The following is a 71,892-nucleotide window of genomic DNA, read 5'->3' on the forward strand; positions in this document are numbered from 1 at the left end:
GGACATAGGCTAGGAATCCAACAATAAGCTATTCACTTCTGGACTTCCCAAACACTTTCCCAATGCAGATAGCATACATCAAGGCGGTGATTCAATACGCTCCTTTTGCCTATGTTTAGCTCCTGCCTCCCTCAAGAAACTTGGCATCATCCAGGAAAATTTTTCTCGTTTCATTGGCACCATATCCTCAAATATTCACCTCACTTCTAAAGACTTCCACCAACACCCAACCTTATTGCTGAACACTAGCATCCATATGGTGAAGGACAACAGATAAATGAATATCCACAAAATGCAACTTCAACGCAAATTCATTCACCATCCTGACAGAAAAAGAGAGTTTATAATTAAATGTGACACAATTCAATAACATTGAGAAACTATCCTGGCAATTTGATTAAATTTTAATGCTAAAAGCGATGAACTACGAAATTCATACCACAATCTAATATCAGAAAATGAACAGCAATCAGCAATTTCATGATTTAGTACAGTCAACGTTTAAAAAAAATGATGCTGTGAAGAAGTTACAAAAGATAAAAGATTGACATTATGTAATTTAATGGGTCAACTTAATACCGCTGGAAGGAAGAAAGAATGTCTATGCCTAATGGGTAACTACAATCGTTAACAAGTTAGTGCAAATTTTCCTCGAATCCCGATTGCCACAATGATAAGTTCGAAACTGACAAATCCCAGAGCTGCTGATATTACGTGCATGTCAATCAATACTTTTGAGCACACTTTATAATTTGCTAAGCAATTAGTACCCAAACATACGTCACTAGTGAAGTAACCATGAACAAAAACAAAGTTGCTGGAAAAGTTCAACAGGTCTGGCAGCATCTGTGAAAGGAAAAAAAAACAGCGTTAATATTTCAGCTCCGGTGACTCTTGCTCATAAGAGTTCCTTTTTTATATGTTTCGACGGAATTATTTGCTTTCCATGGGCTCTGAAGATACCCTTCGATGATCTATTCACATTTTACAGAACCAACCCATCTGTATTTTATTTACAATTTAAGAAAATAAAATAGAAATGAACGGTAATTGCCCGGATATTGGAGTGATTTTCACAACTGGCCACGTTTAGAAATATATATTTTCTGAGGATAAAGAGATCAGATTCTCACGCCTGGTCATTATTTATTCAGGATGATGACGAATACAGTAGAATGTATATTCAAGTATCTTTCATACTCCACACCCACTTCAGTGCATCGTCTATATATTTGCTGTAGACTCTACCACTTACGTTGTTATATTTGGTGGGCTCATGAACTGTTCCGCGTGATTATATGTGGTTTGAACTTTCCCATGTCATTGTATTGTTTGTGTGCCAGTTGAAACCAACAGTGTGTATATTATCGATGCAGAGGTAGTTAAGCTTTTTTTTATTTTGCTCGGCTAGACCCGCACACCAATAATAACTGTGTTTCAACCGTCAGCAGTGAATCTAACAGCGCTGAACTGAAACTTATTGGCTAATCCACTGAACTGCGACCGTTCTTAGATGCTGTCGTTTTTCACTGAATGCAAGTTTAATAAGGTTCTCAAAGCGGTAGCGAGCAAGAGCAAACCGAACTGCACATTTCCATGCAAAATATAAATGTCAACCCATCACTCCTATACTGTCACTGTACCGGAATTAAGAAGTCCATTCTGAACGGATCCGAATAGAATTAGGTCCACGCTGTAGGGAATCGCACAGAATTCGACATGCAACTTGAATACCGTTTTGCTCATATGTGATGTTCCGCGATGATGGGTCCTACACTGAATGGAATCAAAGCACAAATTGTTGGAAGTAAATAACAAGCCTTGCAGCGTCGTGTAGGCAGAGATATATTCTGTTGCGTCTTGTAAATCTTTCACACGAAAACAAAAATATTTAGAGTTGGTACCGATTTCAAAGAATACAGAAAAAGAAAGAAAGAAAAATGTGAGGAAACAAGCAACATTAGTGGCAATCTGTGAGAATATAGAAGATCAGTGTTATTCAAATATAATAGGGATGACAATGCAAATTCGAAAAAGGATGACAATGAGAACAGCAAACACAAATAGACATGTACACGATAAGTATAGATGATGAAAAAATCAACAATATCTTTTCAACTGAAATGAAGTAAACAAACATATGCCATATCACAAAGGAAGGAAAAGAATCAACGACGAGGCGGCTCCTAAACAAATTAATTAAACTTGCTTCTTTCAGAGACTGTAAATTGTGAAATCGAAAGATGAAGGTCAATTCATCGAACTTATCTTCAGTTTGATAATAACGCTGTGGAAAGCCAATTAAACAGAGATTAAAACAGGTGGGCAGATAAGACATAAAAAGATTAGCGGGCAAGGGCTGACTTGCAAGCAGAACAGTGCTGATTTTAACAAAAAGGTGATCAAAACTGGGATCAATCTTTCAATTGTTTAGGAAAGTGCATCTTGAGCAGGTGGCACTGAATGGCGAATCAAATGAAATAGTATTAATCTAGGTATCAAAAGAAGCAAAGAATTGTGGCTCCTGGAATTATGAAATTGAAACATAAACTTCTAGAGAAACTCAGCAACTCTGACAGCATCTGTGGAGAAAGAAACAGATTTAACGTTATCTTTTCGAGTCGATGTGATCCTTCTTCAGAAATAAACGGTGCTGCAAATGATGTTTATTATATTATCGACAGAAAGGAATGAGAGTGGTAAAGGAGCCAAAGGCAAAACAGCAAATGTAGTGCAACTACGTGTTGAGGAAAGGTACAGATGTGTACTATGTATTAATGGATGAAGTCAGCTTGACATTTGCAAACCATGCAAACACAAGGCAGAGGGTTTGGAAAAGGCTGGAGGAAGCGGGCATCAAACCGGAGGAGAGTGTTCATGCTCCAAAGCAGTTGAACTGAAAGTTGGTTTGTCAACCTCACCTCCATCTTAATATGGTGCTGGATAATAGCTAATCTGGTGGATCTTCTGACAGAATCCACCAGATTATCTATTATCCAGCACCAAACTCTGCCAATTCAAGCAATGGCATGGCTGCATTCTACTGGCAAGAAAATTGTTAATGCTGAAACAATTGTTGCTGTTTTACGTGGACCCCACGAGGAAGTCCAGAACCGAGTACATCCAGTGTATTTAGATAGGACATTTAAGGTGCTGATTTACAGATTTATGGTTCCCCGGATTTCAAACATTGTCTCTGATGTTTGAACTTCGTGTTCTAATGACAGCCAGTATATTTATATTTAGGATTTAGAAGCCTGCTCGACCGTTCTATTCGGTCAACTGATGTGACAGTCAGCTTCGCACTGCATCTCAGTCTGCGCAAACCAAACCACTGCTCAAATCAATGACTCCTTTGACTGTGTTCGATTGATTATAATCATCAGTTGAAGTTGTCCTGGAGTGTTCCAGAAAGATTACAAATTTAACACAAAAAATAAACAAGTACTCGAGCGCATCATACTGTTCACAATCTATGAATCCATAGCAGAGCTCAGACATCTCATTCCTTCTATCAATACTCACATCCCTTTTGAACACTTCTGTCAATCTGCAACTCCGAAACTGCGCAACTCGCTCTCATAGATGGAATTACTGTTCCCTCCAAATAATTATTGCACACCATTTTCTGGGAAACAATTCATTGTTGAATGACAAATTTCACCTGGCTCTGCCACTACTCATGCAAATTATCAATAACACAACCACCTAAGGCAAGCCCTCCAAACTGACCAGCTTCCCAAACTATCGGGTGTAGTGTCAACAGGATTGTTGTGATTGCAATGCCATCTGTGGCCTGAAATCCTCATTTGAAGGCAAATGTCCCATATGTCATCTTTCCAACTTTATTGACCTGTTCTGACAAACTCACATACTTGTTACCATTCACCACAACGTTTCTCATTTCTTCTAATTCTCTCAGTATCCTACCTTACATTGTGCATTGCACTGCGTTGTTGGCCCACAACAAATGCATTAAATTACAATTCTCCAAATTGAATTATACTTGTCACTTCTTTGCTCATTCATCCAAACCATTGCTCTCTTCTTGAAGTCAGCAGCCATCCTCTTAATTGTCAACGGCCTAGTCAATTTTTGGTTATCTTCAAATTTCGCAATCATGCCTCCCATACTGATGTCAACTTCAGTGACAAACACTGCAAACAGTAAGTGGCCCAACTCAGCCCAACGGATCACCAGTCCATTAATTCGAGTCAATTATCAGTAATGTAGAATAACAGATAGTAGGAACTGCAGATGCTGGAGAATCTGAGATAACAAGGTGTGGAGCTGGATGAACACAGCAGGCCAAGCAGCATCAGAAGAGCAGGAAGGCTGACGTTTTGGGCCTAGACCCTTCTTCAGAAATGGGGGAGGGGAAGGGGGTTCTGAAATAAATATGGAGAGAGGGGGAGGCAGATAGAAAATGGATAGAGGAGAAGATAGGTGGAGAGGAGACAGACAGGTCAAAGAGGCAGGGATGGAGCCAGTAAAGGTGAGTGTAGGTGGGGAGGTAGGGAGGAGATAGGTCAGTCCAGGGAGGACGGACAGGTCAAGGGGGGGGGATGAGGGTACTAGGTAGGAGATGGGGGTGGGAGGAAGGACAGGTTAGGGAGGCTGGGCTGGTTTTGGGATGCGGTTGGGGGAGGGGAGATTTTGAAACTTGTGAAGTCCACATTGATACTATTGGGCTGCAGGGTTCCCAAGCGAAATATGAGGTGCTGTTCCTGCAAACTTCGGGTGACATAGTTGTGGCACTGCAGGAGGCCCAGGATGGACATGTCGTCTAAGGAATGGGAGGGGGAGTTGAAATGGTTCGCGACTGGGAGGTGCAGTTGTTTAGTGCGAACCGAGCGTAGGTGTTCCGGAAAGCGGTCCCCAAGCCTCCGCTTGGTTTCCCCGACGTAGAGGAGGCCATAATGGGAACTTCGGATACAGTATACCACATGAGCAGATGTGCAGGTGAACATCTGCTTGATGTGGAAGGTCTTCTTGGGGCCTGGGATCTTGGGGCCTTGTGGTCCGCTCCATACTCCCCTCCAGCCCCGCCACACCCGGCACTTTTCCCTGCAACCACAGGAAGTGCTACACCTGCCCCTACACCTTCCCCCTCATCCCCCATCCCATGGTCAGCTATTTTGGAGGAGTTTTGGCTCATACAGAGGAAGACACATTGGTAGGGACGTCATGCTAATTGATGAGCCAAGAAACGGACTGACTGAGTTCTGTTGGTGAGATGAACACATCCCCGTCTTTCATTGAGTGAAAACTAGAGCAGGGTGTCCAAGACTCGACTGGGGATACCTGCGCGGACTGTTTCAATGTGGGAATGTTAACGCTGATGTGAAGCTGTCGCAGGAAATTTTAACTGTGTTAACCGTGTTATATACATTCACGTTGTTGTTAACTGTTTTTCCCCATGGACAGTGTTCGCAGTCTGAACTGAAGACCCAGCATTCCACCCCCCCCCCCCCCCCGCGGTGAGTGTCCCGTCCACAATCGGAAACAGTGCGCAGGCGCACTCCTGGACAGGGTACAGAGCATGCGCGGAGCTATTATTGGCGGTTGACGGGAGATTTTTTTGTCATCGGTCCGAAAACGGTCAGAATGTGGCAGGACGGAGGGAATGATGGATCCAGTGAGAACACGGGGAAGTTGTCTGAAACTCTCGTATAAGCTGCGGTCCTCGAAAAAGATGTTATCCTTGCCTTGTTTAAACGACGTGAAGGCGAGTGGTTAACTGGAGGCTTTCGTCTAAAGTTAGGCCCGGCTTAACGTCCGCCATAATTTATTTGGGCACTGGGTTTCACGGCGCATGCGCGATGTCCACCTTTGTAGGGGGCAATATTTGGAAGGACTGAAAGGAATTTGCTGTCCATTGTTCAGAATGGAGACAACTTGTGCATCAGGCTGCATTAGCCTTTCACACCCAAAGTCTTATTGATGACGCAGAACGGCGGCAGAGAAGGTAAGAAACCCTGTTTGGTATTTTCCACGACCTCATGGGATGCGCTGGCTCATGTGCGTAAAGACCTGCGCCTCCATTCAGTCAAATGAAGATGTAGAGCGGAAACTCAGGACCCTGAGTAGATTTTATTGTTAAATCAAGTGACTGCCAAAAATAACGAGGAGCAATATGTAGCAGCAAGTATGCACATCCTTTGCTTTGATAGGGAGTTAGAAAAGGGTGTTAATAACAGCAAATTCAAACCAAGGTATTATTTTTCTTTTTTGAATTGTTGTCCTGAACTGAGTGATGGATGCTGTAAACTTCTTTTGCAGATATCACATGGGGATTTGCTGACGGGAAACCAAAACCCAAGTACCACATGAAACTGACAGAATCACTTGGTTTGCATCATTAGCCTTTGTAAGTAAGTTCTGAATTCCAGATCTTTATCATATGCTGCACAAAATGTTTCTTCACATGCTCCCTGTGGCACCTCACCAAAATCTGCAATCAGTGTTTCTTTTATATCCAGCTAAGAATATTTTTTTTCCTTTTCTGCCATATATTAATCTTTTACAAACACCTTTATCTCATCCTTACTCATTCTGCTTCACTCCAAACAGACAATTTCATTTCTCTAGCATAACAATGCAACTCAAATACCTGATCCCTTGAACTATTTCGGTAAATCTCCTCTGGCTCTTCCCACCCTTCACAATGTGTGGTGATCTCTGGATTGCACAGACCCAAATGCTGTATGTTCCTGTGTGTGATACCGTCACACAGCAATAACTGCACAGTGATGTTACCCACCCCCCGTTGGATTTCCTCAAATATGAGATTTTTCTCTGACTCCAGTGTTTCTGATTTCTTTCCAACTGCAGCTTCCAACAGGAGATTTCAAAATGGTGACATTGTTTGAGAATTTACCTCATATAGATCTCTCCCCCAGTTACTTGTGCCCTATTATCTAAGAGAGATTCCATGGCTCTGGGACTGGAGTTGTCCCCTCCACAGCTCTGTTTAATCTCTTCTCTCCCTGATGACTTTTCTGCTATTGAATGGCTTTCTCGGGCTTTAGTGATGGATGTCTTTTACCTGTGTTTAGTCTTACTTCTGCCAACAGCGTCTAAGTAAGGTTTTCATTGCTGCCCATCCCCTGACTAGGTGCAACTATCTAACCAGTTTCATCGTGCTATAGGATCTTTTACAATTGGGAATTGTTTTTCCTGTACTATAATCCATTTCTGTTCCACCTCTGAGCTTGCATTGATCATCAAATTTGCACCAAGTTTGTTCACTGTGATTCATTCTGTACACCCTGAGTTAATTATACAATTAACTCTTTTTATCACTCCATAGATACTGCCTTTTTTTGCTGTTATAGGCTCGATGGGTCTGAGGGCCTTTTTCGTGCTAGAGACCATATGAATCTAAGACTATGTCTGTCTTCCAGAGTACCTCCAGCATTTTCTCTCTTTATTTCAGATTTCCAGCAGCTGCAATATTTTGCTATTATTTTATTGCATCCCTTGTTCATGGATCGGAGTCCAGAAACTCAGATGGACTAAGTAAGAGATGATTTGCATCAGGTTGGCTGGATGCTGGCTTTGTGTTTAGTCTCCATTTCCACTGAGATACTGAATCATTCAGTGGCTAAAATACATTGCAACTGGGTTTGATCTCTGCAAGACAACATCACCTAACCACACTCCCCTACCCTTTCACTAACAAGATTACCATACATTGCCCAATCCCCACTTATATGTGGAGAAGTGGATGTTTGAGCTTCTCAAACCATTGCAATCCATGTGATGTATATACAGGATGACAGAAGTCTTATTGTACACATTAAGTCCATGCTCCCTGCACCAGCTCTCCAATGAACATTATGACTTAGTGCTAGCTGCCTGCTTTCTCCCTGTACCTCTGCACATTCTTTATCCTTGAATAATCTCCAATGCCTTGTTGAATGCCTCAGTTGAACCTGCCTTTACTACATGTGCAGGCAGTAAATTCCAGGCACAAATCACTCATTGCATGACACTACTTTCTTGGATAGTAGGAACTACAGATGCTGGAGAATCGGAGATAACAAGGCGTAGAGCTGGTTGAGCACAGCAGGCCAAGCAGCATCAAGGAGCAGGAAGGCTGACGTTTTGGGCCGAGACCCTTCTTCATTTTCTGAAGAAAGGTCTAGGCCCGAAACGTCAGCCTTCCTGCTCCTCTGATGCTGCTTGGCCTGCTATGTTCATCCAGCTCTACAGTTTATTATCACAGTATTTTCTTGCATCAAATTTGTTCATTTTAAAGTCAATTTAAAACTCTGCCTTCTTGTCGTTGGTCCTGTTACAAATGGGAACTGTTTCTACTTATTGACTATCCAGACCATTCATAGTTTTGACATTTTTTTCTTGAATGTGCTCTGATTTGCTACGATATTGATAAGTAATAGGTTCCAAGTAATTTGCCTAGTGATGATGAAGGATTGGTGAAAAATGTACAAATCAGCAACATTGATTTGAAAATAATACAATGTTTCAAGGCATCTTGCACAAAATGTCAGAAAGCAGCTTTTGACAATGGGCCAAAAACAGAGATAATAGGGCAGGTGACTGAATATTTGGCCACATAATGAGGTATAAAGGAGTTTATAAGGGAGGAAAGTGAGGTAAAGAGGCAGGGAGGTTTTGAGAGAAAATCCAGAGTTTGTGGCCTTGGCAACTGAGGGAACAACCAACCAATTCATCTTGGGCTGAAATATTACTTCATAGTTGTGAATAGTCTGGTTCACCCTCAAACATTTGCCAGGGAGAGGGTTGGAGTCGGTGGTGATGGAGTGCCGTTTGAAAGAAGAAATAAAAATAATGCCTTTAGTCTTCACAATATCTAAATGGAGGAGGTATCTGCCTGTCCAGTCCTGGATGTCAGGCAAGCCAGGATGGTGTGTGATTGGGAGTTGAAGTTGTTCACATACAGTACACCTGCTACCCTGGGCCTTCTGCATGGTCAAAATTGACAGATTGGGAGTTTCTGTTAAAATTCTAATCACATTAAAATGATACCGTATCCCTCTCCTTCACCACCTGCCTGGCCTTTCTCTTATTCTCCCATATAGGCTAGAGCCTTATGTAGGTCTGGACTGGGTGTGGATGTTCTGCTCAAGTCATAGACCATATAAAATCCTTCATTTTCCGTCTCTCCCAAATCATTTTCTCTGTCCTTGCCTCCCCCAACCCTGTCACCCCAATAAAATCGAAGTTTTGTGTGCGACTAGAGCAAGTGGCAAGCTTCCTTCCCTAAAGGATGGTTGTGAATCTGTTGGGTTTTTGTTACAATCCAGCCACTTTCATGATAACTATCTCCCAGTGCCAGCTCCACACAAATTCCCAGATTCGATCAGCTCCGTTTTCTAACTTGCCTTTGTGTTTTAGTGCCTTCTCCCACACTCCTTTTTTTCATGCTTTTAAACAAATTCCACAGGATATCGGAAGGACAAGATTTACATTCGGGCATTTCAAACCACATGTCCCATCAGGATTGGACCAAGCCACCCAATTTGTCTTAACACGAATATCATTGGATTTTGACCATGGAAGGAAACAGCACCATTCTCAGTGGGGAGAAACCGTACATGTGTCCTGTGTGTGAAAGAAGCTTTGCTGATTCATCCGACCTGCTGGCACATCAGCGAGTTCACACTGGAGAGAAACCGTTCCACTGCTCCCAGTGTGGGAAGGGATTCAGTCAGTCATCTGACCTGCTGAAACACCAGCGAGTTCACACTGGAGAAAAACCATTCTACTGCTCGATGTGTGGAAAAGGATTTGCTTGGTCATCCAGCCTGCTGAGACATCAACGTGGTCACACTAGGGAGAAACCATTCACCTGCTGTGATCGTGGCAAAACATTCATTCACTCATCTAATCTTTTGGAACACCAGCAAATTCACGTTAGGGAAAAACTATTCACCTGTTCAGAGTGTGGGAAAGGATTCACTAAGTCATCTAACCTGCTGAGACACCAACAAGTTCATACAGGGGAGAGACCATTCAGTTGCTCTTTGTGTGGGAAGGGATTCACTCAGTCATCCCACCTGCAAGTACACCAGCGAGTTCACACTGGGGAAAGACCATTCACCTGCTCTGTGTGTGGTAAGGGATTCACTCAGTCAACACATCTGCTGCAGCATCAGCGAGTTCACACTGGTGAGAGACCATTTGCTTGCTCTGTGTGTGGGAAGAGATTCATTCGATCGACCAAACTGTTAACACACCAGCGTGTTCACACTGGGTAGAAACTGTTCACTTGCTCCGTGTGTGGGAAGGGATTCTCATGGACATCCATCCTGTTAACACACCAACAAGTTCACAAAGAACTATAGTTTTGAAAGATTTTGCTTTTACTTACACCAAGGAATGAACCAAGGTCATTGGGTTGTTTGTACTGATGTTATTAAACCCTGCTGTATTGAAGGTGCTGATATTGTGGATAAAACAGCAATGTAATTTTTAAAAATCTGTTGGGTACATTTTGGATATGATCCCAACTTGCTATGCATCACCGTTTTCACAATCATTAGAGACTGTCCATCTGCCCAGTGTCTGGATGGGGATTTTCTGATTCATCAGGGCTGGATGAACACCAGTGAGTTCCCAAGTAACTGTACAGGTTGGATTTTGATGCTATTGACATCCACCTCCAAATCATATTTGCTGGTGTCTGCTCCTGATGATGTTTGTAAACACCACAAGTCTGGTTGACTATTTGGGATCAAAATGGTATAGTTTGGCTTTCTGTTAAAACTATAGTGCACCAAGGCTTTATCATATCTATAAGGCAGATTAGTTGAGGGGAAGCCATCTGAACAACTTGATTCAAATTTATTTGAAGAGATGTCGAGGTGTGTCAATGATGCTTTTAATGTAGTCTACTTGGACTTGAGTAAGTCTTTTGACAAGGTTCCATGTGGGAGACTAATGCAAAGGTAAGAGCCCATGGGATCCACTGAAATTAGGCAAATTGGATCCACAATTGACTGAATAGCAGAAAAGAGAGGATGATGGTTGAGAGATAGATTTACACTGGGAAAATCTATGTCCAATGGGGTCTCAAAGTAGTTACTGTCGGGGACCTTGCTGGTTTATATAAACAATTTAGTCATTATAGGAGCATTGATCAGTTACCTTTCAGACGATATAAAAGGGTCCATGATAGGTCGTGAGGATGATAGCCGTCGATGACAGGGCGATGATTAGTAGCAAATAGAATTCAATCTGAATAAATACAACATAGAACTGTCCCCGACAGTAACTACTTTGAGACCCCATTGGACATAGATTTTATACTCCCCTGAGGGTCTATTCTCTCTCTTTCCCCCCACCCACCCCTGCCAATAGTATCCAAAACGGTATACCTGTTAGAGAAGGGAATAGCCACAGGAGACTCCTGCACTACCGGACTGCTTCCCCTGGCGGTCACCCATCTACCTGACTGAAACTCTAATGTAACCACCTCACTGTAACTAGTATCTATCTCTGCCCTCTGAATGTGCCTCACTATGTCCAACTGCTGCACCAAGCAAACAACATTGTCTGTGAGGAGCTGCAGCTGGTCACACTTCCTTCAGACATAGTCATCAGGGACATTAGACTGCTCCCTGATCTCCCACATCTGGCAGGGGGAGCACACCACTACACCAGCTGCCATTTCTGCCCCTTTACACTAAGAAAGATAAAAGAATCTTATCTTGCCTGCCTTTCTCAGTGAAACCCAGTATTTGCCTAACCCTGCACTTACGGGTTCCTTAAATTACAGTGCAATCTTTACAAGCAGACCAAATACCTCTAGGCTACAACAAACTTCCTATCAGTCTCTCTTAATGTGTCTCCTTTTATTTTGGTAGGGGAGGAAAAAAGGATGGAAACACTATAATGTAATGTTTGGTGCTTACTATTCCTTGACACTGAGTTCTTCCTCACTCCACTGATTAGTCATGTTGACTGCGCCAACTTCTCCAAGAATGCTCAGCAAAGTCTCTCAGCATCCTCTACTGGATGCCCTTCCTGCTGCTTATCACTGGAGGTGTTCTTCCTCAAAAATGTGAGCTTGGACAGGACAATTAGTCAGCAAGGTTAGTGGTTAACTGCAAGGTTAGTGATTCATAGACTAGACAATGATGGACGCCTTGTTGGTTTTTTCATACATCAACATTCTCCATGACATTGTCAATGGGAACATTGTCTGCAAGTTAATTCCCACAGATCTTGCTTGCTGTGTTAACCCATGAGTTGCCAAACACAGATTTTTAATGTCTGATGCTGTGATTTATGAAGAAACAAATTGGAATTTTGGCCTTAATTTCTAAGTGTTGGGTGTTAAAAATAGGGAGATCTTGTCATCACTGTACAAGATGTTTGTGATGCTGCTGCTGGTGGACTACTTACAGTTCTGGTCCCATTATTCGAGAAGTAGTATTTTGGTATTGAATGCAGTCTAAAAGAGCTTCAATAGGCTGGTTCATACAATAAAGGATTTGACTGATCAAGAATGACCAAACAGGTTAGGCCTTCATTCATTAGAGTTTGGAAGAATATGGGGAGCCGTTATTGAAACATACAAAATTCTGAGGGACCTTTGCAGGGTAGATGATGGCAAGACTTTTCCACTAATGAGTGAATCTTGGACTGGGGGACACAGTTACAGAATAAGGGACAGTAAATTATAACTGAGATGCAAAGGAATCCCTCTTTTCTCAATAGAAATTAATTTCTGGAATTGTCCACCCCAAGTCATGGAAATCAGATCACTGAAAGCATTTATACAGGAGGCAGATAAATTTTGAAATGGTGAGTTGTGAGCATTGAGGGTGTGACATTAAAGAGAAGTTGAGGTTTTGGGCACATCAGTCCTGATCTTCAAGAATGGCAGGCTAGACCTGAAGCAGAAATAGTCCATTTGAACACAATTGTGCTGCTTAATGAATGGGGCTTAATGATGGAAATATGGAAATGGGAATCCATTATACAGACTACACCCAACATTGGGCTTGAACCCACAAGTATGTGTTAGCCAGGCCACCCAAAACAAGCATTCAAATCCTATTTTATAAGGAGACAAATGTGGTATCAACCTGGTACTTCTGTGGGTTTTGAATTCCCAGGATTATGAAGGTAATTGTTTTACAAATTCCCAATGTTTTAGTTCATTCCTCTCAATCTCCAGTAACATCATTGACATATTCCACTTCTCGGATGTAACTCCTTCAGAATATTGTTATCCAATTTCAGTAATTGTTCCAGGATTTAATATTTAATACATATATTTAATGTTGCCATCCTCATCTTTAAGGATCCTGTATCACTCCCAGCTCACAACTCACCATTTCAAAATTTATCTGCCTCCTGTATAAATGCGAATAAATGTGACAGTCTGCCGCAATAACCCATTCATCTCTGTTACAGAAAGAACTGCTCCTCTGCTGAGTCACACTCAATGCTTTCATCAATTTCTTTGTTCTGCATGTCACCAACTTCTGCCGCTCCTCATTTTGTGGACTCGATTTTGAGATTTTGGTTACAAAGCACCTGATGACAGGAAGAATCTGCTGCAGCCATTGCCAAGTTTACAAAACCCCTTTCATTTGAAAAGAAACATTCGTGAGGAGGGATTTTCCACAACTATCAGCTCAGGTTTCCAAATTGAAGCTCCGAGATAGTGTGACTCCCTCTGTCTTGTGTAACTTCTACTCACAGGTTTAGTGAGTGCTCCCATTTGCTTGTTTTACTGGTGCATTGTTCTCTTTGCCTGGCATTTTTTTTTTACATTGCCTGAATCCTGTCTCTGTCAGTTTGATCCCTCATATTTGTTTAATGCTATTCCACTATTTGCCCCACCCCCCCCACTACACTCAAGTATGATGGGTGAATGGAATCCTGTTTGGTAACAAGGTGTTCTAAAAGGGGAACTGAGTGTCATATCTTGCTTCAGTCTGTGGCTTTGATGGATGTCAGTATAACTTATTTCTTACCAGTATTATTTGACTATCCCACTTCATTTTGCATTCCATGTTTTTAAAAAACTGGAAAAGTAACTTTTCCGCTTCTGTTGGTGGCTATGCTACCCAGCATTCCGGGTACTTTGGAAAGTCTCATATTCATGGAACGTGCAATCGGTGCACAGGTGTAAAGTCGATGCAGAAGCGAGCATACGCAGAATGAGTGACGACAACGATGGCGGAGATTTCCTTCTCAGCTCTGGAAAAATTACAAGTGAGGCGTGAGAGGGGAGGTGATGTATTGGGCGCGTAGCCAGATAGATTTCGTGATCTTTTTAAGTCAGATGCAAAACCCAGAAAACGACATTTGGACGGGCCGTTTGCGAGCAGTGAGATCGAATTAGAGACTGGAGGCTTTCATGCAAAGGCAAGGCCTCGGTGTGATGGGCACTGGGCAGCAGGGTGCAGGGGCTGCTCCCATCTTTAGGGGCAATATTTGGAATAACTGGGAGGAGCTTGCTGCCCATTGTTCAGAATGGAGTCAACTTGACCATCAAGCTGCATTAACCTTTCACACCCAATGTCTTAATAGGCAGAGCGGTGACACAAGAAAAGGAAAGGAAGCAAATCCTGTCTAGATTGATCTACTTCAGGGGACATCCTGCCCCATTGATCAAAGATCTGTGGCTCTTGTTAAGTCCCATGAAGACCCGAAGCAGGAACTCCTGACCCTGTGTAAACTCTCCCTCAGATCAAGGCATTTTCCAAGGAGAGGCAATGAGCAGCAGGGAACACGTGAGGTCATCCTGGAATAGGAGGGGATAATATTGTGAATTTCTATTCTGAATTGACAAGGATGGAGTTTTTGTGGTTAGAAAGGGAGGATCTACACACAGTAAACTCAAACCAAGCGAAATGTTTGTCTCTTCTGAGTGTTTATCTCCGACTGATAGTGATGAATTTTGTAAATGTCCTCGATAGGATTTTCAATGAGGATGCTGTGACATTACCTGTAGCCTTAGTATTTTCTGTACAGTGAGACTTTTCTCTGACTCCACTTTTTTGCTGATATCTTTCCAGCTGCACGATCGAGCGTGAGATTTCAAAACTGGAATCTGACATTCCAGAGGTGAGTATTTTTGATCATTCATCGACAGTTTTGAGCTGTTTCTGCTGTGCTGTGTTATCTTTGAGAGGTTTGATGTGTCTGGTGCTGGTGTGGTTCCTTTCGTAGCTTTTCAGGGCATTTTGGGTGTAAGTAATATCAGCAGATATTTAGTTTGTTCAGCTTCAAGAACAGACAAGTTTTTGATTTGAAATCTGCACGTTATTCACAAACTGAGAGAGTTTAAGCTCCCTATGGTGTGAGCATTCCTTGATGTGTGGAATTTTCTCACTCAAAAGGAACTGGAGAGAATCAATGAAGTAAAACTGAAGGATTTGATATGGTGGTGTAATTTCTGTAAATTAATGGTATTGGAGAGTAGGTTGCAAAAATTGTTTTGCTTTGAGTTTTAAGACTTTCGTCACTTCTTCCTGATGTACAGATGGCTTGTTTTCTTCCATCTTTAATGTGATAAATTCTGTTCTGTTGTGGTGGGGGTGGTAAGAACTGCTGTCTCATGTGAATATGTCTCAATGATAGAACAGTATGTTCTCCAACGAAAGAAAATAACGAACATTTATCAAGTCAGGTTTCATTCAAAATCTGAATTGTCCAAATGTCCCATCAGCTGGAGTCACAGCAGTTAGAAGAATTAATTCTAGAGGTAACAAAAGAACGGACGAGAGTTTCAGCAACAGGTGAGCTGAGATTGGAGTCGAGTGAAGTTGCTGAGGTGGAAAGAGGCAGTCTTAGTGATTATAGGGATATGTAATTGGAAAGTCATCTTGGGGTGAAATACTTTCTGGACAGCCTCAGATAGTTAATAGGTTGTGGGGTGCAGTTGATGAGAAGTGGAATTTGTCATCGAGATATGAAGACAATGGCTTCAGTCTTCCCAATATTTAAATTGATAAAATGACAGCTCATTCAGGATGGGACCTTGTGTGATTTGGAGGTGATTGTGTTCACGTTACCCTGCTATCCTTGTCCTTCCCGGAGGTGGGGAGTGAAGGTTTGGGAGTCTCTGTCAAAGTTCTGATCAAGTTCTAGACAAATGAATGAAGTCTCTCGCGCTCTTGCTCGGAACAAATTGGGAGGCAAATTTCGCAAAGGTGCAGAAATAATAGGGATGTTGTCATGGGTGACATCAACTTCTAATATAGACTGGAACCTCCAGGAAGGATCTCTGACTCAATATGTAGATAGGCCGACCAGAGGGGAGGCCATATTGGATTTGGTGCTTGGTAACGAACTAGGCCAGGTGTCAGATCTCTCGGGAGAGCATTTCGGTGATAGTGATCACAACTCCCTGACCTTTACTATTGTCATGGAGAGGGATAGGAGCAGACGGTATGGGAAAGTATTTAATTGGGGGAGGGGGAATTACAATGCTATTAGGCAAGAACTGCGGAGTATAACTTGGGATCAGATGTTCTCCAGGAAATGCACGACAGAAATGTGGAGGTTTTTTGGGGAGCAGTTGCTACAGGTACTGGATAGGTTTGTCCTGCTGAAGGAACCTTGGATGACAAGACATTTGGAACACCTATTCAAGAGGAAGAAGGAAGCTTACTTAAGGTTGAGGAAGCAAGGATCAGACAGGGTTGTAGAGGTCTACAAGGTAGCCAGGAAGGAAGTGAAGAATGGACTTGGGAGAGCTAGAAGCGGGTACGAGCAAACCTTGGCGGGTAGGATCAAGGAAAACCTGAAGGCCTTCTATGCTTATGTGAGGAACAAGAGGATGGCCAGAGTGAGGATAGGACCAATCAGGGATAGTGGAGGGAACTTGTGCACGGAATCAGAGGAGGTAGGGGAGGTCCTTAATGAATACTTTGCTTCAGTATTCACCAGTGAGAGGGACCTTGCCATTTATGAGGACAGCATGAAACAGATAGATATGCTCGAACAGGTTGATGTTAGGAAGGAGGATGTGCTAGAAATGTTGAAAAACATGAGGACAGATAAGTCCCCTTGGCCAAACGGGATATACCCAAGGTTGTTGCGGGAAGCAAGGGAAGAGATTGCTGCCCCTTTAGCAATGATCTTTGCATCCTCACTGTCCACTGGAGTAGTACCAGATGATTGGATGGTGACAACTGTCATTTCTTTGTTCAAGAAAGAGAATAGAGATAATCCTGGGAATTACAGATGGGTCAGTCTTACATCTGTGGTGGACAAATTATTGGAGAGGATTCTGAGAGATAGTATTTATGATTATTTGGAAAAGCACAGTTTGATTAGAAATCGTCACCGTGGCTTTGTGAAGGGCGGGTCATGCCTCGCAAGCCATATTGAATTCTTTGAGAATGTCACAAAACACATTGATGAAGACAGAGCAGTAATGTGATGTATATGGATTTTAGCAAGGCATTTGATAAGGTTCCCCATGGTAGGCTCATTCAGAAAGTAAGGAGGCATGGGATTCAGGGAAATTTGGCTGTCTGGATACAAAACTGGCTGTCCAATAGAAGACAGAGGGTGGTAGTAGATGGAAAGTAGATGGAGATCGGTGACCAGTGGTGTTCCGCAGGGATCTGTTCTGGGACCTCTGCTTTTTGTGATCTTTATAGATGTGGAAGGGTAGGTTAGTAAGTTTGCCGATGACACGAAGGTTGGTGGAGTTGTGGACAGCGTGGAGGGCTGCTGTCGGTTGCAACAGGACATTGACAGGATGCAGAGCTGGGCAAAGAAGTGGCAGATGGAATTCAACCCTGTGAAGTGTGAAGGTCGAATTTGAATGCAGAATACAGGGTTAATGGCAGGATTTTTGGCAGTGTGGAGGAACAGAGGGATCTTGGGGTCCACGTCCATATATCCCTCAAAGTTGCTACCCAAGTTGATAGGGTTGTAAATAAGGCATCTGGTGTTTTGGCTTTCATTGGCAGGGAAGTTGAGTTTAAGAGCCGCGAGGTTATGCTGCAACTCTATAAAACTCTGGTTAGACCACACTTGGAATATTGTGTTCAGTTTGGTCACCTCATTACAGGAAAAATTTTAGAGAGGGTGCAGAGGAGATTTACCAGAATGCTGTTTGGACTGGCAGGCCTTATGAAGAAAGGTTGAGGGAGCTAGGGCTTTTTTTCATTGGAGCGAAGAAGGATGGGAGGTGATTTGATAGAGGTGTACAAGATGATGACAGGCATAGATAGAGTGGATAGTCAAAGACTTTTTCCCAGGGCGGAAATGACTATTACGAGGGAGCATAATTTTAAGGTGATTGGAGGAAGGTATAGGGGAGATGTCAGGGGTAGGTTCTTAACACAGAGTGGTGGGCATGTGGATCGCGCTGCCGGCAGTGGTAGTGGAGTCAGATACTTCAGAGACTTTTAAGCAACTCTTGGATAGGCATATGGAGGATAGTAAAATGTAGGGTATGCAGGGTAGTTTGATCTTAGAAGGATAATAGGTCGGCACAACATCTTGGGCCGAACGGCCTGTACTGTTCGATGTTCTATGCTCTCTCCTTTGACTCCTGCATTTCTCTCCCTTTCTCTCTGCCTTCTTCCACCTCTCCCTCCTCCCATAGAGGCCAGAGTCTTGTGTGGGTCCAGCTCGGCTCATGGGTCTCCCTCCCCTCATGGTGTTACTGAGCCAATTGGGTTTTTACCATAATCCAGCAGCGTTCATGATCACTTTCTCCTGGGGCCAGCCCCACAAATTACCAGATTCATTCCCATCCATTTCACAACCTGCCTTGGTGTTTTTGCAGGTTCTCTCTCATTCCCTTCTTTCCGTTTCACCGCATTTTCACAGGGGGTTAGAAGTGGCAGATCTGCAGCTGAGAAGCATCACACCAGGATCTGTCAGACTGACCTGGTTTATTGTGACCTGAACATCATTTGATTTTGAAAATGAGAGGAAGATGCACCGTTCACAATGGGGAGAAATCATGGGAATGTGAAGGTTGTGACAAGGGTTTCAGATCCTGATCTGCACTGGCAGTGCGTCAGCAAATTCACACCAGGGAAGGGCCTCACTCAGCTATGCCACTTGCTGATACATCAGCAAGTGTACACAGGGGAGAGAATATTCACCTGCTCTGAGTGTGGGAAGGGATTCATTCAATCATATAACCTGTGGACACACCAGCAAGTCGACACTGGGGAGAAACTGTTTATCTGCTTAGTGTGTGAGAAGGGTTTGCTGATTCATCCAGACTGCTGATGCACAAGCGGATTCACACCGGTGACAGAACTTTTACTGCCCAAGACTGTGGGAAGAGCTTTAAGTGCTCCAGGGATCTGATGCGCTATCAGTGGGGTTCAGACTGATGAGAGACCTTTTAGGTGCCCAGACTCTGGGAGGTGTTACAAAGGTTCTGGTGAATTAATTTGTCATCAACATATTCACACTGATGAGAGACCATTCAAGTGTCCCACTGTGTGACTGGGTTCAGGACATCATCTGACTTCACTGTACACTGCCGGGTTCACACTGGGGAGATGCCATATTCCTCCTCCAAGTGTGGAAAGGCATTCGCAATGTCATCTACGCTTGTGAAACACCAGCGGGTTCACACTGAGGGGAGGCCTTCACCTGCTCAGAGTGTGGAAAGCAATTCACTCAGTTAACCAACCTGCTGAGACACCAGTGAGTTCACACTAGAGAGAGACATTTACCTGCTCTGATGTGGGAAGGGATTCACTAATTCCTCCAGTCTGCTGACACACCAGCAAGTTCACACTCGAGAGAGACATTCACCTGCTCTGACTGTGGGAGGGAATTCACTCAGTTATTCAACCTGATTAGACACCAGCATCTCCACAAATAACTCCAGTGACTGAATTTTGCTTTTAATTAAATCAGTTCTAAATGCCTTCAATAAAGTGTGAGGAACAGATAAATAAATGGTGTTTGCTGCTAAATATGAACTAGATTCATTCAACCCTGGGAAATTCTCTCCTCCTGAAGTCTTGAAGCAGGCTTTTTTTCATAAACTTGTGCTGTTGACGTTTCATGACACAAACAGCAGAAAAGAATATGGTGAAGGATGTGAAAACCGTTGGGGTTTCCCTGTGCAGGTTGAAATCCTGCTGCCCAGATTTCTGAAAACAGATGAATAAGAAAAGGTTGGTTAAAGGAGGAACAGGACCAATTTGGGACCTCAGAAGTGAGGGACATTATGTACTGAATAAATACTTAATATGTGTCTCTGACAAGGAAGCAGATGTTCTCCTGGCCATGGTAACACAGGAGGAAGTCAGTCAGGAGAAGAGTTGGAAATTGATGTGAGGGAGGTTCTGGAGAAGCTGTTGGTATTTCAAATTGATGAAGTCCCAGGATCAGATGAGATATATCTAAGGTACCGAAAGAAGTGAGAGTGGACATTGAAGGGACACTGGCCAGAATTGTTCAGTATTCCTTAGTCTGACACCAGCGCAGAGTCTACAGGAGAATTACAAACAATAATGCCTTTGTTTTAAAAAAAAATTGGATGCGCCAAAAAGTACAGACCAGCCAGTTTAACTGCAGGAAACTTCTCACAACAGTTGTTCAAGATAGAATTAATAGTCACGTTGTCAGACGTGTTTATTTAAGAAGAGCCATTCTTCAATAAAAATCACATCTAACTGAGTTGCCGGAGCTTTTGATGAGGTGTCCAAGACTGTGGGTGAGGGTAATGCTGTTGATGTGATGTACATTGACTTCCAAAAGGCATTTGATATGTTGCCTCACAAGAAAAGAGAGAGTGTTAATCCTGTTAAAGTTTGTCTTTCTCTTCTGTTGGTGCGTGTAGATCACCCTGGTCATTTCTCTCATTGTTCTTCTTTATTCCGTTAAAAATGACTAAATTCCTGTTTGAATCAGCAGTTTAACAAGAATACAATGGCTGTAGACATGATAGTAAGGCATGATGGCTAATGATCTTTCATTTTCATGCTGGGATACCTGTGAGGAAATTTAAAGCTCATAGAATAAATTGCAATACAACATTGACTGAATAAGTGGAAGCAGAGTAATGGTTAATGGGGATCTTTTGGGCTGGAGGAAGTTTTGTCTCAAGAGTTCCCTAGCAATCAATATTGTGACCCTTCCTTATCCTGCTTTCTATGAATGTTCGAGATCCTGGTGTAGAGTGGGCAGTTTCAAAGTATGAGGACAGAAGAAAGCTGGAAAACATTGGAAACTGAGCTGAATAGAGTTAGAATTCAGATGACACACACAATGTGGTGGGAGTGGGCCAATAGCTGGCAGATGATGTTCGATGGCATGAAATGTGAGGTGACTGCTTCTGGTCGGAAAATCAGCATTCTCTTATCTTCTACAGTATAAATATTGTTCTCCCTTTACATTGGTATTTCTTGTGAATTGTTTTGATGAGTGCAAGAATGAAAGCTTCAACAAAGTGGAATGGGCAAATCGGTGGCAGATGAAGTTAAATATGGAGAATGTGAGGAGATAGACATGGAGAGACAATGTCCAATGAATCCTATTCTAAAGGCTGTGCAGTCCCAGAGACCTGTGTGTATGTGTATGCGCAATAAGCAATAAAGGTGTTTGGACAGCTGGAGAGAGCTGTTCATAAAGCAGGCTGTATCCCAGGCTTCGTCAATAGGTTCACAAAGTATAAGAATGATAGTATTATAGTGAACTTGTAGAATACACTAGTTAGACCTTGTTACACCTGATCTGGTGCCACACTTCAAGAAGGATGTAAATGAATTGAAAGCGTGCCGAAGAGATTGATGCGAATTGCTCCAGGGATGAGAAACTTCAGGTATGAAGTTAGATTACAAAAGTTGGAATGCATTTCCTTGGAGATTTGATGTGATATTTCAAAATCCTGAGAGGTTCTGACAGTCGATGGGAAGAAACTGTTCCTGCTAGGAAAAAGATCAAGAATGGGGTGGAACAGATTAAAAGTGTTTGGTATAAGAAGCAAATCTGAGGTGAAAAAATTGTTCTTATTCACACAGCATGTTAGTTAGGATCTGGAACAAACTGCCTGGATTAATGGCTGCATTTGCGGGGGTATTGGATCATTGTTTCCATTTCAATAATACGCAGTGGATTGTTGTGCCTTTTCCACAATACAGGATGTTGTGAAAGAAGAAATTTAAGAATCTGTATTCAGTCACAGCTTGTGACGGTTTGGTTAAACTTTGCTGTTGAAGCATAAATAGTATTGGACTGCTGTCAGTGAATTGGAATGTAGTCGTCTAGTAGGGAGTTCAGTTGACACTTACTGTGCATTGATCGCAGTGTAGGACGTTGGGGGATTGACCTTTATAGAAGCTGATAATATCATGGGGGTATATCATGTGGTGAATCGCAAAGTCTTTCCCTTAGGGTAGGGGAGTTCAAAACTAGATTTTTAAGATTTAATGGGGACCTGAGGGGCAACTTTCTCACAGGGTGGTTTGTATGTGGAATGAACTGTCAGAGGAAGTGGTAGATGCAGGCACAGTTACAACATTTAAAGACATTTGTTTGCTCAGGTATGTGAATAAGAAAGGTTTAGAGGAATATGGGCCAATTGCAGACAAATAGGCCTAGTTCAGTTTGGGAAACTTGGTCGGCATGGATATGTTGGACCAAAGGGCCTGTTTCCATGCTGTATGACTCATATGTTACTCAGTCATTAAGCTCATACGCAGAGCCAGTGCTGACATGTTGGGCTCAATAGCCGCCTGCCGCATAACAATTATGTCATAATTTTGTGACTTAACCATCAGTGTTTGGTTCTGCTGATGTTAGTAAACGCCATTCCTAGTCAGCTGCAAAGCACAGTTCAGGAGTGTAATGGAATACTGCCAAGCTGCCTAGACGATTGCAGCTCAAAAACACTCACCACAACATGGTCTGCGTTACTGACAAAGTTCCCAGTAGCTTCAATATCCACTTCCTTCTCCACTGAAGTGCAGTGTGCACTATCTACAAGCTGCACTACAGTAACTCATCAAGGCTCTTTCAACAGCACCTTCCAAACACATAATTTCTACCGAGAAGGAAGGGTGATAGAATTATCAGAATACTGCAACTTAGAATTCCCTTCCAATCCATGCACCATCCTGAGTTGGAAAGTCATTGCCACTACTGTGGCTTGATCAAAATCCTGGAACTCCCCTCTATACAGTACTGCAGGTGTCCCTACATCACATTGACTGCAGCACTTCAGAAGCTAGCTCACAACCACCTCCAGTTCAAGATGGGCAATAAATCTATGTGGTGAATACCAAATCCCATGAATGAATAGAAAATGTTAGATTTCTGGTATGTGGAGAGAGACGCTCCGACAGTTACCCTTTGGGCAGAGAAGGTTAAGCAGTGATTTAGTCGAGGTGCAGATTTGTTTCTAGGAGTTTTTATCTGAAGTGAGAGAATTATTTACATTGACAAAATGTTTAGTAACTGCAGAATGCAGCTTTCAGATAATTGGAAAATAATGCAAGGTGAAGATATGGAGATTATTTGACTCAAGTCCTGAGGATCTGGAACAGATTAAATGGTAGATAGAAACAGATTCTGCAGTCGTTTTCAAAAGTGATTTGGAATTTAATGTAATGAGTAAAGAATTAGTGGGCACAAGGCAGTGAAGTTGGAACAGTATTGCAGAATTTTTCAAGAGAGTATGGCCCCAATGAGGGTGAATGGCCACCAGCCCCTGTGCTGTGTGATACTGCACCATTCACTGTCAATGATGAAGCTCATCCCAGGGCAGCAGTGAGGGAAGCTCTCGAATTGAGGGAAGGGTCACAGATGGAGCTTTTTAAAAGCCACATTTCCATAATATAGTACAGGCAGACCATGGGTTGCAAATTCTGCAGACTATTTGCAAGTTGACTTGTTCACAAGTCAGAACACGACGCAGGACAATATAAAGGAGCCATTTGTTAAGACAGAAAATGTTTGTATGTTGAATCTTTAAAATTACACCCTTGTGTGATTGCATTTGTATGTGCCCGTTTTCATAAGTCGTAAATCAGGGAATCCCTGTCTTCCAACCGGTTAATTGGATTGGCAACGTCAGTAAAAACAGAGATTATTATCAGATTATAAATCTGGTATGTGATTAACAGCAGCAATAACAGTAGAATCTAACACCCACAGTTACTCCATGATCTTCTTGGTGCTGTCACTGAATGAATCCCTCCCATACACAGTGCAGGTGAGTGGCCTCTCCCCTGTGAGAGTGTGTTTATGTAAATGCCGGCTGTCAGACTGAGGGAATCTCTGCCCCCACACATGGAGCAGGTGAATGACCTCTTCCCCAGTGTGAATTTTCTGGTGTGCATTCAAGTTGGATGACTACTTAAACCTCTTTCCACAGTCAGTGCATTTGAATGGGCTTTCTTCAGTGTGAACACGCTGGTGTAAAATGAGTCAGGATCATTTAGTAAATCCCTTCCCATGTACGAAGCAGATGAATGATCTGTCCACAGTGACTGTGTTGCTGAATTTTAAGCTGGGATGGATACTAGAATCCTTTACCTCTGTCCTCACGTTTCAACAATTTTTGCAGAACACCATATGTGACTGCGCCAATGGATTTTGAGCAGTGATAGATAATTAAAGACTTTACCACAGGCCTCACATCTTCATGGTTTTGCCATTGTGTCAGTGACCTCATGCCCCTCCAGTTTGCATAATCTGTTGAAGCCTTATCCACAAGTGTACGGTGTCCCTCCACTGTGAATGAGATGATTTTTTTCAGGTTGTGTGACTGGATACAGTTATTTCCACAGATATTTTTCTAGAATACTCTTGATTGAGACTCAGACACACAACCAATGATGTTTAAAGTCTTTTCCCACTGGCAGAACAAACAGCTCTTCAGGTTCTGATGAAGCAAGTGACTGTTAGGTCTTAACCAGACATTTGATTTAAGTTTCCTCTTCCCAACATCTTCATTGAATCCAAACATTTACAAAAGTCATCTTTGTCGGTCCAGGATACAAATTCAGAATAACGTCCAGTCTCTATGGAGGATTTATTCCCCTCTTGTGTCCCTAAAGATGTGGAGCTCAGTCCCACACACCTCCCTTTTCCCTTCTTCTGGAACACCACAGACTTCCGTGCTAAAGTTGGAGTAGGTGAATGGCCTGGCCCCAGTATGACTGCACCAGTGAGTTTCTAATTCAGGAGGAGCCTGAATCTCTTCCCACCATCCCTTCATTTCCATGGTTTCTCCCTTTTGTCACATCTTTGTGCCTTGACAGACCTATTTCTCCCCACTGTGAATGGTGCTTTTTCCTTCCATGGTCACAACCCGATGATATTTCAAATTGTGATAACTTGCTTGAGTCTGTTAAACCCTGCTGTGGTGTTTGATTAGAGTTTTCCAAATGCAAATCTACTTCATGCCTTGTGAAATTGACTGAAAGCAGAAGAAAGGGAGTCAGAGCAAACCCAAGGAACCACAAAGGCAGGTTAAGAAACTGAGCTGAATGAACCTGGTAATTTTTGAGGTCAGCACGAGAAAAAAGGACAGTGAAAGATTGTCACAAAAATCCAACTGATTGACTAATATCCTTAGGGGAAGGGAACCTGCCATCCAGTCCAGGCAGTCACAAGATTCTGGGCTACATGCAAAGTAAGGGGGAAGACAGATGTGACAGCCTGATTTTACAAACCTACAACACAAGCAGATCTTGACAAAATTTCAATGAAGAATGCTGCTTCATAGAACATTCCATTGGTTTATGGAATTTTTATTATATGCAAGGTGCTGTAGCTGTGTTTTCCCTGTACTTTCGAATGCTCTTTTACGGAGACAGGGAGGTTTGTGAGGCTGGAGGAGATTGTAGAGCGAGGAATGATTGTAAGGGCTGGAGGGCATTTTAGAGATGGTGAAAGTTCTGAGACTGGAGAAGATTGCAGAGATAAGGAGAATTGAGAGGCTGTAGGAGATTACAGAGAAAGGGAGCTTTGTCGGGGCTGAAGAAGTTTAGGGATAGGGACATTTGTGAGGCAGGAGGAGATTACAGAGATCGGGAGGGCTGGAGGGGATTATAGAGACTGAGCATTCTGAGGCTGGAGGAGATTGCAGAGATAAGGAGGATTGTGAGTTTGGAGGAAATTATAGAGACAGGGAGGATTTTAAGGCTGAAGAGGATTACAGAGAAAGATGGAGGAATGTAACACTTTAGGAGATTACAGAGATAGGGAGGGTTGTGAGACTGCAGGACATTATTTTCTAAACAACAGTATGGTGTGCTTACAGCACATGGATTGCAGCAGTTCAAGAAGAAAGTTCACCATCACTTTCTCCAGGTCAAATAAAGATGGACAAAAGATACTGGTCTGGGCAGCAAAGACCACACCCTATGAATGAATTAAAATTAAGATAGGTTTCTGTTTTGTGGAGAAGTAGAAGAAGCTCCGATAATTCCCCTTGGAGCTGAGAACATTAAGCAGTGAATTAGTCGAGGTGTGGATTTGTTTTCAGGATATTTCATTTGCAGAGATCGAATTATTAACATTGTCACAATGTTTAGTAACCTCAGAACACAGCCTTCACATAATTGGCAAATAATGCAAGATGAAAATGTGAAAATTATTTTACTCGGCAAGTTCCAAGGATATGGAAAAGTCTGAACAGCAGCTGGATGTGGATTCAGCAGTTATTGTCCAAAAGAGATTTGGAATTTAACTTTTTAAGGAAAGAATTGGAGGACTGTGAGCAAACAGCAGGGGTGTTAGAATAGATTCGCAGTGTTTCTGGAGTGTGAGAATACAGTCACATTGGGCTGTTTGGCCACCAGCCCCTGTGGTCTGTGAAACTGCACCATTCACTGGGAATGATGAAGCTCACCCAAGGTTGGAGAGAGGGAGGATCCCAGCACTTGCCTCAAAATGGGGCCCAGCTGATTGACGGCTGCTGATGGACCAATTACAGGAGAGTGGGCAGGGCTGACAGCCCATGCGGATGTGGCTAGTCCTCCATCCAATGGAAGTGAATGTAGGGGTGGGGCAAGAAAGCCTCAATGCCGTTGTAACTGGCACCTGAGTGAATGCGGGAGGTGGTGACGGGGAAGCGAGAGAATCGGCGGACACCGGGTAGAAAATGGAGTCAGTCTGGACTGGGAGATTTTATGAGCATCCAGTGTAGGCTTCTCGATCTGAAGATGGCTGCGGGCCTCAGGCAGTGATAGGCCCCGGATAACCGCTGCCGCCTTTATTGGGGGCGAGGTGCAGCAGTGCCCATGCATATAGTTTTTGGAGTTGTGGAGTGATTTGAAGAGGAGTATTTATATAGAAAACTGAAACCAAGAGAAATGTTTGTCTTTTTCTAGATTTCTATCCTGGACTGCCAGTGATTTTTGTGAATTCATTTTACAGGGTATTAATTGAGAAAATTTTGCAGACCAGGATTTCAAAACAAGTTCTGACAGTCAGCAGAGGCATCAGGATCTGAATATCATGGGAACTTAACTGTGGAAGGAAAAAGGTTTGTCTGTTCTGTCTGTGGGAAAATAATTCCAATCTGTTTTTAAATCGAAAAGGAGCATCATGTTCAAACTCGTGGTCAGATCACCCTGGGGTATGTGTTCAGTTCTGGGTCCTGCAGCTGAGAAGGAGATACTGGCCTGAGAGAGGCACAGATTTCTCCAAATAACAACTCAGCTCTTTGAAAGAACTGTTTCAATCACCCATTTCATGATTTTAACCTTTATATTCTTCATTCTCAAATACCTGTAAACTTCCCTTTAAAATTCCTATGGACTCAAATTCCAGTACCCTTTCAGGTGAAATTCCAGATCCTGACAATTATTAATCCTTAACGTGCTGAAGTCCACTTAGAGTCTAGAGAGTTATAAAGTGCTGAATTGAAAGGTGAGCTGAATTGTAACAGCGCAAGAGGCTGAGGTCAGACAGTTGAAATGACAAGGCTGCACTGTGAGTGCTGTTTGGCTCAATGAGAGTGCTTTGGAATTGAGTGCATTGAATCAAAAAATTAGATGAGACATGGAGAGGCAAAGCTGAAAGTTTGAATGTGGTGCTCAGACTCAGTTCAGGCAGTTCAGAAAGTGACATGGTCCCAATGGAAACAGCCAATTAGTAAGTGAGACCTGCAGGGAATTTTCTGACAGTTTTAAAAATATAACATTCAGCTTAAGTACACGTGGGAGCTTTGGATTATGATAGAAGTGTTTGAAATGAAAGAAGATCCCTGACTCAATATCTTAAAGGGTGTAACTGGCTTAATGTAGGGAGAAGTCATGACAGGAGACCTTGGACCCATGCTATGCTACTCTTGCACAGTGTGGAAAATAAGGGATGCTTCCAGTGTCCCTGACGGCTTCACATGCAGGAGGTGTGTCCATCTGTAGCTACTGACGAACCACTTTTTTGAGCTGGAGTTTTGGGTGACTAATTATGGAGCATGATGCGTGATTCTGTAAATATCATGGACAGCAATTTTAAAATAAAATAGAATCCCTCCAGTGTGGAAACCGGCCCTTCAGCCCAACAAGTCCACATTGATCCTCCAAAGAGCACCCCACCCAGACTCAGCCGCTGACACTATCCCTGTAACGCTGTATTTCCCATGGCTAACTCACCCAACCTTCAAATCCCCGAACACTATGGATAATTTAGCACAGCCAATCCACCTAACCTGCATATCTTTGTACTGAGAGAAGAAATTGGAGCCCTCCTTGGAAGCTCACGCAGAAACGGGAAAGTGTGCAAACTCCACACAAACTCCTCGAGGATGGAATTGAACCAAGGTCCCTAGTGCTGTGAGGTAGCAGTGATAACCACTGAGCCGCAGTGGTCACAGCCTTTGTCAAAGTGGTCACACCGTAGGTGAGAATTACATGTAGTCTGCTGCATAAAAGGGGAGAAAAACAAATGGCAGAGCTATAGTGACATGGGATTCAAAAGAGTAAGGGCTACTGACAGACGTGACTACAGGATGGTACGTTGCCTCCCTGATGCCAGGATGAAGGACGTCATGGAGTGGCTGCAAGACATTCTGGAGCTGGAGGGTGAACAGCCAGTGATCGTGGTTCACAGAGGGACTGATTACATAGTTTAACATAGGGATATGTATCTGAAAGCTGAATATAGGAAGAGAGGAGATAGATTAAAATGCAGAACCAAATGTAATAATGTCAGGCATACTCCCAGTGCCACATGCTAGCAAGAGCAGGAGTAAGAGAATAGATTAAATGAATGTGTGACTGGAGAAATTGTATTCCAGACAAGAGTTTACATTCTTTAGGCATTGGGTAAGGTGGGACCTGTACAAGCCTGACCGGTTGCCCCTGGTCAGAGCTGGGATAAATCTCCTTGTGGGCTGTTTTTGCTAGTTCATTGGGTGAGGTTTTCAACTAGAATGGCAACCGAAGAGTAGGCTTACATAGGTCAGATTCAGATCAGGAAATATGAGGTAGAATATTAGTTAGTTATCTAGTCCATGATTCAGAAAGACAAAGAAAGGAGAATTAAATGAGGATCAAGTGGGTCTTCATACATCAGTCCTGACATCCCAAAAACCAGTCTGATGAACATTCTTTACCCTCTCTTAATGGCCAGAGCATCCTTCCTTGGGAAAAGAGAGCAAAGGTGCATACAGTAATCACTAAAGCCCTGACCGAAAGATATCCCTGCTTCTGTGCTTGATTCCTCTCACCATGAAGGTCAACGTATCATTTGCATTCTTCACTGCTTGCCACTCCTGCCTGCTTTATTAAAAGACAGAGTGACAGAGAAACACAGAACAAACTGGGATCAGAGCCTCAGATGTAAAACCAAAATGCAACGTCCCCATCATATCTATGCTGGTCATCAAGCATCTATTTATTGTAGTCCAGTTTCTGGCACTCGGCATGTAACCTATGTTGTCGTGGCTTTTATGATCATCAAACATTTCTTCAAAGTTGCAATGGTTCCTGCATCTGTTGCCACTTCAGCTGCCTCCAGGCCTGCTGGATGTCTCTGACGTTGTCTGATTTTATTTCAGGTTTCCACCATTTTGCTTAAGCATTGAGAGTCAGAAGCATGGAAACAGACCCATCAGTCCAATTCATCCATGCCGACAATGTATCCTAAACTGATCTACTCCCATTTGCCAGCATTTGGCTCATATCCCTCTAAACATTTCCTATTCACATGCCTTTTAAATGTAATTGTACCTGCCTCCCTACCTCCTCTGGTAGCCCATTTCATAAATGCACCATCCTCTGTGTGAAAAGATTGCCCCTCAGGACCCTTTTAAATCTTTCTGTTCTCATCTTAAAACTATGCCCTCTAGTTTTGAACTCCCATACCCTGGAAAAAGACCTTGGCCCTTCATTCTATTGATGTCTCTCATGATTTTATAAACTTCTATAAGATCACCCCACAGCCTCTGATGCTCTGCAGAAAATAGCCCCAGTCGATTCAGCCTCTCCTACAGGTCAACTCCACAATCCCAGTACAACTTTGTAAATCTTTTCTGAACCCTTTCAAGTTCAATAACATCTTTGCTACAGCAGTATTCCAATATTGGCCGAACCAATATTCTATACAGCCACAACATGACCTCCCAGCTCATATACTCAATCAAATAAATGTAAGCATACCGAATGCCTTCTTCACCACCCTGTCTACCTGCAACTCTACTTTGAATGAGCCCTGCGCTGTTCCTGGCTATTCAGAGGGTATGAAGGTACGGGGAGAAAACGGGAACTGGATTGAGTTGTAGATCTATAAATGCCTCTCCCACCTCTTTCTGTAGTTTTGTGCAAACACCAACTGGTTCCCTTCCCTGAAGGAGATTTATGAACCAGTTCAGTTTTAATGATAAATCCAGCAGTTTCCCTCTGTGTCATCTCCAGAAGTGACCAGATTAATTGCTGTCAGTTCCACAACCTGTGTGTTCTAATCGTTTCTCCTAATGCGTGCTTTCTGTTTGAAAGGTTGGTTTGCAATTAGAGACTTCAGACGAAAGCACATCCAAATCCTGCGGTCGCTCTGTTTGTCATAACCTAATTATCAAAAGGATTTTGAACATTGAAGGATAAAGCACCATTCACCCCGGAGAGAAACACGTATCGTCTGTTTGTGGAAGAGTCTGTGAAGATTCATGTGCAATGTCCAAACGCCAACGCAGTCACACTGGAGAGAGACTGTGGAAATGTGGGGATTGTGGGAAGGGATTTCATTACCCATCCCAGCTGGAAAATCACCAACGCAGTCACACTGGGGAGAAGCCATTCACCTGCTCTGATTGTGGGATAGCATTTGCTCTGTCATCCAGCCTGCGGATTCACCAGCGGGTTCACACTGGGGAGAGACCATTTACCTGCTCTGTGTGTGGGAAAGGATTCATTCGCTCATCTCAACTGCTGGAACATCAGCAAGTTCACACTGGGGAGAAACCATTCACCTGCTCCCAGTGTGGGAAGGGATTCACTCAGTCATCCAACCTGCGGAGACATCAGCGAGTTCACACTGCGGAGAAACCATTTACCTGCTCTGATTGTGGGAAGCGATTTAACCAATCATCCCACCTGCGGAGACACCAGCAAGTTCACACTGGAGAGAGACCATTCACCTGTTCTGAATGTGGAAAAGGATTCATTCGCTCATCTCAACTACTAGAGCACCAGCGAGTTCACACTGGGGAGAAACCATTCACCTGCTCTGATTGTGGGAAGGGATTTACTCAATCGTTCAACCTCCTGAGACACCAGCGAGCTCATACTGAGAGACGTTCACTCAGTTAACTCATCTGCTGATACACCAACCTGTTCACTCTCTGATGTAAATTCAAACTGTTAGCACACCAGTGTAATGACACTGGGTGGATCCCATTCACCTGCTGTGTTTGTGTAAAAAGCTTGGCTGTTTGCTAATACACTAGCAAATTCACAAGAACCACAGGTGAAGGATTTTGCTTTTATTCACAACAAGGAATGAACCTTGGTCATTAGGCCATTTGATGTTATTAAACCCTGCTGTATTAAAGGGGCTGATGTTGCAGACAAAATGTTGACACAATTGTGTATCTGTAGGATAAGTTTTGAAAATGATCACAATGTCACTGTATGTCAACACATTTACACGAGGTAAAGACTGTCCAGCTGCATATTGATTTTGTGATTTATCAGGCTTGGTTAAACTGCATTGAGTTTCCTAGCGAGTGTCAGTGTTGCATTTTGATGCTGTTATTATCTATGTTCGAAACCATGCTTTCTGAATCTATTTCTGATGACGTTTGTAAACATCACAGGTTCAGTTACCTACTGGAGATAAAAATAATACAAGCTGGCTTTTTGTTAAAACTAAGTTGTCTCAAGTCTTTTTCTAATTCTGAGTACCTTAGAGATAAGATAATCAGGACCCTTCACATGAGCAGTTGGGAAAAGGTACATCCAGAGTGAGATATAGCCTGTAATACTGGAAATTCAGTTTCATGTGCTGTTGGGGCTCATGTCATCTGACTGGACAAGGAAATGGGGTCCACAGAGAATGTCCAAAAGGCTAAGAAGAAAAGAGAAGAAACCAGTAAATCAGGAAGGCATTGACATTACAGGCCAGTTAAGGTACAAGGGAATTTGACATAGTTGAATGGCATTGATTTTCAAGGAAGACAGCAACGGAGGCAAAAGAGTAGCAGGTGTTACAGTTATGCTCAAGGAATTTATTACAACAAGACAGAGGGCTGACATTTTAGAAAACTCCTTCAATGAACCCATTTGGTTAGAACAAGTCGAGCTGGTGAGGATGCAAATTTCAGGGAAGTATAAAAGTAATAGGGGCCTGATAGCGGGGGATTTCAACTTCCTCAACATTAATTGTGGTCATCATAGTGTGAAAGGTTTAGAGGAATGTTTAAAATAGGTCCAATATGGCTTTTCAAGCCAGTATGTAGAAGTCCCAACAAGGAAGGAGGAGATCCTAGACTGAAAGTTAGGTAAGAAAGGCGGACAAGTGATCGAAGTATCAGTGGGAGAATTTTGCAGACAGTTATGATTCTTTTTAAAAGATTCAGGATTGCTGCAGAAAACAATAAGGATCAGCTTCCAATCCAAGGTCTAAATTGGTTGATTTTAATAAGACCAGATATGATTTGGTCAGAGGGTGCAAGGAGCAGATACTTCAGATAATTGTGCAAGAGGGAATTTAAATGGAGAGATAAGGACAGCTGACGGGAACATGAATTGATACAGCCAAGAAAAATAAAGGAAGATGCTCAGTTGTTTTACAGGTACATTAATGGGGAAATAGTGAGGCCCATTAAGTACCACGTTGTAGTCTGTGTGTGAGATTAGAGGATATAGGCCTGGTTATAAATGAATGCTTTGTGTCAGTGTTCACGAGTGAGGAAGACGAATCAGGGAGAGGTCTGTGATAGAATGTAAAGGATTTGGCACAGAAAGAGAGAGGAGATTTTAAGTCATCTTGCAGGCTTAAATGTAGGTAAACCTCCAGAGTCAGGTGAAACATATCCTATCGTGTTGGGATGATAAATTGTTGGTACATAATAGCAGGGGTGCTTACAAAAATTTTCAATTCCCCTCTGACCAAAGGAAAGGTACTAGAGGACTGAAGAACAGTCAAAGTGGAACGTTTATTCAAGAAGAGAGCAAGGGATAAACCGAGAAACTGAAAACCAGTCAGTCTCAGTTTGCTGGTGGGGAGAATCTCGCAAGTATTTCTGAGGGGCAGAAATAATTTGCATTTGAAGAGTGAAATTAATCAAGAAAAGGCAGAGACCACAAAAAGGAAGAGAGACAAAGGCAGAGACCACATGGGAAGTGATTCAAATGAGTAAGAAACCGACATTGTTGTCTGACCCAGCAGTGAATCTGCACAGCAGCTGCCTCAGCTGTTTGAGTTCAAGTATCTCTGGACATCGGAGTTTGTCTAAGAAAAATTAACAAACAGCAAAATTCACACCTGTTTCATGCAGAGGGTGGTGTCTGTATGGAATGAGCTGCCAGAAGAAGTGGTGGAGGCTGGTACAAATACAACCTTTAAAAGGCAGCTGGATGGGTATATGAATAGGAAGGGTTTAGAGGGATATGAGCCAAATGCTCGCAAATGTAGGTTATTTAATGTTTTAACGAAGATCTGTATCTTCGGTTGCGGTTGGAGTTGTTTGTTGGTTTGCCAAGCTGACTGGTTTTCGTGTAAATGTTTCAACTCCCTTCTAGGTGACATCATCCATGCTGTTAACCTCTGTTAAAATGCTGTTGTTCTGTCCTGCTCTGAATTTATATGGTCCGATCTGTCATGGTGGGCAGTCTTGTTTCCGGTTTTGTACCGTAGTGGTATGTAGATGGGGTCTATATCAACATGTTTGTTAATTACATCAGTGGTTGAAAACCAGGCCTCCAGGAATTCTGAGTTCTTCCTCAGTTCTGAGGAAGGGTCACCGGATCCAAAATGTTAACTCTGTTTTTTCCTTCACAGATGCTGCCAGACCTGCTGAGCCTCTCCAGCAATTTTGTTTGTGTTCCTGATTTACAGCATCCGCAGTTCTTTCGGTTTTTCTCCAGGAATTCTTGTGCTTGTCTTTGTCTTGCTTGTTTCTTGCAGTTGCTGCATGGTATTTTATATTATCACATTTGTCCTGCTCAATTGCAAGAAACACAACACAGGACAGACAAGTAGGAAACTCACCACCAGGATACATGAACACCAACTTGCAGCAAAATGGCACAACCAATTCTCCCTCATTTCAATACACTCCAACGTAGAAGGACATCAATTTGACTTTGACAAAGATACAGTACTGGGACAACCAAGACAAAGACAAGCACAAGAATTCCTGGAGGCATGGTTTTCAACCATCGATACAATTAACAAACATGTTGAAATAAACCCCATCTACATAACACGACAGTACAAAACCAGAAACAAGACAGCCTGGACCATGTAAATTCAGAGCAGGACGGAACGACAGCGCTGCAGCAGAGGCTGTACAGCACTGACTAGGTCACCTAGAAGGGAGATAAAATGTTTGCATGAAAACGAGTCAGCTCGGCAAACCAACCAGCGACTCCAATGTCGATTAATTTAGGATATCTGGTTGGCATGGATGAGTTGGACCGAAAGGTATGTTTCCGTGCTGTACAGCTCTGTGAACAGTCCACATGAATTTTTTAAGGGGAGTTCCCATCTGATCAACTTGATTCAATTTTTTGATGAGGGTGCCCAGGTGTGTCAATGAGGGCAGTACTTTTGATTGAGACTCCTCGGATGCCATCAAGGCTTTTGATAAGGTCTTGCATGGGAGACTGATAGCAAAGGTAAGAGCCATGGGATCCATTGACATTTGGCAAATTGGATCCACAGCTGGCTGAGTGACAGAAAGCAGAGGGTAATGGTTGAGGGATATTTTTTCCGACTGGATGTCAGTGGAGTCCCACAGTGGTCAGTGTTGGGCCATTGTTGATTATGCTTTACATAAATAATTTGGATATGCCTCAGTCCTGGATGATTATCAATAGTGATTTTGGCTGCAAGACAATTTCGCCTAAATTTTGCTCGCTCCACACTTATCCTGCAAGTTCCCAAACAGACAGCTTCTGATGCACGATGCTGCAAATTATGGAAAAAAAGTAAATAAAAATTTTGGCCTTAATTGCTCATCAAACAGTGCATTTTCTGCTGAGTTACCCTGGCCTCCCATAGCAAGTGATCAATTCTTATTTTACAAGTTGAGAAATGGCTCATGACTTTGTGGTTTCTGTCTGCAAATCCTTCCCTTCCAGCATCCTTTAAAAGGAGTTTTAAAAAGTTATCACTGACAGTGCAGGGTAATAATTCTAGTTTCTATGCAGCATTCTCTTTCAATCCCAAAAACTGGAAGTTAACATCCAACACACTCTCTCTTCCTTCTCACTTTGCTGTAACACATTCTCCTCATGGCAAAAAGTCATGCTAATCGACAGATCACTGCTCAGTGTTGCTGTCGAGGACACACAGGCCTTGAAATCTTCATGCTGGCTCTGACCCTAAATGTATGTGCAATCTAAGTGGATTATATATCTGTGTTATATACAGTGCATTGCTTCTAATTTACTGCCCCTTAAATCCTGACCATGTCTGGTAGAAATCCTACAATCGTGAACATGAGGAAAGACGCCAGCATTTTAGCCAGGCAAATATATGTGTGAAGCTGAGAGAGCAAACAATAGCAATACATTTAAGAGAGTCATACCTGAACCAACATTTCCAGAGTATGCTTCTTCCTTGGGTACACTTCCACTCCCTTCAGTTGCTGCAAGTAAGCAGTATTCTTCCATTGTCCAAGCTGAGAAAAGAAATGGAAAGGAGGAGATATTGCTTTACTGCCAGATGTTGCACAGCAGGGAAAGTTTCACTCTGAAGGTTTAAAGACAACATCTGCATTGTAAGGTCCACAAAGGAGGGGTGAGGCTTTCCTGAAACAGCGAATAGGTCTCACTGAGCTCGTCGGTGAAATGCCCAGTATGTAGAAGTCCCAACAAGGAAGGGGGAGGTCCTGGAATTAACTTTAGGTAACAAAGGTGGACAAGTGGTTGAAGTATCAGTGGAGGATCTTAAATGCTGAATTTGTCTTTTTCTTGGAATATCTTGGGTTTGTAATGTTAAAATTGCAGTTTAATTAGTTGCCAATGCTGTTTTTATATTCTCTCTTAATATTCTGTTCCGGCTGTCTTTTGCAAAATCCCATACTCATCTTCCCCCTACTTTTTTTTTTCTTTTGCCATTACCTCTTTTCATTTTGTTAATTCTGTTCTTCTTAATATTTTATAACTAACACTGCTGCACAGTCTGCATTCTTCAAAAATTTCTTACATAATGCATTGCACCTTAAATATTCGAAATGGCAGTGATTCCAATCCTGGTGGGCTGTGGAACAACTGGATAAGTATTAAGTCCTGAAAACTTTGTAAAAACTCTACTCCATCTACATCTTTATTTCCCTCGTTTGTTAGTTGATTTAGAGGTACGTTTAATTTTGAATGATTATTAATTTTTGTGTTGTGCTGTCATTGATTGTTCCATGTGATTTTCCCTGTATCTTAGTTGTGCAAATTCCTAACATGGCCATTTGCAAGATTCTTTTATTTTCTCATAATCTGTGTTTTCAATAACCAACAGTATTATGCTATCTCGTGAGCCCAGTTAACAGTATAACAGTCTCACAGAAATGAATATTCTCCTCCTGTTCTTGTATCTTTTAGATACATCCCACTATATCATCAGTATTTATTACAGACATTTCAGCCCTTTCCTGCCTTGACATTTTTGAAGTATTACAAGTGTATCATTTCATCCTCAATGATTTTTTATTGTTTAGGCATATTTAAGTTTTATTATAAAGTCTAAATTTGCTTCCTCACGTTAACGGATTGGGGGAGGGGAGAACAATTTAGAAAACCACTTCTCTTCATTTTCCTCCAGGTGATGCAGCAGCATAAGGTTTGTGAATTTTCTTTGGAAAGAGGAACCAGACCATGTGCTGAAAGAGTTGATGAAACAGAAGGTGAATATGATCAGTCTTGACTGTGGAAAGATTGAGGTTTGTTCTATCTGTGGGCCAAGATCAGGAGCATGTGGAAATAAAGACGAAAGAACATGGAGGACTTTGAAAACAAGGATGAGAATTTTAAAATTGAGGCATTGCTGAATACAGGGCCTTAGATTTCTCCATGTGTTTATTCATGGAAAATGGGCAGTGCTGCCTTGATCAGCATGATTGGCCATCTCTGATGGTTTGGAGAAGGTGGTGCCATGGACCACATCTGTGATCTTTGACTGCTGAATGTGGAGGGGACTGGCCAAGTCAGATGATCTTCTCTTGGAGCTGCATCGTGACAATTTAGAATGGGTGAGTCCCAAGGAAGTGGGGTTACTCTTGCTGCCAACCTCTTTTCTTTGGTCTTGTCTGTGCTTGAGTAGCTTGGGAGAGGGAGCATGTTGTGTCCACTAGCACAATTGATATCTTGCATAAAAGTGGCACTGCAGAGCACAGGCACTGGTGATAACTTTCTCGTTTAATTCAACAAGTTCCTGTTACTTTTATCAGGTATTTATTGCAGATTTTGTCTTCTTTGAACTTGATTGAACTACATTTGGAAAATTGAGACGGGGAAGAACTTTTCATAGAAACTAGTATGTTTTCAATATATATGTTGGACTGATAGTGAGACTGACACTGGCAGATCCTTTCGCTAGGTTTACAATGAGATTTCGTTTGGAGGGTGAATATTGGTAGATGGGAATCTCAAACCAAACATTAAATCAAGATCTGACAGGGTCAGTAGATTCATCAGAACCTGAATACAATCAGCTTTTGAATGTGGAAGGAGAAATGCTTCTCTGTTGTGTCTGTGGGAAAAGATTTCAAACACCAATGTGTGGAAAACTGAGATATGCATTCCTGAGAAAGAGAATTTCAGTGATATGACTGTGGAAAATGCTTTAATCAGTCACAAAATCACACTAATCACATGTTCTGTGTGGTGAGACTTCAACCAATCATCTAACCTGGAGAGACCCACGACACCCACATCATGGAGAAATGTGGAAATATGGGAGTTACACAAACAGCTGAGTCTGGAAACACAGTTGGACCAGTGCTGTGAGGTGAGGAGTTACAGCTTATTCACCTAGCGATGACAAGGGAACAGCGATACGTGTTCACATCAACAAGTTGTATTTATCATAGTGCCTATCAAATATTGGACTATTACAAGGCAGTTCAGAGAAATGTTAAAAGCAGCATTTGACACTGGGCCGCATAATGAGATATTAGGGCAGAAACCAAGTGTTTGGTCAAAGGTAGATTTTAACATGTATCCTAAGGAGGAAAGTGAGGTTGATGGCAGAAAATGTTAGAGAGCAAATTCCAGAACTTTTGGCTGTGTCAGCTGAAAGCATGGCCAGCAATGGTGCAGCGATTTTAAAATCAGGACTGTCTGCGAGCCGAAATTAGAGGGGAGCAGAGATCTAGGAGTGTTTTGAGGTGGAATGGAGGAGGATAGTTGGAAGTTCATCTTCAGGTGAAATATGACGTCCTGGTCATCCAGTTCTGATGCCTGACAATTGAGGATAGTGTGTTAGGATGGAGGGAACCTGGAGGTGATTATGTTCACAATCACCTGCTGCTCCAGTCCTTCCAGAAGATGGAAGGTGAAGATTTTGGAGATTCTCTCAAAGCTCTGGTTGTGTTCTGGACATATAAAGTCCTTCTCCATTGCTCCCTGCTGCTCCTACCTTCATCCCTCTCTTGTTCTCCCAGAAAAGACAGAAACTTGTGTAGGTTCCTTCCTGAAGGAAATTAGTGAACCCGTTGGGCTTTACAGTAGTCTGGCAGCTTTCGTGGTCACTTTCTCCTCCTGCTGGCCCCACAAATGATTCGTTCAACTCAATTTCATAACTTTCCTTTGTGTTTTTGTGTGTTCTCTCTCCTTCTCATTTCTGTTCTTCTCTTTGAAATTAGTTTCTCATGGTACAAAACAGGGAGGATTTGCAATCAGGGAAACTCAAACCAAACATTACATCAGAATCTGAAGGATTCGCCCAATTCCTTGCAACCAGAATAACTTTGGATTTTGAACACGGAAGGAGAAATGACCTTTCACAGCAGAGAGAAACTGTACATGTGTTCAGTGTGTGGACAGGGTTTCAGCTGATCATCTGACCTGTCAGAACATAAATGCAGTCTCAACAGGGAGAAGCTGTGGAAATGTGCTGACTGTGGGAAGGGTTTCATTGTTTCAGCAAGGCAGGAAATTTATCAGTGCCAGGTGTGGGAAGGAATTCAGTCAATATCCCACTGGCTGGGACACCAGCTAGTCCACACTGGTGACAGTCCTTATCAATGCTGTGAGTGTGGGAAGTGCTGTAAATGTTCTGGGCAGCTGATGTCCCATCAACATGTTTGCACCGACGAGAAACCATTACAGTGCTCTCTCTGTGAGACGATTGTCAGATGATCATCAGACGCCTCTGTCCAGCAGCAAATTCACAGTGGTCACAGGCCGTTCCAAATGTGGGAAGGGCTTTAATCAGAAACACACCGATCTTAGACACTGGCACACTCACACTGGGGAGAGGCTGTTCATGCTCTCTGAGTATGGGAATACATTTGCATAATCATCGCACATGCTGAGGCACCAGAGTGTTCACCAGCAACTGTAGTGGTGGAAACTTTGCTGTTAGAAATATCTAGGACTTAACTCTGCTCATTGGGTTCTGTGAGTACTGATGTTTATAAACTTCCGTCCAGGCTTGTTTTGCAGCAACAGCGGGGCCTCAAAGGGCAGTCCATTAGGCCACACAGGGATTTATTGGGACCTCACAGCTGTCAGATGTTAGTCCGAGTTTCACAGCAGCCATTGTTGACTGGGAAGTCGCAAATCCAAGAGGCAGATCCTCATGAGCAGCTTTAATCAGGAGCGAGGGGTGGGGTTGGGGGGTAGATGTTCAGCGAAGGACTTGGGCAGCAGAGTTTCAGGTGATCTTAGTTCATCATGAAATTGGACTGAATGAGAGAGGCTGGTCAGGAATGCGTTGGAATTGTCAAGTCGGAAGGCAACACACGCATGGGTGAGGGTTTCAGCAGCCAATGAGCTGTGGTGAGATGGCAATGGGCGATGTTCTGGAGAGTGAAATATCTGGTGTCAGCGATAGTTTGTATTTGTGACCAGAAACTCATCTTGGGGTTCACAGGGAGAGGGACGGTAATGAGGCAGAGCTGGGAGTTGTCAATGTTTGTGTGAAAGTTAACACTGTACATCTGGTATGATATCACCTTGGGGCAGTGTGGAGATGAGAAATAAGAGGGGCCAAGGATCAATCTTTGGGCAACGCCTAGTCCAAGCAAATTAGAGATGAAAGGGAGGTTGGAGATGAGGTCAGTCATTTGCAAGGATAATAAGTTCAAGGGTGTTTTTCTGCTGATGGGTGATGATGCTGGAATTAAAGGTTAGAATGACAGAACCAGAAGACAGGAGTGTACGTTAATAATATCAGTGAACTCAGGGAAGCTGTAGTTCACAGTTCAGTGAGAATAGGGTCGAAGCCCCAAGAGGGAGGTCTCATGGACAAGATAATCTCTGACAGGGCATGATAGAAAATAGAGAGGCGAGAGCAGATCTCAGACAAAATGGAATTTTGAGTGAGTGTGTCCACTGTGCTGATGGCAGGGGAGGAAGAAATAGAAGTAGCTGATTGGATTGTCTCAATATCAGTGACAATTCATTGAAGCAACAGAGAGAATGGCCCTTTCAAAGTGAAGTATCATGAATGTCAAAAGTTTTGGCATACTATATGTTGAACACAAAGCTGATTTATTTTGGCAAATCTAAGCACCTGTGGCTGAGTTAAACATCAGCAGAAATTGACCCTGATGAATATAGGCATGGAGATCATATGGTCAGCTGAACCCAGTCCCACTGTGAGAGCATTTGAACTGTCTCTCCTCAGTTTAATACTTTGGTGATGTATCAGTTACCCAGAACTTTTAAAATCCTTCCTACAAAAGGAATATATAAAGGGTCTCTTGTTAGTGTGAACACACAGATGGGAAATCAGTTCGCTGAAACGTTTGTGGCAGTCCCCACAATGTTGGCATTTGTAAGGGTCAGCATGAATTCGCTGGTGCATCAGCAGTGTGGACAATTGAATGAATCCCTTCCACATATGGATCAGATAAATGGCCATTTTCAGTGTGACCACGTTGGTGAATTTCCAGATCAGAAATGTAACTGCAGTCCACTTTTCCACAGTTTCTCCCCAACATGAGCCCACTCATGTTTCAATAGGCTGGATGATTGTCTGAACCCTTGTCAATACACAGAACACATGCAGTTTCTCTCCTCTGTGAATGGTGATTTTTTTTTTTTTCCTTCCACGTTTAAAATCCAAGGATTTTCCGCTTGTGATAAATTGGGCAATTCCATCAAATTCAAGTGTGATCCTCTTCTGAAGAACAGTCATAATGAACTGAAAATGTTAACTTTTTCTCTCTCTGCTGATGCAACCGGACCTGTTCAGTTTCCCCAGTATTTTCTATTTCGATGACAGTTTTGCAAATGTGTCGTATTTGGCTTTTATCCTAATTGGATGTTTGAATTGGATTTCATATCATCTCTTTCTGTGAAATGGATTTAAAACAGAAAAAGGGATTAGGAGAGAAGCCACAAAACCATGAAGGCAGACTGTGTGAAATTGAGCTGAATGACTCTGAAAATTCATCCATTCTTTTGTTAGTGCTAAATTTATCTAACCACAGGCACTCCAAGCCAGTCTTCCACATTACAGTTTGCCATAACCTTGAGGTTTTCAAACATTCTACTGGCTGTGCACTCACAACAAGTCTTATTTAGCTGCCGCTCCTGTAGAGAGTGTTAGGACGTCAGCACTCTCAACCTCATAGAATATAAGTTCCTAGATTGGAGCTGTTAATCTGATCCAATGAGGGATCTCTGACTGAAATATAAAAGGTGAGTAAAAACCAAAAGAACTGTGGATGCTGTAAATCAAGAACAAAAATTAGGTTGCTGGGAAAAGCGTGTCAGGTATGGCAGCATTTGTGAAGAAACAAAATCAGAGTTAACGTTTCAGGTCCGGTGACCCTTCCTCAGAACTTCATATAGAGGTGAGTTTCAGAGATGCTAATACTCTGATATTTGACTCTGTATGAGTCTATATTCAAGAACTGTTCATGTGTAAATAAAGGCTGGCTTGGTGATGGGAAACCAGCCTCTGTAGAGGCTGTGCTCGCTGACCTATAGAGGGTATTTAAATTATTTCCAGAAATTTCCCCATCAATCAAGTAAAACTGACTGGCCTGTTGTTGCTGGACTTCTCTTCACAAGCTTTTTTGAACAAGATCGAATGATTGCAGTTCTCCAGCTTCTGGCACCTCCCCTCGATCTGAAGAAGCTTAAATCATTACACCAATGTCTCGACAAATTCCACTCTCACTTCCCTTATTGTCCTTGGATATATCTCATTCAAACCTGATGCCATATCCATGTTTAGTTTAAAATCTTATGAATTTTAAACCCTTTAAGTGCCTGAACTAACTCATGTTTAACATGACCTCAGCAAAATCTTCTTTGGGAATGACAAATTCAAAGTACTTATTTAATAATTCAGCAGTGACTCTGCTTGCATGTGTAAATTGCATTTTTTTTTTTGGTCCCTAATGAGCCTTGTTCTATATTTTGCCTTCCCATTACAATTTGAATGCCTAAATAAGACTTTTAGGATTTTCTAACATATTGACTGCCAGTTTCTTGTCACAATCCCTTTTTACTTATTTGTATTTCACCTTCCCTCTGAACCTTCTTCATTGTACCTTGTTCTAAATTTTATTTTGACCTGACATCTGTCATAAATACAACGTCTCTTTTACTTCAATTTCAATAGTCCATGAGATAAACAAGCAGAATTTGGCCATTCAGCCCTTCAAGTCTGCTCCAGCATTCAATGAGATCATGACCGATCTGATGCATGCCTTATCTCTTGCATGCCTTATCCCAGAAACCTTATTCCCTTTACTAATTGAATGTCTGATTTCTGTACCCTAAATATCCTCTACTAACACTTGACTCACTTCATTGCCCAAGAACCTGGTTTAGAGAACCTTTCTCTTTGAGATTGGGTACACATTGCTCGTGACAACTTTCCTGAAAACACTCTAGGAACCCTTGCCCTGCACTGTGCTTTACACACCACTACTCCAGGAGAAAAGCAAACTATTTTGGATGCTGGGAACGTGGGGAAAAAAAAACTCAGCAGGTCTGTAGCATCTGTGGAAATGTACCTATGTTCTGAGTACATATAGGCCAGTATAGTTTGCTTCCTAATTGTATTGATTGCCATCTGCGTCACTCCCATCACACCCAAAAAAAATCGCAAATAACCAATGTCGGTATCATTACCCACCATGCCCCGCGTTGGTAAATGTGCCCTAAGTCGGGCACGGGCGAGCGGTGCGCAGGCGCAGCCCCACCTAATCTCTGAAGCGTGCGCATTAAGTGTGATGACAATGGGCAGAGACGCTGTTTCTATTCTGACCTGGAAGTGGTGAGGCTACGGGAGCATTGAGGTCGGCCGGGGGGGAGGGGTGTGTTTTTAAAACCTTTACTAAGTACCTCAAACCTTGATTAACAATTTGCAATTACACGGTTTCTGTTGCCGGGGCATTTTCTCCGGATCAATGCCTGCTGAATCGCCACCATCGTGGATCTACTGTGAAGACGGCGCATGCGTTAGATTTGTTGACGCAATGACTTGGAATCAGAAAGGTCTGCAGGTACTGGAAGTTAGAGTCAATAAATGTGGAGCTGGAAAAGCACAGCAGGCCAGACATCATCCGAGGAGCAGGGAAGTCAACGCTTCGGGCAGAAATCCTTCATCAGGACTGGGGAGTGGGAGGGAAACCTAGAAATAAATAGAGGGGGGGGGTGAGGGCAGGTGAGACGGGGATAGGTGGATGCAGGTAGGGGCTTATTGTGGTTGGTCAGTAGGAAGGGTGGAGTGAGTGGATGTGTAAGTAGGAAGATGGACAGGTTGGGGATGGAGAGATTTTGTAACTGGCGAAGTCAATATTCAGGTCATTGGGCTGTAAACTCCCAAGGTGAAATATGAGATGTTGTTCCTCCAGTTTATGCTTGGCCTCACTCTGACAGTGGAGGAGGTCAAGGATGGACATATCAGGGGAGTGGGAGGGGGAGTTAATGTGGATGGCAACCGGAAGGACGAGTTTGTTGGTGCGTGCAGAGCACAGATGCTCCACGCACTGGTCCCTGAGTCTGTGTTTGGACTGCCTGATATAGAAGCGACATCAGGCGCAACAGATGCAGGAGATGAAGTGCAGGTGAATCTCTGCTGGATTTGGAAGGATTGTTTGGGGCATTGGACAGAGGTGAGAGGGGAGATGTAGGGGCAGGTGTTGTACCTCCTTCAGTTGCAGGGAAAGGTACTGGGTGTGGTAGAGGGGTTGGTGGAGAGTATGGAGCTGATGAGGGAGTCACGGAGTGAACAATCCCTATGAAAAGCGGACGGGGTGGGAGGGAAATATCGTTTTGTAGCTGGGTCTGATACTAGGTGGCAGAAATGACAGAAGATGATGCATTGTATTTGGAGGTTGCTGGAGTGGTATGTGAGTACTAAGTGGACTCTAAGGAAGTGGACATAGTTTCATGGCTAACTTTTTCCAAATCAGGCCCTAATGCCTGGGTTGTGAGAGTTCCTGCCCAACAAGTTTATCAGCAGCTTCTCGGAATGCAAACGATGTTTGAGTTGGAGAAGAGGCCCTGGGGCATGTACATACACATTGTGACAGGTTAAAGCCTCTATACAGTTACCTGAAGGAGCAGCTGTTTAAAGTGTGATGACGCTTCTTCCCGATGCTGCTGACATTCATCTGTACAGTGTGGAGGGCATGTGTAAGTTTGAGGACCATCTCACCAGTTAAAACAGTAAATTGTAGGATGCGAATGGACAGTGTTCACGGGGAGGATCACTCTGGCTAAACAGTTGATGAAGGATTTTGGAGTAGATCTGTAGCTCGGGTTGTGGATGTTGAGTTTGGTTGGCTTGCCGAGCTGGTTTGTTGTTTTGCGGACGTTTCATTACCATGCTTGGTAACATCCTCAGTGCAGCCTCCGATGAAGCATTGGTGTGTTTTCCCGCCTGGTTTTTAAACTCTGGCGTCCGTTGAGATGGACTGCCTCACTTCCGGTTTTCCTTCGTAGTGGAATGTATATGGGGTCGAGTTCAACTTGCATATTAATAGCATGTTTCGTGGAGTGCCATGCTTCCAGGAATTCTCATGCTTGTCTCTGCCTAGTCTGTCCCAAGATCTTTGTGTTGACCCAGTCGAAGTCGTGGTTCTCCTTGTCCACGTGGATTGAGATGAGTGAGTATTGGTCGTGTCTTTTTGTAGCCAGTTGGTGTTCATGTACTCTTGTTGTTAGTTTCCTTCCTGTTGTCCGATATAGTATTTCTCACAGTCTCTGCAGGGGATTTTGGAGATGACATTGGTCCTGTCCATGGCGGGGAGTGGGTCTTTAGTTCGGGTGAGCAGTTGTCGTAGGGTTGACGTGGGCTTGTGTGCCCTCTGATGCCCAGCGGTCGTAGGAGTCTTGTGGTGAGTTCCGACGTGTTCCTGATGTAGGGTAGTGTGATGAGTGTGTCGGGGCATGTAGAATCTTTCTGATACTGTTCATGTAGGCATCTTCTGACCCAGGTTTTTTTGGATATCCATTAGCCTTGAACACTTGGAAGAGGCATTCTTCTTCTTGGCATAGTTCCATGTTGCTGCAGTGTGTTGTTGCCCTTTTAAATAGACACTTCATCGGAGGCTGCACTGAGGATGTTACCAAGCATTGTAACGAAGCGTCTGCAAAACAACAAACCAGCTCGGCGAGCCAACCAACCTCAACAGTTGATTAAAGGAGCGTGAGTAAGCTATTTGGCCCATCAAGCCTGCTTTGCCTTTCAATAAGATCATGGCTTATCTGATTGTGCCTTAATTTTATTTTCCTGCAGAAACCGGCTTCTCTTCCATCATTGTGTCTGTGCCTGGTTGTCTGTGGAGAGAAAGTATGCACTGTCCAGCACACAGTTGAAAACCTTCCACAACCAGTGGACACCTCAAGGTACAGAATGTTTCATGGACACTGGGGAACTAAGTCTCTTTTAGTTTGGAATGTTCCCATGATCTTCTCAAACTTTGTTGCTGATTTGCAGTTTTATTAGTTTGATTAGATTACACATGAACAAGAGAGAAAGGAAGTAGCCCCTCCAGGTAATTTTCCAGAGGCTGTAACCTTTCACACTGAATGCATATAAAAAGGCTGTGGATTACTCTTAGCTGCAAGTGTCCCCTTCCCAGCATGTTATTTCTTCCCATTGAGGTCAGATTCTTGCAGATGTCTAGTCCGGGTGTCAAAATTTCCTCTCTGATGGACATCAGTGAACCAGTTGTGTTTTCTTTTTAATGCCAACCCCACAAACAGCCAGATTCATTCAGCTCAGTTTCACAGCATGCTCTCAAATTTTTTGTTGCTTCTCTCACTCCGTTTTCTATTTCAAATCAATTTCACAGGAGATTCGAAGCAGGTGGCTTGCTGTCAAAAAACTCAAACTAAACATCACATCAGGATCTGATGAAGTCACCCAATTTTTTGTAATTCGATAATTACTGGATTTTGAACATGGAAGGAGACAGCACCATCCACAGTGGAGAGAAACCACTCACATGTTCTTTGTGTGGACGAAGCTTCAGCCAATCATCTGGCCTGTCCAGACACAAATGTACCCACAACAGAGAGAAATTGTGGAAATGTGGTGACTGTGGGAAGGGATTCAATTACCCATCTGACCTCAAAAGGCATCAGCGCAGTCACACCGGGGAGAAGCCATTCACTTGTCTCATGTGTGGGAAAGGATGCACTCAGTTATCCAACCTTATGATACACCAACGCGTTCACACTGACGAGAGACCTTTTAAATGTTCAGAGTGTGGAATGTGCTTTAAAAGCTCGCAGGAACTGATGTACCATCAACGTGTTCACACTGATGAGAAACCATTCAGGTGCTCTCGCTGCAGGACCGGGTTCAAAACATCATCTGAACTTACTATACACCTGAGGACTCACACTGGGGAAAGACTGTTCATCTGCTCCGAGTGTGGGAGGAGATTCACTCAGTCATCCACTCTGCTGACACACCAGTGAGTTCACTCGGGGGAGAGGCCATTCACCTGCTCGGAGTGTGGGAAGGGCTTCACTCGGTCATCCTACCTCCTGACACACCACCAAATTCACAAGTAACCACTGTGATTGGATTTTGCTGTTAGTCAAATCTTGTACTGAATTATGTTCATTATGGTCTGTTTCTGTGATGTTAATAAGATCCAGCCGAGCTGAAGTGTTAACATGCTGCATAAACATCAAACAACTCCACTTGTGTGCAGTATGTTGCTGTAGTTTTTAATCTTTCCCACTAAAAATTGCTGGGGAAATACAACAGATCTGGCAGCATCTGTTAAGAGAGAAACAGGTTTAACATTTTAAGTTTCATGATCTTTCTTAAAAATTAGATTAGTTAGCTCTATATTCAAATGCGAGGGGAAAATATCAGGTTTATCTGTCAAATTGGCAAATGTAATAAACTATCTCTCTCGCTCTCTCCCCCTCTCTCGCTCATTTGGTAGGCACATGATGTAGTGAAGGGGTGATGCTGACAGTGCACCAGTGCCAGCCCAGCTACTGAGTGAGAGCCTAGTCCTGGGCATGGGCTCGAGGTGGGTGTTTGAATGACAAACACTGTCACTGCCTGAGAGACTCATCAGTGAGAAATGACAGTTAACCTGGAGTGAGAGTGGTGTGCGTGGCTCAACTAGATGTGAATGGGAAGAAGAGAGACAAGGGGTTGGAGAGCCCAAGGCCCTATAATTTATAAGTATCTTCCTGCTCTTCTTGCTCAGTGTATTGCATTTTTCTTTTATCCCAGTGCTCCGCCCCACCTCTCACCTCCATTTCTCACTAACACTTTGGCAGAAGTTGCAGTTCAAAAATGAAGGATGCACATAGTCAACTAGTAGCTCAAAAAATTCATGGCACCTCAAGATTTGGGCAGAGGAGCTCTTGAATGGAAGAGAGATCGGGGACAAACTGAGCCAAAGAGACAATCTGACCTTTAGAACATTGCGCAGAGAGGTCTTGGAGGAAATTAAGGAATAACAGCAGTTAGCCTTAATGTATATTGTGCCTTTAACATAATAATATGTCCCAAAGGGTTTTATTGAATAAAAATAGACACTGACTGACATGAGGTATTAAGGAAAGCAATGCTGATTTTTAAGAGTGCCTTGAAGGAAGATGGGGTTGGGGGGAGGTGGAGGTGGGTGATGGTGTTGAGGGAAGAGGGGTTTCGGAAGGGAGACCTTTCAGTGTGTTCAAATTTACAGGAGGCTTCAGGCTTTAAGGGTTATTATGTTTGGAAATATTTAAAGCAAGGATGAGGGTAAGAACTCATGACATTGAGGTGGGCGTCATATTTATAATCACCAGTTCTCAACCTCACCCTTGCATTAAATACTTGAGTGTAGATCCTGATTCAGTGGAGAATGTGGAGTTTGATTCAGGCTTACATGATGTAATACCCTGTGCTGAGAAATTCAAGAAATAGCTCCAAGTTTTTGAAGGACTGGTGAAGTGGCTTGATTAAATTGATACAACAAGTCATAAAGGTGTTAATGAAGATATTCATCCGTGGAGGGTCAAAGGGAGACAGCCCTGTTTGGAAGAGAGCTGGTTCCCAATAACATGGATGTTGCTGCAATGGGTGGGGTCAGACTCTTTCTAGTTTAATAACACCCTTTCTATAGTCGGACAACCAGAACTGCATGCAGTAATCCAAATGTGGCCTCAGCAATGTCATGTACAGCTGCAATGACATGTCCCAATTCCTATACACAATGCTCTGACCGATGAAAGCTAGCATGCCAAAAGCTTTTAGGAATCATGCAAGCATCTGGGTCACCAGGCTGTGTGGAGCAATTGGTCAGAGTGTTTAGCTGTTAACCGAAAGGTTGGTGGTTTGAGACCACCTGGGGTGGAGATGTCACTGTTTTCAATCCATCATGTGAAGGTGTCAGTGTTGGACTGGGGTGGATGAAGTCCAAAGGTAACTGGTTGACTTCACCCAAAGAGGGATCAGCACTCCCAAAGCTTGTGATTTCAAATAAACCTGTTGGACTATAACTTGGTGTCATGTGACTTCTGACTTTGTTCACTCCATCAGCTTTATTTGCTGCACAGTTCTGGGTTCTTAATAGGACCAGGAAAGTGTTCCCCAAACAGTAATCATTATCCAGTGTGTGACCAGAAAGGTGTTTCCATATTGTTTAAATGACTAACTTAAAGAACTGTGGATGCTGAAAACCTGAAACAAAAATAAATTTCTGCAGAAACTCAGCAGGTCTGGCAGCATCTGTGGAGAGAGAATGCAGAGTTTTGATCAAGGCGTGAACCATTGACTCTGTTACTCTCTCCACAGATGTGGCAAGACCTGCCGAGTTTCTCCAACAATTTATGGTTATTTTTTAAATGACTGATTATATCAAATATCGGAATGAAACCACCAGACCCACCATGGACCAACATTTAATCCTTTAGAAATCTATGAAGTGATTGGATTCAAAAAAACTCATCAATAATTCACGCTTAAATAAAAACCCAAAAGAACTGCAGATGCTGTAAATCAAACAAAAATTTGAAATTGCTGGAAAACTTCAGCAGCTCTGGCAGCATCTTCTGGAAGTAATCAGAGTTAAGGTTTTGGGTTGAGTGACCCATCCTCAGAACTGGATTCAATCTTTCTTAGCTCCACATGGAAAAAAACCCAAGGAAAGCAGGCCAGTGGCATGCTTTTGTACTTGAGGGAGTGTGGTTAGGGTGATAGATTTGAAATCCATTGGCGTTTCCCTGTGCAGGTTCAAATCCTGCACACTATGACAAGGGAGCTCCTTCTTTCTCACAGTTAGTAACTCTATTGCAGACAGCTTAGAGGCAATACAAAGAAAAATACTTTTACCCACTATCAGAAGATGGTAGGAATCTGGAGCTTGCTGCCTGTCAGTGTGACAGAAACCCTTATTACAATTAAGAAGTAGACATGCACTTACGATTCCCGCTTCTATAAGGCTATGGACCAAGTGCTGGAAAATGGGATTAGAATAGTCAAGCTCTTCTCTTTGACCTCGATGGAACGAAGGGCCTTTTTCTCTGCTGCGGTTGGCTCAGTTTGTGAAGTGAGAGCGCAATGTTTGCAAAATGCACCCGAGCCAGGAAGGAATTGAAACGACACTCCCCTGATCTGTCTGCCAGACATGTTATCCATTGCAACATTCTGACTGGGGATAACTGGCAACAAGCGCATTCCTGCAATCAGTCTCTGGGAGAAACAGGAAGTGTGTGTAAAATGAATGAATGGTCACAGCAGAGAAAGAGGGTGATCATCTTGTCCTGTCTGTGCCATCCCCACAACATTCCCTGGTCACTGTGCAGTTTATCCTGCTTCTCCTTGTTTTTCTGAACTAATTGGGAATGAAGGAGTGAGAATAAAGAAAGAGGAGAAGCATTAGTGTTTGTGGAACAGAGGAAATAAACTCCAGGATCAATGAATTCTTGCAGTTCACAAAGTAACAAGAAACAACATTCCCTGATGTGGGCCAAACCCAGGTGACAGGAGTGGGGGCAATGAATAGTGCTAGGTTTTAGTTCAAAAACAGGGAACTTATTCAGCCAATAACTGCTTCAAGTGTGTCAGACATGGACATGTAGTGAACAGTGAGGGGGAACAGTGCCACAGGCTGCGGATGGACACCTTTCAATTTTTAACACCCGCCAACATCATAAGAGGAAATAAATAGTGACAGGAGTAGCCATTTGTCCCCAAGAGCCTGCTCTGCTGTTCAATAGGATCATTGCTGATCTGACATTCCTCACGTCCACTTTCCTGGTCTTTCCCCAAAAGCTTTGATTCCCTTACTGACCAAGAATTTAGCTGTCACAGCCTTAAATATACACAAGGCCTGTGCCCCCATAACTCTCTGTGGTAAGGAGTTGCAAAGACTCACAACCCTCTCAGCGAGGAAATCCCTCCTTACCTCAGTCTTAAATTGGCCCCGTTGTTCTGCAACAATGCCATTCCTCGACTTTCCCATGAAGGGAAATATCCTATCAGTATTTCGCCTTAAGAATGCTGTATATTTTAATGAGACCTCCTATTCTCCTGAACTCCAGTGAGTAGAGCCTCAACCTGGGTAGCCTTTACTCATAAGATTGCCGGATGCCAAAGATCATCCTAGTGCTTCTCTGAACTGTCTGAAATGATATTGTTCCTTTAATAAGGGGACCAAATTGCTCACTGTACTCCAGATGTAATCTCACCAGCACCTTGTATAGTTGCAGTAACACTCCCCTACTCTAAAACTCCAACCCCCTGTCTCTGCTTGATTAGATTACGATTTTCCAAATGGGTTATCATTACTTCCTTAATTGATTCCAATACATTTCCAACTGTAGATGTTAGGATAATCAGCCTGTACTAACATGCTTTTTGCCTCTCTCCCTTTTTGAATATGGATGTCATGTTGGCCGTTTTCCAATCCTCTGGTAGTTTTTCAAGGTCCATGGTTTTTGGGAAGATAATTCCAGCCAAACCTGAGGTGTCGTATAAGTGATTCTGCCTCGTTACATATCACCAGATCTATGATTGGATCAACAACATAGCATTTGAGAGGAGTTTAAATGACTGTTTTTAAAGAAAGGTGCATGCACTGCTGTGATTTGAACCAACTTACGAGGCAGACACTTTAACCAAGTAAGCTATGGCACCACCAAATGGGTTGCTTCCCGCCCATCCGATGTCTGTTTTCCTAACCACACAATCATAGTAACTTGTTGTTTTTCTGTTTCAATATTGCTCAGTGAGAATTTCAATTACCTTTTGCTTTTGCAAAAAGCAGAGAGTTCACAGCTGCTCAACATGAAAACACAGACAGAGACAACATCCTTTCACATTGTTTTAAACTAATATTTTCACCTGCTAACCTCACGGGATAAAGGGAATGCCTTCATCCTCTCAGGGCCCGTTAACTGCATTAATACACACAGAGGGAACCTCACAAGAGGACAAATATGTTATTTTTTGCCAGTGAAATTGACCGCTTCTCAAAGTGGGGTCCATTGAAGTGAGGAAGTGATGATGATTGTTTTTGCTGGTTGTTCACCTTATGAACGATCCCTTTCCTGTTCATGTCCATGTTTACACCACAACTCTGCAGACATGGACAGGGCCATTGGCACAATGAAGACTGTAGGTTTGACCCCTAACTGGCTCCAGCGAAATTTATAAATTTCATACATTTCGTAGCTAGTGTTTCTCATAGTCCTAAAGCCTCAGTGAGATTTGATTTATTATTGTCACATGTTCTGAAATACTATGTAAAGTACCTTTTTGCATGCTAAACTGGCAAATCAAACCACACAAAGTGTATCAGGGTAAGATTTCTTTCAAGCCTCAGATCAGCAAATGTCACCATGAACATCAGAGTAAATGCCCCAGCCACTTAAAGGGGAATTTGCCTTTACTATTCAGTGAATTCAGTGAATTTCCACTGATAAAGAAAACACATTTATCCTCCAACGATGGTGCATGGTTGTGACTTTGGAAATTGGAAGTCAACACTACAATCAGAGCACCAATACTTGGAGAAAGTGCGCACACACACCTTAGAGAGAACGTTAAGCAGGAATTGGGCAGCAGAGTGTTGGGAGATCTCACATTACTGGGTGGTGCTGAGGTGAATGTGAGAGACTGGTCAGGAGTACATTGGAATCATCAAGTGTAAAAATAACATTGACATAAATAAGGGTTTCAGCAGCAAATGATCTGTGCTGGGGTGGAGATGGCTGACATTATGGAGATCGAAATATCTGGTATCAGTGACAGTATGGTTTTGTGGTCAGAAATTCAGCTTGAGGTTAAATCTCTCACTGACATTATGAACAGTCTGGTTCAGCCTCACTATCAGGAAAGAGGGATGGACTTGGGAGTTTAGGAATGGAATGTGCAATGGGAACTGAATACAATGGATTGGTCTTCCAAATGTTTATTTGTAGGACATTTCTTCTCATCCAGTATTTGGTTTGGGATAATTTAATAACGCTGGAGGATTGGAGAGGGATGCTGGAGAGTTAAAGCTGATAGTTGTTAGTGTACATCTGAAAACCAACACAGTGCTTCTGGGCAGTGTCATCCAGGGGCAGTGTCTAGATGAGAAATAGGAGGGACCAAGGATAATACTTTGGGGGACACCATGTACAAGTCTTTGCAAACACTGTGGAGTCAAGTCTGTTTTGTTTCAAGGATTGTTTCGAGGAATATAAAGGTTTGAAGGACAGTACCAGGAGAGTGAACAGTTAACAATATCAATGTGCATGTTTAGTAACAACAGGGTTCATGGAACAAAGGTAGGTCTCATAGACAGGAAGAGCTCTGTCATTAGACAGACTGGAGAAAGCTGTGGGGTCAAGCAAGGAGGAACTTGACAGACAGTTTGACCCAATAAGCTAGTGAAAGGGAGGGGAGCAGCAGAGACAACTGATCAGATTCTCTAATCTTTGTGGTGACAAAACTCTCTAAACTCCTCAGACTTGTTGAAGGACAGAAGGGAGAGGGAGACCCTTCAAAAGGGACTCTCTTGTATTAGAGATATTAAAAAGAATCAACTCACTGGTTTTAACACAAGGCTTATTCATGTGAATTTTATTCAGAATATTCACACATAACACTGTTCTGGAATGTATTAACATCAGTAGAAAAAGGGCCAAATCAGAAATGGATGGCTCCAGCATTTGATTAACAGCAAATCTGACTGCTGCAGTCACCAATGAACATGCTGGTGTCTCAGAAGGTGCGATGCCTGAGTGTATCTTCTCACACTCACAGCAAGTGAACAGCCTCCCCATCATGTGAGCTCATTGGTGTTTACAGTGAGGGCAGATGATTGCCTGAAGCCAGTCCTGCACTGAGAGAGCCGGAATGGTTTCTGCTGTGCATGTGAATACGTTGTTGGGAAATCAGATCACTGAGATCTCCAGAGCACTTTTCCCAGTCTGAGCAGAGGCAGCTGATCAGATTGTCTTAATCTTAGTGACAACAAAGTCCCTCACACTTCTTGTTAAAAGTGAGGATGGAGGGGAGAGGGAGAGCAATACAAAAGGGAATCTCTTGTTTTAGAGACAATAAGAAGATGATAAGCACTGTGTTTTACACAAAGCTGCTTTATTTGACGTTTATCTACATTAACATGGGACCAGCAGGTGGTTGTTAACATCAGCAGAAACAGATGGTAATGAACATGGTTCACTCCTGGGTGTGATGAACACTAAAATCCAATGACTGTAGTTAGTTATGAACTCTCTGGTGACTCAGCAGATGTGATACATTTGTGAATCCATTCTCACAACTGGGACAGGTGAATGGCTTCTTCCCAACGTGAATGTACTGGTGTCTCAGCAGGTGGGATGACTGACTTAATCTCTTCCCCTCGTCAGAGCAGGAAAATGGCTTCTCCCCAGTATGAACACGCTGGTGTATCAACAGGTGGGATGACTGAGAGAAGCGCTTCCCACAGTCAGAGCAGGTGAATGACTTCTGCCTCGTATGAACACGATGGTGTACAGTGAGGTAAGATATCATTTAAATATAGCCCCACAGTCAGAGCACCTGAACAGTCTGGCATCAGTGTGAACACGTTGATACAGCATCAGCTCTCAAGAACTTTTACAGCACTTCAGACAAACTGGGCTTCTCCTCAATGTGTCACTAGGTTTGATGAATTGATAAATCTTTTCCCACACTCAGTACAAGTGAATGGCCTCTTCCCAGTGTGAGCTCTTTGGTCTCTCAGCAGGTTGGATGATTTCCCACATCGAGAGCAGATGAATGGTTTCTCCCCATTGTGAAGTCTCTGATGTATCAGCAGGGTAGATGACTGAGTGAATCCCTCCCCACACTCAGAACAGGTGAATGACCTCTCCCGGGTGTGACTATGCCAATGAATTTTCAGCTTTGATGGATGAAAGAATTCTTTCCCACAGTGCCCACATTTCCACGGCTTGTCATTGATATGAATGTGTTTATGTTCTGACAGGCCAGTTGATTGGCTGAAGCCTTGTCCACACACAGAACCAGTGTATGGTTTCTCCCTACTCTGAACGGTGCTCTCTCCTTCAGTGTTCAACATTCAGTGATATTCAGGTTGTGATATACCTGGCAACTCTCTCGGATCCTGATGTAACATTTGGTTCAGTTTCTTGACTGCAAAACCTCCCCTTCTAGCATCTCTATGAAACTGATTCAGACAGAATAAAGAGAGTGAGACAGAAACCATAAAATCACAAATGCAAGTTATGAAATGTGAACTGGACAAAGCTTGTAATTTGCAGCATAGAAGTTAAAAGCAGTGCAGTAAAAAAAAACAATTTTTGACCATTAATGGTTCTTTGGGAAGATAAAATTGGTACATCAGCAGCACACAGTCAGGGAAGAGGCAGTAGTGAAGACCTAATTCAGGCACAATTAGCAGAATTAACAGTAAAACACAAAACAGAGCTAAAATACAACTATTATCAGGGACAGAGGAAGTCCGACAATGGTAGAGAGGAGATCTGAGTGGGCAGTTGTGAAATAGAGCAATGATGGACACGGATTCAGATACAGGGTAAAGGAGCTACTCTAGCTCCAGACCATGAAATCTCCCCCTGATAATAGAACACAGCACTAAAAGCTCGAACTTGCTCCTGAATAATCAAAAATGCTTAGCTCTGAAACAGTTTCACTGCTTTCAATATTAGACTCTCGTACTGGAGCCTGCAACTGGAAAGATGCCAGAAGCATTGGAAACAGAAGATCCAATTTGACACGTTACCTTGTAACCCATGGGTTTTTACTTTTGACCAGTCTGCCATGTGGGATCTCGTCAAATGCCTCAATAAAAGCCATGTAGACAACATCCACTTCACTACCTACATCAATTCTCCTTATCAATTCCTCAACATAAGAACATAAGAACTGGGAGCAAGAGTAGGCCATCCGGCCCCTCGAGCCTGCCCCGCCATTCAATAAGATCATGGCTGATCTTTTTGAGACTCAGCTCCACTGACCTGCCCGCACATCATAACCCTTAATTCCTTTACTGTTCAAAAATTTATCTAGCCTTGTCTTAAACACATTCAGCGAGGTAGCTTCTACCGCTTCACTGGCAGGGAATTCCACAGATTCACAACCCTTTGGGTGAAGAAGTTCCTCCTGACCTCAGTACTACATCTGCTTCCCTTTATTTTGAGGCTATGCTAGTTTCACCTGCTAGTGGAAACAACCTCCCTGCCTCCAACTTATCTATTCCCTTCATAATCTTATATGTTTCTATAAGATCTCCCCTCATTCTTCTGAATTCCAATGAGTATAATCCCAGCCTACTCAGTCTCTCCTCATAATCCAACCTTCTCAACTCTGGAATCAACCGAGTGAATCTCCTCTGCGCCCCCTCCAGTGCTAGTATATCTCTTCTCAAGTAAGGAGACTAAAGCTGCACACCGTACTCCAGGTGTGGCCTCGCCAGGACCCTATACAGCTGCAGCATAGCCTCCCTGTTTTTAAACTCCATCCCTCTAGCAATGACAGGTAAAATTCCATTTGCCTTTTTAATTACCTGCTGCACCTGCAATCCTACTTTTAGTGATTCATGCACAAGGACACCCAAGTCCCTCTGCACAGCAGCGTGCTGCAATTTTTTACCTTTTAAAACATAGTACATTTGCTGTTATTCCTACCAAAATGGATGACCTCACACTTATCAACATTGTACTCCATCTACCAGACCTTTGCCCACTCACTTAGACTATCTATATCCCTCTGTAGGCTTTTGGTGTCTTCTGCACACTTTGCTCTACCGCTCATCTTAGTGTTATCTGCAAATTTTGACACACCACACTTAGTCCCCAACTCCAAATCATCTATGTAAATTGTAAACAATTGCAGTCCCAACACTGATCCCTGAGGATCAGTTCAATTAAATTCAATTAAATATGTTAAGCATGATCTTCCCTTAACAAAGCAATGTATACTATCCCTGATTAGTCCAAGCAGTTTTAAGTGACAGTTTGTCTGATTTCTCAGGATTGATTCTTACGACTTACCCCTCAGCAAAGTTGGGCTGACTGGCCTATAGTTGTTTGGCATTTCCCATGTACTGTTTTTTTTAAATAATGAAGCCACATTTCGATTTCTTCAGCCATCTGGCACCTCACCTATGCCATAGAATCATAGAACTGTATAGCATGGAAACTGACCCTTTGGTCCAACTTGTCCATGCTGACCAGATATCCTAAAGTAAACTAGTCCCATTTGCCAGCATTTGGCATATGTCCCTCGAAACCCTTCCTATTCAAATGCCCATTCTGATGCCTTTTAAATGCTGTTATTGTACCAGATTCCACCACTTCCTCTGGCAATTCATTCCATCTATGCTCCACCCTCTGTGCGAAAACATTGCCCCTTAGGTCCCTTTTAAATCTTTTCCCTCTCTTTGAGTTATAGGGAGAGGCTGAGGTCTATTTTCCCTGGAGCATTGGGAGCTGAGGGGTGGCCTTATAGAGATTTATCAAATCATGAAGGACATATATATTAGGTGAATAGCTAAGGCCTTTTCCCCAGGGTAGCAGAGTCCAAATCTAGATGACATAGGTTTAAGGTGACCCTCCAAACCTGGCAACATCCTGTAACCCATTCTGAACCCATCCAAGTTTCACAATATCCTTCTAATAGCGGGGAGACCGGAACTGAAGGCAGTATTCCAAAACCGGCCTAACCAATGTCCTGTATAGCTGCATTATGACCTTGCAACTCCTATACTCAATGCCCTGTTCAATAAAAGCAAGCATATCAGACACCTTCTTCACAATCCTGACTACCTGTGACTCTACTTTCAAGGAACTACGAACCTGCAAGGTCTCTTTGTTCAGCAATACTCCTTAGGTCCTTAACATTAATTGTATGGGTCATGCCCTGATCTGCCTTTCCAAAATGCAGCACCTCAACATTTGTCTAAATTAACCTCCGTCTGCCACTTTTCGGCTCACTTACCCATCTGATCAAATCCCATTTGGACTGTGAGGTAAACTTTCTTCATTGTCTATTAAATGACCAATTTTGGTGTCATCTGCAAACTTACTAACCATACCTCCTATGTTCACATCCAAATCATTTATATTAATGACAAAAAGCAGTGGACCCAGCACCGATCCTTGTGTCACACTGCTGGTCACAGGCCTCTAGTCTAGTGAAGATAGGAAAATAATCCTCACAGTGTCTGTTATTTCTTCCCTGACCTCTTTCAACATCCAAGGGAACAATTCATCTGACCGTGGTGACCTATCCACTTTCAATGATTCCAGCTCCTCTGACACTTCCTCTCTCATTATTATTTATTTTGACTAATATTTCACATTACTCCTCTTGGATTACTACATCCACAACATCCTTTTCTTTTGTGAGCTCTGCAGTGGGAGTGTCCAAACAATCCCATCTGAGTCTACGTTGCTGTATGAAAGAGGAATAAAGCAGGAGTTAGGGAACATTGCCCACTTCCCACTGCGGACAAATCTTTTTGGAGTTGTCATCAAGTGACATCTTCTCCAAATCTGACTGAAAACAAGGACAAAGCAGCTGGAGCTTCCTCCTGATTCACAAACAGTGCTAACATTTGTCCCTCACTGTGGACTTCACCAATACAAGAGATTGCTGTTTGCCCGCAGCAAGAAAAATGTTTCTTTTTGAAGGAGACCAAACTTGCACACAGACTCCATTTGTGGCTTCACAAAACCCTTCATAGCTGCTGTAAGACCTCCTTGCTCCTTCACTCAAACCCTCTTGCAATGCCTTTCTAACTGCTTGCTGCACCTACATGCTTGCTTTGAATGACAGGTATACAAGCATAATAAGGTTCCTTTGCACATTAACATTTCCAAATTTACCACTATTTAAATAATACTTTGCCATTCTGAATTTTCCACCAAAGTGGATAACTTCACACTGATACTGCACCTGTCATGCATTTGCCACTCATTTAAATTATTTGAATCATCCTAAGCCACTTTATGTCCTGCTCACGCACAATCCCCCGAGCTTTGTGTCAACAAACTTGGAAATATTACATTGGATTCCCTCATCCAAATCATTGGTGTATACTTTGAATAGCCGGGATCCAAGGACATTAATCCTTGTGGTGCCCTATTTGTCAAAGAATTATCCTCTGAAAAAGATTCATTTATTTCTGTTCTCTGCTTCCTGTCTGCTAACCAATTCTCAATCCACACCAATACATTCCCAACAACCCTGTTGCACGAGCAAGTCTTATGGAGATAATAATTTTTCAGGAGATAACAGAGCTTGAGGCACGTGGTTTTTTTTTAATTCATATATTGACCGGTGCAATATAAGGAGGCCAAAGACTTCCCTTGAATCGGGCCTCGATGCAAAGGTTCAATTACCCTCCTAATCTGCAGCTCAGATCAGAAGAAAAGTCAATGACACTCTAATTTCAACTTCAAACAAAATGCCTTTTATACATTTTTCTTGTAACATGGTGACACATACTCCCTCCCCATGTATACTATTGGTTAGCTAGTGCTGTGTTGTGCAACTATGATTGGATTCCCAGTACATCATTCAATTAGCAGTCTTGTTATTATGATCCAAACGGGCTCCTTTTGGTCTGTGGGAAACTAACTTTCCGTAGTGGCTTGTGACTTTTTACGTCTCAACTAGGACAGATAAGGAAGGCCCCTTGTAATTAGTTTTAAACCTCTCTTTCTAGAATTTTAGTGATTAATATATATCTTTCTATAACACTTCGCGATCTATGATTATCTTGAAGAATCTTAATTAAAACTGACTTGTATTATGAGAAGTGGTTGATTAGAAAAGAAACCTTAAAAGAAATAACAAATTGGTATGAAATTTTTTTTGTCTTTAAAGTAGCAAAAAAATGTTGCACAGTTAATCTTATGGAGAATAGAATACCTTTGACCTTTTGTGTTGAGAACATACATTAAACAAGTGCTTCTCACACTTTATCATTTCTGTTAAACTTGTACTACAAAGCTTGATGGGGCTGTCATCAGCCATTTTTTTGCTGTGCTGTCGTGGGGAAGCCCTAACAGCTGTGTACTTTGATTTTACACACTAACCTCTTATGTGGGACTTTACCAAAAGTTTTCAGAAAATCTAAATTATCCCATTCACTGGTTCTACTCGTTACATCTTCAAGTAAACTTCAGTAGATTTGTCAAACATGATTTCACCCGTCCTAGACTGACAGACTGTAGCTCCAGGAGAAGAACCTTCTGACTCGTCCAGTCTCCCTCACACTGGGCAGTCAAAGATCACTGACATGGTCGATGGCAGCACTTTCTCCAGAGCACCTGAGACAGGCAGCACTGCCTACATCCCATGAATTATTAAAAGAAATGTAAAGTCCCTTGTTCAGCCTCAATTTAAAAATTCCCATTTTTGTTTCCAAATTCCTCCATGTTCTTCCCTCTCTACTTCCAAATACTCCATCTCTTTCCCCACAGACAGAACAGACAAATCTCTATCTTTCCTGGACAAGGACTGAACATATTCACCTTCTGTACTTGGTCTGGTTCTTCTTTCTAAAGAAAATTCACAAACCCTGTACTATATTGCATACAATTCTGGTCATCACACAATCAGAAGGATGTGGATGCCTTGGAGAGGGTACAGAAAGGATTTACCAGGATGTTGCCTGGTATGGGGGATTTTAGCAATGAAGAAAGGTGGATAGACTGGGTTTGTTTTCACTGGAATACAGGAGGTTGAGGGGCAACCTGATAGAAGTTCATAAGATTGTGAATGGCATGGATAAAGTGAAAAGTATGATGCTTTTTCCCAAGGTGGAGGGGATTCAGGTTGAAAGTGTGAGGGGGCAAGTTTAAAAGAGATGTGCGAGGCAGGTTTTTCACACAAAGGTTGGTGAGTGCCTGGAGCATGCTGCCAGAGGATGTGGTGGAAGCAGACACAATAGTAGCATTCAAAAAGTGCCTGAATGAGTACATGAATAAGAAGGGAATAGAGGGATGTGGCTCCTGTAAGCGAAAGACAGTTTTAGAATGGAAGGCAAAAATGTGTCGGCACAGGCATGGAGGGCCAAAGGGCCTGTTCCTGTGCTGTTTTGTTCTTTGTTGTAGAGCCTGGAGGAAATGAAAGGAAGAGGTTTTCTAAACAGTTCTCCCTTTCCCAATCCTACAGCTGGAGGGCAGCACAACCGCAGTGTGGCCCCACTGTGTGGAAAAGGGGCAGTGCGGGCCTGCTGTCCGGAGCAGGCGAAGTGCAGCTGCCACCAGTGGTCGGGCTCGATCTGTCATTTTTTGGAGCAACAACTGCCAGAGAGAAGGGGAGGGCAGCTCCCTGAGCGGCTTCTTGCTTTGGCATGAGCCGGCAGCTGGTTGCCTTGGAAATCTTAGCTTGGGGGATGGTGAGGTTGGGGGGGTGGGGGGAGGGGGGAGGGGGACAGGCTCCCCTTTCCGCGTGCCTGGCCGATGAGCTTCCCTATTCCTATTGGCTGCTTCGGGTAAGCCCTGTTCCCCCATTGCGAATGCCACAATGAAGAAGTCATCTATTTTGCTTCAGAGTGAAACTCCCTCCTCTGTGACACATCTGGGAGCAAAGCAATGTCTCTCCCTTTCCACTTTTTTTCTCATCCTGGGAAGGAGGGAGGAGGAATGCTGTTCACGTGTAGCAACTGAAAGGAGTGAAAGTAAATCCAGAGAGGGAGCATACTCTAGAAATGTTGGAACAAAAACAGAAGTTGCTGGAAAAGCTCAGCAGGTCTGGCAGCATCCATGAAGTAAAATCAGAGTTAACATTTTTCCAATTGGAAGTCTGTGTCCAATGGGGGCCCATAGTGGTCAGTGTTGAGCCCTTGTTTTTTTATAGGTTATAATAAATACTTTAGACTTGAATGTAGAATGGTTGATCAGTTATTTTGAAAATGATATAAAAATAATGAATGATAAATGGTGAGGATAGTCTCAGTTTACAAGAGGATATAGACAGGTTGGTCAGATAGGCTGATCAGCGGTAAACCAAATTCAACCCAGATCAGTGAGAAGCAACATATTTGGACAGGATAACTGGTCATTGCATTTGGCTGTTAACCAAAAGATTAGCAGTTGATAGACCAGCCAAGGAAGGAAGCCTATTTCTTTTTCCCATCAGCATACTCTGTGACTAGTCCTGGATTGTCAATGGGGATTTTGGCTGCAAAACAATTTCACCCAAAAGTTGCTAACTACACAGTTATACCATAAGTTCCCAAACAGACAGCTTCTAAATTAATTCCGTTCCTCAGAAGTAATTTCAATTGATTCCCCACCACAATGGTGAGACTGACTAGCTTGCAGTTTCTTGATTTATCCCCTGCTCCCTTCTTGAATAAAAGTTCTACTTTGAGTGTCCTTCAATCTCCAGCACCTTTCCTGTGGTCAGACGGGAATTGAAAATGTTTGCAAGTGCCCCGGCTATTATTACATCGCAACACTGCAGGATACATTTCACCTGACTCTGGAGGTCTGTCCACATTTAAGCCGCCAGATGATCCAAAACCTTCTCTCTCTCTATGCTAATTTCTTTAAGGACCATAGTAGTAATCTGTGTGAAATCAGTGGATGCAGGCCTGGTTCTAAATGAATATTTTGCATCAGTGTTCACTGGTGAGAGAGACAAATTAGGGAGAAGTATCTGAATGAATTTAATAAGCCTTACTCTTTCCCCTGTTACCCTTTAACCAACTGAGCATTTTCCCTTATTTTACCTGGCTGTATCATTTCATGTTCCCCTTATAGCTCTCCTTATCTCCTCATTTAATTTCCCTCTTGCACATTTACCAGGAAGTATCTGCTCCCTACGACCTCTGGCCAAACCATATCTGGTCTTATTAAAATCAACCAATTTAGAACTTTGATCTTGAGGCTCATCCTTGTCCTTTTCCATAACAATCCTGAATCTGGTTAAGAGTCATAATAACTGTCTGCAAAATCCTTCCCCACTGATACTTCAACCACTTGTCTGCCTTTAATATCTAAGGTTAAGTCCAAGACCTCCCCTTGTTAGATTTATGCATACTGGTTTCAAAAACTGTCCTGGATCTATTTTAAACATTCCTCTAAACCTTTCACACTATGACAACCACAGTTAATGCTGAAGAAATTGAAATCCCAATTAGCACAACCCTATTACTTTTACACTTCCCTGAAATTTGCCTCCTTACCAGCTCTACTTGTTCTACCCATACCAGTTTATTGAAGGAGTTTTCTAAGATGTCATCGCTCCTTACTGCTGTAATAAATTTCCAAAACATTGAGACATCTCTTCTTTTGCCACCTTCGCTGTCTCGCATAAAGACCATGTATCCTGGAGTATTTAGCTTTCAATCCTGCCTGTCTCTCAACCATGTCTCAGTGACAGCAATGTCATCAACCCCCACGTTCTAATTTGTATCCTCAACTCATCTGCCTTGTTTATCAAACTCACAGCATTAAATCAATGCCATTCAACCATGTTAAACTCCCTTGCACCTGAACTGGCCTATAATATTGATGTCTTCCTGACTCACTTGTTGATTCTTCTCTTTTCTTCTTACTCTTTTACACATTCTCTCTGGATCCATCCCCTTGCCAAGTTGCAAGTGCCCCAACAGCATTTCAAGATTTTCCTCTCTCTGGATGTTCCAACTCCCAACTCCTCGTGATGGGTTCTGATTGTCTCATTCTGAGTGCTTTAGAGATAAGAAATAGACTTGATGCAATTTAGTTTTAACAAAAAGCTGATCTGTATTAATTTTATTCCAAGTAGGTGACTAACCTATTTACAAACATCATCAGAAATAGGGCTAGAAAGCCTGATTTGGATATAGATAACAATAGTGTCAAAATCCAACACTGACAGATACTAGGAAAATTATTGTTTCACCAATCCTGACGCACCATGAAATCACTTTACAAAAAATATGCAGGTGGACAATCTTTACCCAGCGTAAATGTGTCGATGTACAGCCACACTTATTATTTTCAAAACCTATCCTACAGATACACAATTGTATGAACGTTTTATCCTCAGTAGCAGCACCTTTAATAACATGATTTAATAACATCAACACAAACAGCCCAATGACCAAGGTTTCTTCCTTGGTGTGAGTAAAAGCAAAACCCTTCACCTGTGGTTTTTTGTGAATTTGCTGGTGTGTTAACAAACAGCAAAGCTTTTTACACAAACAGCAGGTTAATGGGATCCATCAGTGTCATTTCGCTGGCGTGTTAACAGTTTCAAATCCCTTCCCACATACAGAACAAGTGAACAGTCTCTCCATAGAGTAAATAGGCTTGTATATCAGCCAATGAGTTGACTGAGAGAATTTTTCTCCCCACCGTGAACTCGCTGGTGTCTCCGCAGGTTGGATGATTGAGTAAATCCCTTTCCACAATCAGAGCAGGTGAATGGTTTCTCTCGCATGTGAATTCGCTGGTGTATTAGCAGGATTGTTGACTGAGCAAAAGCTTTTCCACAATCGGAGCAGGTGAATGGTTTCTCCCCAGTGTGAACTCGCTGGTGTCTCAGCAGGTTGGATGACTGGATAAATCCCTTCCCACAATCAGGGCAGGTAAATGGTTTCTCTCCGGTATGTACTCGCTGGTGTATCAGCAGTTTAGACGAGCAATTGAATGCTTTTCCACATTCAGAACAGGTGAATGGTCTCTCTCCACTGTGAATTCGCTGGTGTTTCAGCAGATTAGACGACCGATTAAATCCTTTTCCACATTCAGAACAGGTGAATGGTCTCTCCCCAGTGTGAATTCGCTGGTGTATGTGCAGGCTGGATGAATGAGTGAATCCCTTCCCACAATCGAAGCAGGTGAATGGTCTCTCCCCAGTGTGAATTCGCTGGTGTATCAGCAGATTAGATGAGCATTTGAATCCTTTTCCACATTCAGAACAGGTGAATGGTCTCTCTCCAGAGTGAACTCGCTGGTGTTCCAGCAATCTACACGAGTGAGTGAATCCTTTGCCACATTCAGAACAGGTGAATGGTTTCTTCCCAGTGTGAACTCCCTGGTGTTCCAGTAGTTTAGATGAGCGAAGAAATGCTTGTCCACATTCAGAACAGGTGAATGCTCTCTCTCCAGTGTGTACTCGCTGGTGGATCCGCAGGCTGGATGACTGAGTGAATGCTTTCCCACACACTGGGCAGGCGAATGGTCTCTCCCCAGTGTGAACTCGCTGGTGTTCCAGCAGTTTGGATGACCGAGTGAATCCCTTCCCACACATGGAGCAGCTGAATGGTCTCTCCCCAGTGTGAACTCGCTGGTGTATCTGCAGGTTGGATGACCGAGTGAATCCTTTCCCACATGCAGAGCAGGTGAATGGTCTCTCTCCAGTGTGAACCACCCGGTGTTCCAGCAGTTTAGATGAGTGAGTGAATCCCTTCCCACAATCAGAGCAGGTGAATGGTCTCTCTCCATTGTGAACACGCTGGTGTTCCAGTAGTTTAGAACAGCGAGTGAATCCTTTCCCACACTGAGAACAGGTAAATGGTCTCTCCCCAGTGTGAACTCGCTGGTGTATCAGCAGGCTGGCTGACTGAGCGAATGCTTTCCCACAAACTGAGCAGGTGAAAGGCCTCTCTCCAGTGTGAACCCGCTGGTGTATCCGCAGATTGGATGATCGGCTGAATGCCATTCCACAATCAGAGCAGGTGAATGGCTTCTCCCCAGTGTGTCTGCGTTGGTGAGTTTTCAGCTCGCATGGGTAAAGAAATCCCTTCCCACAATCTCCACATTTCCATCGTCTCTCCCCAGGGTGACTGCGCTGGTGTTTGGACATTTCAGATGAATCTTCACAAACCCATCCACGCACAGACGATGTGTGATTCTCCCTGGTGTGAACGGTGCTTTTTCCTTCAATGTTCAAAATTCTGAGATAATTAGATTATGATAAACAGAGTGACCATCAGATCTGGACGTGTTTCATTTGAAATCTCTAATTGCAAATCAACCTTTCAAACAGAAAACAAATGTATTAGGAGAAACGAGAAGAACACACAGATTGCGAAACAGAGAGCAATTAATCTGGTCAGTTTTGGAGATGACACCGAGGGAAACTGCTTGATTATCATTAAAACTGAAATGGTTCATAAATCTCTTTCAGAGAAGGGAACCAGTCAGTTTTTGCACAAAACTTCGGAAAGAGATCGAGGTGGGAGAGGCAGGCATGAAGCAGAGGAATTTTATGGATCTACAGCTCAATCCTGTTCCTTTTTTCTCCCCATAACCCTTCGAAAGGATTGAAGGGTAAGAACAAGTGCATAGTTACTTGAAATTGGGAGTTGCAGGTAGACAAGTTGGTGACAAAGGCATTTGGAATGTTTGCATTTATCAGTCAGTGCATTGAGTACAGGAGCTGGAACATCATGTTATGGCTGTATTAGACATTGATTAGGCCAATTCAGAAAGACTGTGTTCAGTTCTGGTCTCCCTGCTGTAGGAAAGATGTATTTGAAATGGTTTAGAAAAGATTTAAAGTTGTTGCTGGGATTGGAGAGTTGAACGAAAGGGAGAGGCTGAGTGGGCTGGGGATTTTTTTCTCTGGAGTGTGGGAGGCTGAGGAATGACCTTATAGAGGTTCATAAAGGATGAATAGCCAATGTCCTTTTTTTCCCCAGGATCGGAGAGTTCAAAACTATTGGGCATAGGTCTAAGGTGAGAGGCGAAAACTTTAAAATGGACCCAAGTCACAATCTTTTCACACAGATGGTGGTGCATGTATGAAATGAGCCACCTAAGGAGATAGTGGAGACAGGGAAAATTACAGCATTTAAAATGCATCTGCATACATAAATAGGAAGTTTTTAAGAGGGATATGAGGCAAATGGGACTAAATTTATTTAGGGTATCTTGTCAGTATTGACAAATTGGACCAAAGGGTCTGTTTCCATGCTGTATAATTCTGACACTAAGTGCTTAAGCAAAATGGTGGAAATCCGAAATAAAATCTGAAAATGCTTGGGACATTCAGGTCTGGCAGCATGTGAAATGGTGACAGATGCAGAAACCCTTGCAACTTTGAAGAAATGTTTAGATGATCATACAATATAGTTTACACACTGAGTGCAAGAGAAAGGGATGAGAAAATAGGTGCTTGGTGACCAGCATGAATTAGATGGAGGCATTGTATTCAATATTTTTATGACGGAGACTCTGACCCCATTTCGTTCTGTGTTTCTCTGGGACTCTTTTAGTCAGTAGGCAGGAGTGGCAGGCAGTGAAGAATGCAAATGACACACTGGCCTTCATTGTGAGAGGATTCAAATACAGGAGCAGGGATATCTTTCTGTAACAGTTTTGGCGAACTGACACCTGGAGTATTCTGTGCACCTTTGTTCTCCTTCCTTAAGGAAGGATGCTCTGGCTTTTGAAAGAGGGTAAAGAAGGTTCAGCAGACTGATTCCTGGGATATCAGGGCTGATGTATGAAGCTGACTGCATCACTAACTAATATCCTACCTCCCATTTCCTGATCTGAATCTGACGCATGTAAGCCTACACTTTGGTTTCCATTCCCCTGCCATACTAACTTAAAACTTCACTAACAAAACCAGCGCAAGGCCAACAAGATTTGTCCCAGCTCTGCTCAGGGACAATCGATCAGGCTTGTACAACTCCCACAGAAACAGTCCCAATGCCTCAACAATCTGAACTGTTCTCTGGTACACCATTTCTCCAGCCACACATTCATCTGATCTATTCTCTTATTCCTGGTCTCACTAGCTCATGGCACTTGGAGTAAATCTGACATCTTTACATTAAAATACAGGACCTCAAATGTATCTCCTATCTTCCTATATTCAGCTTTTAGGCCCTCATTCCTTTGTTTAGCTATGTCATTGGTACCTATGTGAACCACAACCACTGGCGTTCACCCTCCAGCTCCAGAATGTCCTGCACCTACTCCATGACATCCTTCATCCTGGCACCATGGAGGCAACATACCATCCTGGATTCACGTCTGTCTGCAGCCCTTACTGTTTTGAATTCCCTGTCAATATATCCCTGCCATTTGCTTTTGTTGCCTTCTATGCAGCAGGCCACCCATGGTTGCCATGAGCTGGGCTCTTGCAGATTTCCCGAGAGGCCACCTTTGACCAGCCCCAACAGTATCCAAAGCAGTTTATCTGTTTGAAGGGGGATGACCACTGGAGACATCCTGCACTTTCTTCATGACCCTTTTACTTTGTCTGATGGTCACCCATTCCCTTTCTACCTATGCAATTCTCCCCTGCAGTGTGACCACCTTGAAAAACGGTGTGACCATGGCTCAGTGGTTAGCACTGTGACCTCACAGCACCAGGGACCTGGGTTCGATTCCACACTCAAACAGCTGTGTGGAGTTTGCATGCCCTCCCCACATCTGCGTGGGTTTCCACCGGGTTGCTCCGGTTTCTTCACACAGCCCAAAGATGTGCAAGTTAGGTGGAATGGCCAAGTTAAATTATCCATAGTGTTAAGGGAATTGAAGGTTAGGTGCATTAGCCATGGGAAATACAGCATTACAGGGATCGTGTCGGGGGGCTGAGTCTGTGTGGGGTGCTCTTCAGAGGGCCAGTGTAGACTTGTTGGGCCAAATGGCCTGTTTCCACATTGTAGGGCTTCTATTCTAATGCACCTGTGCTATCCATGGCATTCTCAGTGTCATGGATGCTCCCCAGTGAGTCACCCACAGTTGGGGCTCAAAACATGATTAGTCAGTAGCTGCAGATGGACACACTTCCTGCATGCGAATCTGTCAGGGACACTGGAAGCATCCCTCATTTCCCATGTTGTGCAAGAGGAGCACACCATGGGTGTAAGATCTCCTGTCATGACTTCTCTCTACATTAAGCTGGTTACTCCCTTACAAGAGAATTTAATTGAGCTTACTTCATTTCAAACAGGTGTATCATAATTGAAAGCTCCAATCTGTATTTAAGCTGATATATTTTTAAAACTGTAAGAACATTCTCAGCAGATATCACTTACTAATTGGCTGGTTTCATTGGGACCATATCACTTTCTGAACTGCCCGAACTGAGTCCGAGCACTACACTCAATCTTTCTGCTTCACCTTCTCCTTGTCTCACATTACTGAGTCAAAGCACTCAACTCCAAAGCACTCTCATTAAGCCAAGCAGCACTCACAACACAGCCTTGTCATTTTAATTGTTTGCTCACAAACACACTGACCTCAATCTCCTGTACTGTTCCAATGCAGCTCACCTTTCAATTCACACATTATAACGCTACAGACTCCATATGGACTTCAGTAGATTCAGGATCAACAGAGAGTTGTCAGGATCTGAAACATTCCACCTGAAAGGGTGCTGGAATTCAAGTACATAAGGAATTTTAAAGGGAAGTTTGATGGTATTTGGGAATGAGGAATGCGTTGGTTAAAATCATGAAGTGGGTGCTTGGGACTAAATATGACAGATCTTTCAAAGAGCAGAGGTCTTATTTGACTTAAGTCCATGCCCTTCTCAGGCCAATATCTCTCAGCTGTAGGACCCAGAAATGAACACGTACCCCAAGGGGTGATCCGACCACGAATTTGAACATTTTGCTCCTTTTTAAGTTTCAAACATTTCAGAACTATTTTTCCACTGACAGAAGAGACAAACCTTTATTCTTCCACAGTTAAATACCAATGATCATTCCGCTGACTGTCAGAACTTGTTTTGAGATCCCAGTCTGCAAAATATTCTCAATTTGATGCCCTGTAAAACGTATTCACAAAAGAAAATTCACTGTCAGTCCAGGACAGAAATCTAAAAAAGACAAACATTTCCCTTGATTTCAGTCCGCTGTGGGAATGCTCCTCTTCAAATCGCCCCACCTCCCACCTAGGAACAGGCAATCGCATGCGCGCTGTTGCACCTTGCCTACAATAAAGATGGCGGCGGCAATCTCCGGCCTACCAGCGTCTGAGGCCTGCAGCCGTTTTCCCGTTTGATGAAAACGCGGGACAGAGAGTCTTCAATTCCTGTCTGGCGGCCAACACCAGGTATTCATAAAACCTTCCAGTCCAGACTAACTCCATTTTTCTCCCAGTATCGGCTAATTCCCCTCCTTTCCCGTCTCGGTCCCCTCCCGGACTCGCTCAGACGCCAATCACGCGACACTGCACCGGCAACGTTGCTGGTCACGTGTCGTCCTGCTCGCCCCGCCTCTCACTCACCCCCATTGCATGGAGGACCAGCTTATCCCGCGAGGTCCGCCAGCCACGCCTACTGCCCTCCTATTGGTCGGTGGGTAGCCGTCAATCAGCCGGTCCCCATCCTCTTCTGGAATGAGCTCAAACATTCTCAGTGAATGGTGCAGTTTCACTGAGCACAGGGGCACGTGGCCAGTTAGCAGCAGCCGCCAGAGAGAGGGGGAGGGGCAGCTTCTCGCGCTGGCTCGAGAGGGCAGCTGGTTGCTGTGGAAACTTTGGCTCCGGGAGTGGGAGGGGCTCTCCTGACCGCGCGCTTGGCCTGCAGACCGGAACGCGGGGACGTCACCGCCGAGCATTGCGTTTCCTATTGGCTGTCTCAGGCCGCCCAACACCAATTCTGGACGTCACAATGCGAAAGTTGTCCAATGAGAATCAGAGTGAGACTCCATCCTCTGTACAACATTCGGGAGCAAAGCAACCCTTTCCCCTCACTTTTCTCATCCTGAGAGGGAGGAAATTGTTCGTTTGCATTAATTGAAAGTACAGGAAGTGAATCCAGTGAGGGAACAGATTCTGCAAAGGTTGTTTCAGGTATACATGTCTCTCTTCTAAAGCTATTGTTCGTATTTGCTCTCTCAGCTTCACGCATTTATTTGCCTGGCGAAAACATATGGTCAGGATTTAGGGGGCAGTAAATTTGGAACCACTTAGTCCCATCCACCCTGTCAAAGCCCTATGCCCTTGCACGTTTATTTCCTTAAAGTGCCCCACTCAATAAATTTTGAAATAATCTGTCGCCTCCACTTCAGGCAATGATTTAGGCAAATATCCTTTATAGGGCAGCGTCGGATCTGGAGGGTGGGATTTGCAGACGTAACTCTCAAAACAACCTTGATCTGCAGATCTGACAGTCATTCAACCTATTGGATATGAATATTACTGAACTTTAATTCCGAAAGAAGAAATAATTAACCATTCTATCTGCTTCAGACAGCAGTATGACTAGAAAACAAAGAGTCAGACTGAAGCTACCTTCCCTGTGCACTATCTT

The 71,892-nt window shown here is 43.1% G+C and overlaps 4 protein-coding genes and 1 pseudogene across 7 annotated transcripts in view; 3 read left to right on the forward strand and 2 right to left on the reverse strand.

Moving 5' to 3' along the window:
• Positions 1-5,549: 5,549 nt before the first annotated feature.
• Positions 5,550-32,271, forward strand: LOC109914950 (zinc finger protein 664-like). Of its 4 annotated transcripts, none has more exons than XM_048619433.1 (5): positions 5,556-5,968; positions 6,283-6,374; positions 15,027-15,075; positions 27,334-27,442; positions 30,900-32,271. In XM_048619433.1, exon 5 carries the CDS (start codon positions 31,074-31,076, stop codon positions 31,707-31,709), a length of 636 nt encoding a protein of 211 aa, XP_048475390.1. In that variant the 5' UTR covers positions 5,556-5,968; positions 6,283-6,374; positions 15,027-15,075; positions 27,334-27,442; positions 30,900-31,073; the 3' UTR covers positions 31,710-32,271. The 4 variants fall into 4 exon arrangements, with proteins under 4 accessions (XP_048475392.1, XP_048475390.1, XP_048475389.1 ...); XM_048619432.1 differs by having other exon boundaries at positions 6,283-6,370; XM_048619435.1 differs by lacking the exon at positions 15,027-15,075 and having other exon boundaries at positions 5,550-5,968; positions 6,283-6,370.
• Positions 32,272-47,159: 14,888 nt separating this feature from the next.
• LOC109925225 (oocyte zinc finger protein XlCOF19-like) lies at positions 47,160-49,814 on the forward strand. The gene is made up of 2 exons (XM_048619071.1): positions 47,160-47,634; positions 49,753-49,814. The coding sequence occupies exons 1-2, from the start codon at positions 47,160-47,162 to the stop codon at positions 49,812-49,814; spliced, it is 537 nt and encodes a 178-aa protein (XP_048475028.1).
• Positions 49,815-55,333: 5,519 nt separating this feature from the next.
• LOC125487482 (zinc finger protein 664-like) lies at positions 55,334-55,765 on the reverse strand. Its single transcript, XM_048619072.1, has one exon. The coding sequence runs from the start codon at positions 55,763-55,765 to the stop codon at positions 55,334-55,336; it is 432 nt and encodes a 143-aa protein (XP_048475029.1).
• An 8,643-nt stretch (positions 55,766-64,408) lies between these two features.
• LOC109926546 overlaps positions 64,409-71,892 on the reverse strand; it is a 51,799-nt pseudogene continuing 44,315 nt past the window's right edge.
• LOC109925222 (gastrula zinc finger protein XlCGF26.1-like) overlaps positions 71,295-71,892 on the forward strand; it is a 23,165-nt gene continuing 22,567 nt past the window's right edge. Inside the window, exon 1 of the mRNA XM_048619428.1 lies at positions 71,295-71,432. The gene's annotated coding sequence lies outside the window, so the exon portion shown is untranslated. The remainder of the gene's footprint in view (positions 71,433-71,892) is intronic.

The sequence above is a fragment of the Rhincodon typus genome, chromosome 42, assembly GCF_021869965.1.
Source record: "Rhincodon typus isolate 14 chromosome 42, sRhiTyp1.1, whole genome shotgun sequence".
Classification (NCBI taxonomy): domain Eukaryota; kingdom Metazoa; phylum Chordata; class Chondrichthyes; order Orectolobiformes; family Rhincodontidae; genus Rhincodon; species Rhincodon typus.

What these genes read in the sequence shown, in the direction of transcription:
- LOC109914950 (XM_048619435.1), top strand. Translation starts at nt 31,074, where the DNA reads ATGTCCAAACGCCAACGCAGTCACACTGGAGAGAGACTGTGGAAATGT.
- LOC109925225 (XM_048619071.1), top strand. Translation starts at nt 47,160, where the DNA reads ATGGAAGGAGACAGCACCATCCACAGTGGAGAGAAACCACTCACATGT. An exon ending in ACTGTTCATCTGCTCCGAGT is followed by an intron (nt 47,635 to 49,752) that starts GTGGGAGGAGAT and finishes TCACTCCATCAG; the next exon opens with CTTTATTTGCTGCACAGTTC.
- LOC125487482 (XM_048619072.1), bottom strand. Translation starts at nt 55,765, where the DNA reads ATGTTGAACACTGAAGGAGAGAGCACCGTTCAGAGTAGGGAGAAACCA.